Raw genomic sequence first — 72089 nt, forward strand, 5'->3', positions numbered from 1 at the left:
ATACTTAACTAAGATAACTATGTAAAGACTACATTCGTTAAATTTTTCTTTCGTATTAAGCCAGTCTTTACTGGAATTTATATTCCGAGCAAGTAGGTATTATACATACCTGTTATCATGAACACATGTTTATTGCAGGAACAAACTGTTTTGGAAATATATCGGAAAGTACAGCACTGACTGGCTACAATGTAGATTTTGGATGTTGTGTATGATATATATCAATTATTGTTGTCACTATAAAGTGGCTTTGACTGGCTTTGTTAGCAATTAGTTTTGGTTTAAATGTTCCTGGGATTTATATTTACTATTTTGTTCCAATATTCCTATTTGGTTATTGCTTTAGAATTACTGTCCAAACGTATACTATATATTGCGTGACCGATAAGTTTCAGGCTCCAAATATAGATCCAAGGACGCAAGAAGCGTGAGGCAGAAACGCTTTTAAGCGCTTTAAAACACAATGAGTAAAACCACTAATCCTGTTTGATCGTTTTAGTAACTTTATATTCAGCTTAATTCTGGGTATCAATCAATTATCATTTCAAATTAGCGCACTCGAAAAAATAATGGACTATAAAATCGACCTTGTAGATCAGTGATGCACTACCGTAGATATATCATTGAAAACCGTATGTATTTTAGTATTGTAGAACTATATTCTAGTATTAGCATTACATGTTCAACCTCAAGAAATAAATCAAAGACGACACTAATGATTAATTTTCAAGTGAACCGGACATTTTCAACTTTTACTCGTATGCGAGACTTATTATTCAGAAAAGTCACATATATAAATATAAATACAATGCCATAAAAATGTTATGGAGAGAGAATATAAGAAAAGTACAGCTTGAAATGAGAGAAATAAAATAAAGAACGAAATTGTAACTGAGAGGACCTTTATTGAAATATGTATTATCCATTTTGCTGACTAAATCCCATGCTATTTTGTCAGCAAGACGGGAGAGTTGTTCATCTGAATTTTCTGAGATTTGCATCGATGCGAGTTAGGTGGTAGATGAGATGTTCTTTATTCCTGTCAGTATGGAAATGAGTAAATAGAAAAATCTTCACAAAGAGAATTACCAAATCTTTCATCGATTACATATGTGAAAATCAATACTTATAATATTATGTATCTTTAATTTGAATGCAAGTTATAAATATGTACTTTAAGATAAAAAAATGCCCTCAATGACATGAACATTCTTGCCTAATTCATAGATTAATACTATTATTGTTGTTATTATTATTATTATCATCATCATCATCATCATCACCATTATTACTATTTTTTAGTATTATTATCATCATTATCATTACTATTATTTATTATTATTATTATTATTATTATTATTATTATTGCAGCGGTAGTTTTCTGTCAAAATACATATATCCAATCGACATAATCCAGCTACTTTAATCATTGTTCCTAAGCAACAATTAACATACGTTCGCAAATAACAGGACAATGATAAAGAATTAGATTTATACAGCACACAGTAATCTCGAGCTCGAAGCAAAATGAGATCTAAACTCTTTTTTTGCAACTTCACATACCAAAACATGCTATCATATTACGTTTGATATTGGTTTGTGATTTGTTATGTTTGCAGTGCATTATTTTCAAGCAGAACTGTTACCCGAAAATTACAAAAAGTGTAAAATTGAACTGATTAATGACCTATAATGACCTGCAAACCGATGGAAATATTTCATCTGCTTAGGATTGCAGCAGACGCTTTGAGTTTAATGGTTGTAAGATTAGTGTTTATGGAACTGATGACCAAAAAAACAATATAAACTGGACTATAGGTCTACCAATATACTTCAAGCTTTTGTCATAGTTAGTACAATAGTGGCCGAGTGGTCTAAAGCGCTCTCCGTTACGGATCACTGCCATCTCACCTCTGTCTACGTGGGTTCGAGTCTCGGATTCGACCAATGTGGGTATGTGAGAAAGCTTGCCGGTAGCTTCTCGTGGGTCGTTGGTTCTTCCCGAGGTTTTCCCGGGTTCTTCCTCCACCATTAAAACTGGCAGCCATACATAGCCTATCGTGTGCTAAAAAATGGCGTTAAGCCCCACAACAACAACAACAACAACATAATTAAGTTACGTTTTTTCTTAAATTTAAAAATTAAAAACAGTTTGGAATATACATATCCATTTTGCTTTGCATGCATCAAGTAGAGCAGCGGACGGGTAGGTTCACCTGCTATAAAATCCTGAGTGTCGCACGAGTCCTTTCTATCGCACTGGAAAATGAATAATTCTAACTGGAAATATTTTGTTTTCAAATGTGATACAATAAATAAGGTACCTGCATATTGCGTAACAAATTTAACCAGTAGATCTACAACCATTTTACCAACGTAAAAGTTCTTTCTACAACAAAAGCAGGTCAAATTTAGTTAGAGAAAAATATTTCACATTATTCAACTTGAAAAGAAAAAAAAATATTTAGAAGATGGATGCAAACATAAATATACGTATGTATGAATGTTGGTAGGTAGGTATATATGTATGCGTATATGTATGCATGCATGAAGGTATATATACCTGTATGATTGTACGAAAGTACGTATGAATGTGTGTATATCTGCATGTATGCACGCATGCATGTATGTATGTATATATGCATGCATATATGTATGTATGTATGTATGTATGTATGTATGTATGTATGTATGTATGTATGTATGTATGTGTGCATGAAGGTATGTATGTATTTGTCTCTATATATGTATCTTTATGTCTGTGTGTGTTTGTGTGTGATTTGGATTTTTAACGTAGCTTTAAAAAAACATTCAGTCATATCGCTACAATATCTACGGTGTGACAATTTATCGTGCTGTCTAGCACTGGGGTATCATGGTATGACTCGACCAGGGATCGATCCCATGACGTCTCGCATCCGAGGCGGACGCTTTAACCACTAGACAGTATTTTAGGTCTGCGTTTCGTATTGTTTCAGTTTTACAAAAAGCATTTATAAATCCTACAATCGACGAGCTAGTGTTAATATTTCAACCCGAAATGATAGTAGCTCACGTCTGGCGCCCACCTGGGGTCGGGATGGAGAGAAGATCGTATTGTACAGGTAAACCAGACCGAAAGGCTGCAACCAATGGATCCCGAAACGGATTCGCATTGAAAAGTTTCAGCATACTAGAGGACGCTAACGCGCGCTTTCATGATCCTTTCTGGGCCCGAACAGATAACTTGTGCGCATACTTTCTACGTTCGTAATGTTTTTCGGGAGATGAAAACCGTGCTTTGATGACAGTAAGATGACGTCACGGAAATTCGAAACAATTATCATAACAGCTGATAGACACTTAACTTTGTATATATAGGACGAGGTGTAATGCGTGTCCTTTGGTATGGCATTTGTTAAGTTAGTGTTATAGTTTCGAAAATTATGATTCTTAGATGTTGAAAATGCTGTGTTATTTTCCTTAACATTATGTTGGCTTATTCAATATATCATTTATTGTTTGCACGTAATAGTCATGACGTTCTAACTCTAGTTGCGTTTATGGCCAACACTGTATGAACGATCTGCTTAGTTCGACAGGTGGTAGCAGCACGGTTTTGACCCGCTTGTTAGATGCGTCAAATCGAGGTTTAAATCATTGTTATGAATTCGGCCTGTTGAAATATTGACTAATCTTTAACAGATGCAAGGACTTGCTTGCTGCCTAAAAATGATTCTGCGTTAATTCAATGGACATTGCAAATAAATTTATTGCAATTATCATAATTATTAATATGTTTACTCTATGTTTACATTATTGATAGAGAGTAGGACAGTTTCGTTTGTTGTAAAATTTAGAGGTTCCCGTGAATTATAGATTATGTGACATCCACATAAAGGATGTTTTTGTGGATCAATGCGTGAGGTGTTATTGACTTGACAAGTCAGTTCTCTGACCTCCTTATCTAATATACCACCATGCTTTAAACCCCACTCACAACCTTTTACAACGCTTCAACGCCCGAGTAAAAGTGCCAGAAAGCTAGGTGATAGTACTGTTTACAATTATATTTTGAGTATATATGTATACCCCATTATGTGTTTACTATATGTATAAGCTTGCGGTTGATATTTTCACACGTGCGAGACGGTTTCTAAGGAGCCGTTCAGAGTTGGCAGCGTAGTTCGATACCTAAAGCAAATTTGGAAGTGATATTGATATCTAATATAAGGAAGACGTATGCCTTTATTGATTTTTTTTAACGTTATTAAATATTTTTTCTTAATCTTGGTTATACAGCCTATTGGTTTCGTACGATTTGTTTGCATTGGTTAGATATATGCGAGATTTTTTCTCAGAGCTGTTTTCATGCTGGCTACAAGGAAGAACCATATGACAATTGATGACATGATACAGGCAATGAATGACAGCGGCTATGTGGTAATGTCCATTGGAGCCCCACTTAATCCCATTGTAACCCAAACCAAATATGGTATGCCTTCGTGTACCCCTTTGTCGCAAAGTACTTCAATTGCAGGAATTGGGATGGACTTGCTCATGCGGTTTGATATAAAAAGTGTAGACAGCAAACCCAAGGTTTATGTAGGCGCTTCAGCACTATTTGGTGGTTCCCAGGGTACTTCTGCCGCAGCCAATGCTACCCACACCCCACCCACTTCCGCCCTATTACCTAAGATCCTTTTCTTTTCGGTGGATGACCAAACACATAAAGGTGACGTTACATATTACGAATGGAGATTCGAGGTAAAATGTCTTGTATCTGAATATCCCCCAATGATCATGGCTCGGGCTATCAAATGGTGTCTACGGGGCAGGGCGAGACATCTTTCCAGAGAAAGGGGTGGGGGCGAGTGGCCGAGTGGTCTAACGCGCTCTCCGTTACGGATCACTGCCATCTCATCTTTGTCTACATCGGTTTGAGTCTCGAATTCAGCCACTTTGGGTATGTGAGAAAGCTTGCCAGTAGCTTATCGTGGGTCGGTGGTTCTTTCCGGTGTTTTCCCGGGTTCTGCTTCCACCTTTACTACATACCGCCATCTATAGCCTATCGTGTGCTGAAAAATGGCGTTAAACCCCAAAACAACAACAACAACAGCAACAGAAAGAAGGGAAATGGGAGACTTCCTTTGGTTGCAGACTGGAGACACTTCTCCAAACTGCTATCGAAGCGGGCCACATCAGTGAAGAGGATCAGGATGGCCTCCTCAGACAGAAGTTTTGGTCTTCATTAAGGAGTCAACTCCTCAAGAGGCACACTCGCTATAAGTTCGACTCCATCATAATTATGACGAGTTACTGTGAGACAAGCAGCTGAACTTGCTGAACGCTAACCCGATGCCCCCCATTAAATTACACCACCAGCCCATGGCAGAAAGCGGCCACGAGAGGTGCAAGGTGTAGAGAGATTTTGGCTTAAGGATTAAACAAACAGATCTAAAATCAACGCTCTTACTAAACAACTGCAAGAACAGTCGCACTCCGCAGATAACTGACTGGAATTTACAAATGGAGGGATGACATTAAGGGACATGCCCAAAACGACGGCGATAACAGCCGATGCCACTATATCAATAGGGGCCATGACAACTACCAAAGAAATCGGGGGAACGGTAGGCAAGTTAACGGCATCCGAGGGCATGACTATAGAAGAGGAGTTCATCAGTAAAGAGTAACAATCTCTGTAGGTGGCCATACGGGGCCTGGTAACCATCTTAAAGGCCAGAATATGGTATTTCAGCGCTTGGTTGGTTCTTCCAACACTAATAGTGTTTATCTAAACAACGTTCCGGTGTTTGCCCTAATTGGCAGTAGGTCAAATGTGACATCCTATATGCCGGTTTTATTTGATTTTGAACTCAGTGTCCCCATTTTAGTTGTACCAGATGCAGAGTCCAACCGTACCTGTCTTGTCGTTATTGTATCGATCTCATTGATTTGTGAAGGGATTGCATGATTGATAATCCTCCTGCAGATATAATTGCAGATGCATGGAAAATTGTTATTGATAGCATTGAGTGTAAGTCATATACAGTGAGAATTATCAATATGTATGCCGTCAATGCCGTCTCAACGGCATTGCCATCAATGTTAATGTTCATATATCAGAAGTAGTTACCGAGAACTTATGAAATTCTAAACAGGTTACTGTGTATTCAAGCGTGATCAGGGTTGATGTCAAGGGGTTATATTCTAATACTCAGGTCAGCATTTGCAATATGTCGTCCAAATGTTTGACAATAACACCCAAATCGGATATATATCTTATTAGTGAAGTCAAAGTTGTTGACAACTTAGCTTCTGATCTCACCACTGACATGTCCAAAAACAGTGGGCATTCCTCTCTGGAAGATTTGAGAGTTAAGATCGGTGCTGTAAATCTGAACCCATAGCAGCGGGATAGACCTAGGCAGATATTGTGCATCAGGGATTGCATATTTTCAAAGGACCCCACATATATGGGAAGGACGGATCCCATCAAACATATGATATTGCTTGATGACGATAAGCCGTTCTGGCAACCATACAGGAGGACACCGACGGTGATGTACGATAAGGTGCATCAGCACATTAGGGAAATTTTAAATGATGGTACAATCAGGGAATATGACAGTCGCTACTCCTCTAATGTTGTGTTAGTGCGGAAACATGATAATAGCTTACGTTTCTGTATAGACTACAGGACCTTCAATGCAAGGAACCAGAAGGATGCTTATATGCTTCCACGGTTTGACGAAACTGCCGATGTCTTGCAAGGGGCCAAGTTCTTCTTTAAGATGGACTTTAGGTCCGGTTATTGACAAGACGAGATAGAAGAACAGCACAAGCAATATACAGCCTTCTCGGTGGGTCCTATCGCTTTGTATGATGGGAATCGAATGAGTTTTGGTCTGTGCAACGCTGGGGCTACTTTTCAGCGTCTCATGCTGCGTTCGCACGCTTACATCAGCACTGTCGGAAGCAGAAGCCCTATAAATGAGAGTTGTTCATGTCCTCAGTCGTTTATCTGGGTCATGTTATAATCTTTGAATGGTATTAAAACCGACCCAGAGATGACCTCACCGAAATGGCTTTGGCCAAAACCTAGAAACATTTAGGAACTGCGTCAGTATGAAGGGTTTGTGGGGTACTGTCGCCGCTTTGTCGAGAGATTCTCGCAGATAGTACAACCATCAAACGCTCTATTAGAGGGCCATGACATGACCAAGGCGCCTCGAAAGAATAAGTCCAAAAACAAACAAGCAACTCCTTGGACATGGGACACTACACTGGAAACAGCCTTTTCAACTCTAGTAGACAAGCTGACCTCTACCCCCATCTTAGCATTTGCCGACTATACTAAACATTTAATCGTGCATACGGATGTTAGTGGCTCTGGTTTAGACGCGTTCCTATATCAAGAGCAAGAGATGTTAAAATAGTATTTGCCTACTTCAGTCGTAGATTGAGACCAAGTGAACGTCGCTATCCAGCTCACAAGCTCTAATTTTTGTCGTTGAAATGGGCAGTGACGGATACATTCCACGACTATCTCTTAGGTTCTTTATTCGAAGTGGTCACGGACAGCATCCCATTAACATACGTCCTGTCGACGGCGAAACTGGATGCTACAGGGCATAAATGGGTTGCGGCTCTAGCAAATTACATTTTTTTTCAATCAAGTTTAGAGCTGATAAAAATATCGCTGACGCCCACAAATGTTCCCGGACATGCTAGAAGCTATTTGCCATACAGACACTCTTTCTGTACCCTTGAGAGTATTTCGGATGATCCAGACCTTCATTAAGCCGCCGAGGTGTGTGCGTCTAAACAGTAATGTAACATCAAGTGGGACAGGGAAAAGTTGATTGAAAAGACTCTAGCGAAAATTATTGACCTCAAGAGTAAGGGATTTTGCCACAGGGAGGAGGATGTCCGGAGAGAAAATTCGTCTGTGCTTACATTTATCCGTGAATGGAACCGCCTTGTAGTTGAAAACTGTGTTCTATATCGAACAACTTTTCTTGATGGTCAATCGATCAGACAGCTCGTGACCCCAGAGTCATACCGCAGCCTAGGCTTGAAAGGTATAAATACCAGGGCAGGGAGAAGACACTGGTTAGCTAAGCAAAGGCTTTGTTGGCTTGGTCTGGAGAAGGACGTGAACCGCATGGTGGAGTCTTGTGAATGGTGCAAACGCAGAAAGACCCCGGTTAGGTCAATGACCAATTAACCCCAATTCAAACCACCTGGAGCTCTTCTGCATAGACTTTTTGTCTCTTGAGCGATCTAAAGAGGGTTTAAGAATATCTTGGTGATAACCGATCATTTCACCTTGTATGCTCAGGCCCTTCCATGCAGCAATCAGACGGATTTGACTACCGCTAAAGCCCTTTATGAGCACTTCTTTCGATATCATAGTTTCCCGGGATGGCTTCACAGCGATCAAGGACGTAATTTCGAGGGTAAAGTTATAAAGGAGTTATGTAAATTAGCGAACATACAGAAGTCTCGCTACACCTTGTTTCACCCGCAGGGGAATGGCGTACGCAAAACCTTCAATGGCACGCTCTTAAAAATGCTAGGAACATTGGACGAAGAGCAGAAAACGTGATTGGAGGTCGTACATTTCTCATATTGTCCATGCATATAATGCTAATAAGATTGATTCCAACGGATTCTCGGTCCATTTTCATATGTTCGGGTGGCACCTCAGGCTTTATGTCGCCAACAATCTGGGCACTACACCTGATAGTGGCGAGGCTGCTGCAGAGTCTCATGCGTACGTGGGAAAACTGAAAGACCGCCTCCAGTTTGCTTATAAGGCCACGACGAGGTAGTCGAGCAAGAGCCGCGCTAAGAACAAAGCCCAGGACGACAAAAAGATCCGAGAGTCCAAACTTGAAGAAGGTGACCGATTCTCAGTGCGCAACGTTGGACTGAAAGGAGAAAATAAATTGGCCGACAAGTGGTCCGAAGATGTGTATCAAGTGATATTAATCCCCAATTTAGATATACATGCGTACACGGTAGGGATGGTCGAGGGTTCGAATTCCACGCGCACATTGCATCGTAATATGGTTTTGTCCCTTGACTACCGTCCTCGTGATCCAGTCCCCATGAAACAGGTTCAGAAGAAACCTGGTGTACCACACGCTACCCCTTTGGAGTCAAGATCTGAATCATCGAGTTCTGACTCGGACTCCGACCGGTATGTTATACCACAAAGACGACCCGGTTGGGCCAGGAATGATAATTTTCAGTTCCGTGAACAATTTATAAGAACTTCCCCTGTTAATAAATCACCATATATTATCGATCCACTTATTAGCCATCTTCTTGAAGGCGTAAACTTTCAAAATAGTAATTCTAGGCAATATGGCAGTAGATTAAGTGAACCCACGAGTCATTTTTCTACTCCCTCTTACGTCTCACATGAGAGTACTGAGTTCGGTTCCCCAGAGATATCTGCCGAAAGGTCACTTTGAAGCCCGACCATATTAAAGGGAAACCAGGAACGCCAGTCTGTGGGGTTGATCCTAAGCCCACTGGCACCACAGGAGTCACAACATAAACACTCAGACCAGCAAACGCTGATGCGTTCAACCAGATGCCGAAAACCACCCGACCGGCTGGGCCAGTTCGGGTGTTAACAAGCTGTTTACTACGTGTGAATTGCTGAGGTCTAAATTTCAGGCTTTTGTACCATGTGATAGCTGGAGCGGTGCAGAAGAACCCCTTTCATGTAAATTAAGTACTGCAATGTAAATTAAATACAGCAAGGTATTTAAGGGTGACATTTTCATTGTAAATGATTAGAAGTAGTCCCAATTTCAAGGTGTTTATGTATTGTCTGCAGTGAGAGTAAAATGTAAGCTCTATATTTGTAATTATTTCATAGGTATGATATATTTTTTATTTTTTTTTCAAAAGATTCGAAGGATAGTTCAAAAGATTGTTATTATACTTTTTACTCGGCAAGCATACATTGGCTAAATGTCAGGAGACATTTACATGCAGGGAGGGAGTATGTGATCCAGGACTTACGTCCTATATCAATGTACATGGTTGTCATGAGTAAGCGAGCGAGTGAGTGATCAGTCGCTGATTCCCGTGAGCCACGAGTACTGAAATCACTTCCCTGCCCAACTAACAAAAATCGTCAGGCATTTCTACTTGAGGCTGGAGACGGACAATACCTCAAGTAGTGCGAATAGTAAAGAGCACTGTTCTTTCACGCAAGTGATTGATAATAATTAGGAAAAAGTATACCCATCGAGTCTGGTAAGGAATAATTAGTTTTTATGTAATAAAATTATAAATGCCGGTGGGTGGGTTGTATAATGTGTATTGTATTTGTGTCGGTTATAATCTGTATTGTACTTGTATTATAATTATGCGTTTTGTATTGTTTTAGGTTTGCCTCATACGAATTATAAATCCCACAATCGATGATGTAGGGTCATTCTTTCAAAACCGACACGATAAACAGCTCATATATATATATATATATATATATATATATATATATATATATATATATATATATATATATATATATATATATATATATATATATAATAATAATAATAATAATAATAATAATAATAATAATAATGATAATAATAAACATGAATGTTAGTAAGCAACGTGTCTTATCCCTTGCCGTACTTCTTATTGAACATTGTGCTTGTATCACCATCAGAAGTGTTATGTTATAAATCCGAAATCCAAACCGGTTATCTTTTTGCAAATGGTAATAAAAATGATTATTAAAACATTCGGTATCTCTCTCTCTCTATCGTTATCTCTTTTTTTATCTCTCTCTCTCCTTCTCTCTCTCGTTATCTCTTATGTTAAATCTCTCTCTTTATAATCGGCGTTGCTTTTTGAGCTGTCCTTCTAAATAGACCTTGCAGAAAATTCCCATGTCCATCTCTGTGAATTGCTTTGTACGTTAGTAATCGCGAGTTCACTACTCTGACCATTACGGTCTACGTTGTGCATTGTGTATAATTCTTTTTTTTAATAGATGTTGATTAATTAGTTGTTTTCTTATCTACTGTGATAATCATCAGCAATTTCTTCCAATAGACAACGATAAATGTTGCCATCCATAATACCGCCAGTAAATAATCTTCGACAAAATTTAAATATTTCATTAATAATTTCCGGCGAATTATTTCCTGCGCATTTTCCTCCAATCAGAACTTCTAATCTATCTACGTCTGCAAGAAAACTGTCAGGACAAGCAATGAGACTACCTCCTCCTGGAGTAGTTGAGAAAAAAAAAAAAAAAAAAAAAAAAAACAAAACACGTCCAGTAGTGCATGACGTAGGTTCGTAAATTAAATTCAGGGTAATTACTTTGCTGTTTAGCTTTTTCAACGGTCCGATATGCATATTCAACTATTTTTTCATATATTCCATTTCTACGCTTCATTGTTTGTTGTTTGAATTAAGTACAATCCTGACCAATAGTATCTAAATGATCTCGATTTTTATGGGCGGCATATACTGATTCAAACCATTTTTAACAACATTTTTCTTTTCTTTATGGAGAGATTCTGTGCGATAAATGACGCCATTAGGTAGTACAAACTGATCATAGTTTTCGTCAGCAGAACATTGACACTGCCACACGGATACATGATCGTTTTTATGTATTTCGTTAATAAAACCAAAATATATATCATTGGTAAAATTGAACACTTCAATTTCGTGGAAATATTGATGCTGCATTAATCCACGCATTCACATTATGGTCAATAATTTCAATTGAAGCTCCTTTTCGATTATATTTTGATTCGAAGAAATCTCTCTGGATTTTCTTTTAACTAGTATTGGTAGTTTTAGTTTCTTTCCTAGGTCAGCGACATTTTCGATAGACGCTCCTTTATCTTTAACTATTTCTCTCCACACATTTGTTATTTTACGTCTTTAATCCCTTAGACCTTTTCCACGAGTCGAAACGGTAAAATGTTCCGTTACTCGTTTGGCTACACAATTCAGCCTTGGAAAATTCATTGGCTTCAGATTATTAACGCTGGGTTTATTATTTATCCGATAAATTCCAAAAATAACCGGGCTACAGGATACGCACTTTCATAACACAGTTTGTCAATACCAGTCAACATTCCTGGCTTGGAATTGTTATTCAGTATGGCAATCTTTTCATTATGATGGACATGGTCATATTTGCCACGGATAATCCAATTGTCTGTTTCTGTTAATACAACACATTTTACATTAAAAAATATTTTTGATTGTCGAGATAATTAATGATAGTTGCCGCTCGTTTTGTCTTTCCTCGTAGCATCTACACCATCGGCTAGTTTTAATGTTTACCAAATAAGAGATGCGCCATCTTTGCTAAATTTTTTCTTGGTGTCGTGAATTTTATTAATCAAGGTTTTATTCTTCGGATAAACCAGAGCTTTTATCGATAAGTCTGGGGATATTCTGTGAAGATTAAATTTATCTTTAGAAGGCTTAATCGTAGATAATCTCAAATTCACCCATTGATAGTTAAGATAAATATTTAAATTAAAATATTATTGAGAACTGAAAAGATGTTATGATAAAAAATAATGACAGTGACAAAGTTATAAAAAGTGTAGAAGATTGTCTGATAAGATTTGCAAATAATCATTTAGACAAATACTCATTTAAACAAATAATGATATATACATGGTGCCAAAAGACTTTACTAAACACTCTATCCAAGACAAATCGTGATGTCATAATCAGGCACTGTCAACTAAAACTACCAGACGGTTTTGTTAATAATCTCATTTTATGTGTCAGGGAAAATAAAATGAAAATATATCTTTGCCATAGGTTCGTACTTGAATCTGAAAATGGATTGATCGAAGACGGTCTTGTGGTCTATCATATTGGCTCATATACCAAAAATAATAATTTGTCTAATCAGAGAGATATCAGGCAGTCAGAATTCTGCATTTGCCAGTACTAGTAAATTTTTAAAACAAACTCGCAAGTAGGGCGGTTAAATCTATAAATGGAGAGACTGGCGAGGAAATAATATTCCCGTCGATGCATCCAACTGCCAAATATGTCGATGCTCACTCAAAATCAGTATATTTTGTCACAGAAAATATAACCACATCTGCTTTCTCTAATAAATATAAACAAAAAACAAAATATTATTGTCCATCATTGTTAAGAGAGATAACTCTGTTTCTCTCCGGTAGAGGTATTAAGTAGTTATGCCGCTTAAATTTGCAAAACCATTTATCGAATTTCTTTTTTGTGTCATTATTTTGAAATAATTATGATATAACGATTATTTAGTGATGTCAAGACTTCTTGTAAAGTTGGTGAGGAAATTTCTATAATTATATGAAAAGGGAAGATTTCCTTCCATTAAATCGTATAAGGTAGAATAATTATCTTTTTCTGATGTATTAATCCAATTTCAGTATTATTGAAGGGAAACAACTGCCCTATTCTTGACATAATAATTTAGCGGTTACCTTCCTTTCTTAAGGTCAGTGACATGAAGGAAGGGAGAAAATTTTTTGTAAGTGTTTTGTCCGTAGATCGTAATTCATTTGTTATGGTAATTAACTAATTATCCATCTATGTCATAATATTAAGTGAAGTAGCATAACTGTATAATAGTTCAAAATTAGTAGAATGATAATTTATGGTTTCTAACTTACAAACAAAATCACCCGGTACATGTACAATACAACAAAGCTATTACACAGAAAAAAATATTTGTCAAACCAGATTTTGTGAAGGGATATATATATATATATATATATATATGTATATATATATATATATATATATATATATATATATATATATATATATATATATATATATATATATATATATATATATATATATATATATATATATATATATATATATATATATATATATATATATATATATATTGAGGTCTGGCGATCGAATTCCATGACTGACAACTGTTGATGGTGGCGAACATTTGGCGATTTTTTTCTATATAAAATCGGGGATCCAGCCCCGCCTCGAAATTCAACAGAAAAAGTCACACGTGGTGGATCATCATTTGTACTCTCCCGTGGTTGATTAGGGGGGAGGGGGCAAAAATATATTGAACGTAGAGAACGCTCAGTACACGTTGTGCTGTTCTTAAAATAAACATTATATCTATATTAGCGATCTTTAGAATTAAAATTGTGCATATCTAAAAAGCTTACTAGACAAATCTCAATTTGTCAATTCTCACGTTGACACTTCTTCACTAGCCACATTTTAATTTGGCTATTCTCGCTAAAAAAATATCAATTTGGCAATGGAGAAAAATATAATTTGGCTATTCTGACTAGACAACTATCAATTTGGCAAACTAGAAAAAATATTAATTTAGTTATTCCCACTAGACAAACGTCACTCTGATGTCTTTGGAATTAAGTATATATACTTTGTAAATATACTTATACACAATGCTGTAAATATATGCTTATATAGATGGTTGTAAATATGCTTATATATGTATTTGTGCCTTCCTCAAAACAAAAATTATATGTTGTGCCGTCTTCAAACAAGGTCAAAGATGACCTAATATATTTTATATATTGACTGGTGACCATAATGCTTGGTCAGACGTTATTGTATATCCCATGTTGTTAATTTGATTGTGGGGAATTTTAATCAGATTCATTTTTTTAAAGATATCACGAATTGCACTTATAACATCTTAGTCTTTTTCTAATCGTTTTGATATCTGTTATAGCTGTTTTAATATCGCCACGTTTTGAGCTAATACCAACGAGTTTTACATTAACAGTCAACGGCAGCCAAAAAATCATCTTCAATTTCATTAAGATTTTGAAAGTTCCTACCAAGTCTTGTATAATCGCTAATGTGAGAATCATACTCAGCTCATATCGTGGATAATTTAGTATATACTGTGTCTACACATTTCATTCTTACAGCATATTCATCAGACGTTGGATCTCTTAAAACAACTATCTTATTTCCATTCATGCTGAGTTCAACTGTTATTGTATCCCCGGTAGGTTGCAAACGATTAGCAGCACTTTTTATTATTTCATTTCTAATAGGTGCGATTGATATACTTGAGTCTCTGATTTTACCGTCATTGTTAAACATTGGAATGTTATCCTTAGTAGGACCGAAAACTCTACGAACTATATCATTCTATTTGATGTTGCTCGTATTTAAAACACCGTATTTATCCTGAAAAATAACAACTTTATCTCGGTAAGTTCATCTTTAATCGCTTGATTTGACAAATCAACGTCATCCTTTTTTCTTGCCCTTAGTGGTACCACTAAGAGAAGATCTTCCGTGAATATCAATCATTATACTCTAAGATCTTTGAAGATTTTGACATAGCATCAAGTACATTAATTACTTCACGACCACATATCGGTGGATCAGTTAGTGTTTGTGTTGATAATGTTGAATACCAAATTGGAGTTTTTGTTGTGTATATATATTTTAAAAATTCAATTGGTGAAGTTAACCCATACGAACCGAAAAAATCCACGTTGTTCAATTGCGTATGCCACCCATAGAGTACCAGGCCCTTAATTGTCATCAAGATTTAAAATACCTGCTTCGAAATTGTTTTGCTGTTTTAGTAATTGGTCACGCTTAAAAACATGAAATATTTTATATTAAATTTTGCTATCAGCATCAAGTAAATCAAAGTTAGACATAGGAATTATTATCGAAGTGTTCCTGGAAGTCTCAAATATTTTCAGTAAATATAATGCTTCCTGGTAATCTCAGACCCCTTCCTTTTTTATATCCCTATCGTGATGCTTTATTTAATGCCATTCCAGCAACGGCTCCAACAGCACCAAATGCAGCTGCTTTTGCTACAGCTGGAGCTGCAGCGGCTATTAATGCTATAAAACATATAAATAAGCCATTAATGCTAGTTTGAACACTGTATGTGGTCACTGCCAACCATGACATCAATGATTTACCGCCCTGATCCAAAAAATAAAGTAGTTTTTGTTCTTCGGCAATTGTTGGAGTCATTACTAACATCCACAACGAAAGCTTTGTTAGTATTGTTTTACCAGCATCACCAACAGGTCGCCAATTTGTATCATAATCAGTAGCCTTTCTTACAAGTGCATTTGTATGTCTAGCTCCAAAGATAAATTGTCTAACGTTTCCGCAATATCCAATATTATGTGACAGTGGAAATTCGCATGAAAATATTCTTCGAACAAATTTCATCATTCATCCTCGTGATAAAAATCTTAAGGTGTAATCTGTATTAGCACAATGAGACGCCGGTCACACCTCATCATCAGCAGTGTCGGTATAGATTATTGATCGTCTTATATTATTCGGTCTATGGTCAGGGCTGTCAGTAGCGTTTTTGGTGAACAGCATTGATGGGCCTGCTGATTTAGTATAGTCACCTGAATATCTTGCTAGACCTATTATCGTCGTGACAACGTCAACGTCATTCTGAATTGATTTAATATTTCTTCATTCGGTGATATACGTGGCACTGTCAAATAACGCCATGATACTGTTGTTGACAAAATCAACTGTAACATCAGCTGCGTATTCAGTATCATCTGCTTTAATAATATCACATTAGACCTCAAAAAATGCTTCAGCGGGTAAGAAATATCTGCTTGTATCTTGACCATGTAATTGAACTCAACCACGTTGATTTGGTTGTCGTGCGTCATAAGAATAAAATTGATAATCGCGTATAGATTCATCTTTAAGAACCGGTGCTTTATATCGAACGCAGGATCGGATACACGTTTGACCATTTTATTATAATTGCTATCTTCTGACACGAAGACCACTTCCTGCTATCAAACTTGAAACTATACCTATTTCTGCTTCACCAACCGACTCTGATAGTTTCTGGTCTGCAGATTGATTTATTATTTCACTGACATTTGCATGCATAATTTCGGTGCTAGGTAATTTTACTGGTTGTGTTTTTCGTCTAATTAACCGTGCTAGTCTATCCTTGATTGTCGAGAACACTTTTCCGGCAAGTTTACCAATAGCGCCGATGCCTTTATCCTGAACAGCCTCAATAGCCTTCATCCCTAAATGTTTTACAATCGGTATTGCTTCTGGAGCCATCCTTCTAAATATACATTGAACAACATCACCAAGTCCATCCCCAAAAATCGCTTTGTACGTTGGTAATAGTTAGTTCACTACCCTGGCCATTACGGGTCTACGTTGTGCATTGTGTACAATCATTTTTAAATGACATGTTGACTAATTAGTTGCATTTTAGTCGCTGTGATAATCATAAGCAATTTCTTCAGTGAGACAGCGAAAAATGTTGCGATCCATAATACCGCCAGTAAATAATCTTCGACAAAAATCAGATATTTCATTCATTTCCAGCGAATTATTTCCTTCGTTTTTTCCTCCAAAACGAACTACTGATCTCGCTATGTCGGCAAGAACACTGTCAGGACAAGCAATAAGACCACCTCCCCCTGTCGTATTTGAGTAAAAATCACTTCCAGTAGCGCATGACGTAGGTTCGTAAGTTTCATCAGTGTCATTAGGTTGCTGTTTAGCTTCTTCAACAGTCACATCTGCATCTTCAGCTATGTTTTCATATATTACATTTCTACGTTTCATTACTTCTTGTTTGAAGTCAATAAAATCCTGACTAGTAGTATCTCGAGAATCTCGATTTTTATGGGCGGCATTTACTGTATCAATCCATTTTTCGGGTTCTACATGTTCAGCAAAATCTTCATCCAAATGACATTTCTCTTTTTCCCCAAAAAGCAGTAATACCTGCTGATGATACTCGATTATGAAGTAATGTATGACTTTTCCCATTAAATATATTTATATAAGCACTTGGTGTTTGCTCAGGAGGTTGTAGTTCTGATTGTGACAGAGTAATTCGTGAAGGAGGTTGTGGTTTTTCTTGTTCTCGCTATATTTGTTGCTGCGGTGGTTCTTGCTGAGGAATTTGTTATTTAGGTTGATGAGGTTGAGAAAATTGAGCACATACAACATTTATTTATTTCATCTATATAATAGATTTATAATACATCATGTGAGATTCGATACTTTTTAAATTTGATGCGATATGTCCATTTAAAACAGCTATCTTTATTTACATATGTATCATACTCAGGGTTTAAATATCTTTCTCTATAATTATAACATGAAACCGCAAACGCAGCAAGTTTAAATAAATCCATTTTATTTTCTATTACATTAATAGCCAGATCATTAAATTTTTTCATTAACTGAACCTGCTGTTCTTCTGGTTCAGCTTCTTCTCCTAGTTTTGGTTTTAGTGTAAGAACTTTTTGTTTTACCAATACCTTCAAGTATTTCTTCATTTGCGGAAGGTGGCTGAGCAGTAGTTATAGCAGTTGGAATGTTTTTTAAAAGTCTTTTTGTTTTCTTAGTATATTTTGCAGTCTGTTCTAACGTTGGACGAAGACCAGTTTCTTCTGCAACTATTTCAGTAACCTTAGTAATAGGTTTAAATACTTTTTGGGTACCTTCCGCATATTCAACTTGAGATTATTGACGTTCTTGAAAAAACATTGAGAGTATCACGAAGAGGCAAAACCGTTTTGACTGCTTCTAATCATTCTCTAGCTAATCTAGCTGAATAAAATTCCGTACCCAGTGTCATTATTGATATATAATAATGAAGTAAGTATAACAGCAGATGAGGCGCGACCTCAGTGAGACGTCAGTCGGTTAACGACCACACATATACTTTATTAAAAAAAAAACACTAAATACAAAAATAAAGTAACTAAAAAAATATAAAACCCAAGACAGACTCTAGGAGAGCGACTCTGGGAGATAAACTCTATGGAAAGTTAGAGGCTTTAGTTTAGCGTCCGTATCCTTTTGTATGTGTTTCGCATGAGGTTTTTAGTTTTCAAAGTTACGTTTCAGCAAAAGGTCTGTTCGCCTCCTCTGTTCCTAGTATTGCTTATATCGTTGACTTTAAGCAATAGTCTACTATTGAAAATTGTTGACAATCGAACAATCATTAACTTAATGTTAAAATAAAGTTAAAGAATATATTCACATGACCATATATTGATGTTGTTATTAATGACCTAATTTTTATTTCAATGCATATTATTTAGTTATAAAAATAAAAATAAATGGATTTAGTTATAAAAATCAGTTGAACAATCAAACTCTAAAAAGATTCTAATCTTTCCTCTCGATCCCAAAATTTAATCATTATACAGACAATTATGTAGAAAACTAACTTGGACACAGGAATATTAAGTTTTATAAAACTCTCCATACTTAAAAATATTTTTATATTTGCAAATGTATATTTATCTTTCTCTATCTCTGTACATGTAAAACTAGAAAATAACCGGTCAATAACTATAAGTGTCTGTATTTTCACACACACACACACACACATATATATATATATATATATATATATATATATATATATATATATATATATATAGAGAGAGAGAGAGAGAGAGAGAGAGAGAGAGAGAGAGACATAGACAGACAGAGATAAAAAAGAGTTAAAGGGATAGAGAGAGAGCGAGAGAGAGCGATAATTAATACGAGAGAGAGATAAAGTGATACATATAGACATAAATATAGATACATATATATATATATATATATATATATATATATATATATATATATATATATATATATATATATATATATATAGATGGATATATAGACATATAAATATAAATCTATACATATATAGTCCATAATGGCTTCTCTTGAATTCACTATAACCGTATGGTTCTTTTTAGGCCAAAGTGTCAGTGAGAATTGCATAATTTCAGCGAATAATTTAAATCAATAAGTCCTCTCAACATGTATACGAACACAAATGTGAACTAGTCCACAGATTGAACTTCTAGCAAGAATATTCAGTGTCACGATATATAGGGAAACCAAAATGATATCAATTATTTTATTCAAGCTGTCAATCACTTTTTTCTTCATTCATAAATGTCTGGACCAAACTAATGCACACAAGACACCATTAAAACTATTTAAATTCTTGTTTCCAAATATACTAATGTTATTTACTTCTTATTTCAGAATTTATTTGATGGATAAAACAAAGTGTTAACTCCTACAACTTTGAAGACTCTGACCAAAAAAAAAAGAAAATCACTTTAAGTCTAATAATCCTGAGATATGCATGATAAATGTTAGCCAGTAGCACTGTCCTTAATAATAATAATACGAATACTACTACTACTACTAATAATGATACTGATGCTACTATAAATAATAATAATAACATTATGTTAATGAATTTCGTAGAAGCATTTAAAGTTCTAGTGTAAATATCCAATGCATTTTTTTGAGTAAATATTGTCATTGATGTTCATATTATTTTTATTATTAGAATTAGTAATAGCACATGATGCTGCTATTGTTGTTGATGTTGTGGAATTAGAACTGGTCGTATTATCATTATTCTCGGTATTAATCTCAACCGCATTTATTAAATTATGTATTCCATAGTCTTAATTAAATTACATTAAATTAATAAGCATGGTGAATAATAAATGAATATTAACCTCTAACATGCCATCATATACTTTAATCATTATACGGAACCTTTCTCTTTACAATGATTATAAAATATGTTTCTGATTATATAGTTGATATTTCGCTGGTTTGCTTTCAAAAACAAATAACCTCTATGATCCAGGCGGTTTATTGTATTCTTAACCTAAATAGTTTTAAACATTTCTTGATTTGAGTTCTGTGTTTGGAATTTAGATGACATTAATGTGTTTAACTTAAATTGGGTTTCGCGCTGATGACAGCCATATATGGCCAACAAAAAGATACAGTCTGCTTCTATAGATGCTCGGCTGGACACAACATCTGGCATGTTTTCTGGAAATATTTTATCTGTTAAGGTGTTTGATGAATCACTCCGTCAAAATAAAACAGGTCACTATTACATTATATGTGCATGATATTCACCAATCTGTTGTCATAGCTACGACTCTAGGGCGCTTACTTTGTAACAAAAAGAAGCCACACTAACACGTTTACCAAAAACAACATATAATTTTAATTACGTCTCAAAATTATGACTTAAAAATCAAACACCAAAATTAGAGCGTTATGAAATACATCCTCAAAAATCATACACGTGATATAAAAATTCCAAAGTTATAGAATGAACTGAATCTTTTCCACACGTTTTGAACGTATTGATGCACCAATCTGTATTCTGCTCATAATAATCAAAAAGTATTGTAGAGGGAAAGTGGAAAATGACCACAGTGTATGAATACTTGAAACACATAATTCCTTTCAATTTATATCTAAACGCAATTGTATCTATATATATATATCTATATATCTATATATATAAATCTATATATCTATATATCAATATATGGACATTATGTATGTGTGCGTGTATATGTGTGTCTATATACAAAGAGAAAGAGAAGATATATATATATATATATATATATATATATATATATATATATATAGCAGGAGAGAATGGTTAGAAATTATCTTATAAGGACTTTTGTTTCTACTTCGCTTTACTTGTGCATTAAGACGTGAATATGCGAGTCACAAAACTTGACGTATATTTAAGTTACATACAGTGTATTATAATTTTGATTGTCACATAAATCGCCACGGGCAACTTCAATCGACGAAACTAAATAATCGCTATAGAGGTGTATATCTTTTGACAAATTCAGCACATTACAAACACCCAAAAAGAGAGTTTGTGGTACATCTTGGTAGTAATCATTATTCATGTAGCTGAGCGCGGAAAGACAGGACTTGGACATTTAGTCACACAAGATGTGAACTCATTTTACTTTTTTCTTTTAACTTTTTATAATACATAACAGGAAGGGATAGTACATATTTTGGCTGTTATTAATGATACTAGGGAAAGCAAGCTATTTAAGACGACCTTTCCAGCTTGGTACTCGCAATATTAAAATTTCCTTCCATTAAAAAAAAAAAAAAAAAAAAAAAAAAACGTATGTGTGTGCATCGTTGTTGTTTTTCAAAAATATGCATTTTTAATAAACTGATCCGAGCAAAGCACAAATTTTATTAATATGCAAAGAAAAAACATCTACAATAAACCGGTACCTGCGTTATGGTGCGTGTATGAACAATTTCGGTAAACTTTAACAAGCAGAGCTCGGTTCTATGTAAGTAATGGAACATTGCCATCATATATGATGCACTTTTGTGTCTAAGAGTTCAATTTAGAAAGATAGATACACTTAGATCACCACTATTAGATATTTATTAATTTTCTGCACACATTCCCCAACGTGCGTAAAAAGACATAATTGTAAACAGATCAAAGACCGGCGTCAGCACGAACCATTAGTCATATTAATTCTACTACTTTAGCTTTCATAAATTTGTTTCACTAAATGTATCGAAACTATAAAATGCAAATATGCAAAATAGTCTGAAAGAAATTGGAAAATCCCACATATGTAAATTATTTTGTATATTTGTATGTGTGTGCTTGGTGTGATTGTGTATGTGGAACGGCGCAGATAGTGGTGGTCATGACGGTATTTACTACTAAACTTAAATTTGAATATTGTTGTTTCAGTAATACAAACTATAATCGAGACAATAATAATTATTTTGTAGATTTATCTGTGTAACGATATCAAAATATTTAACTCAAGGAGAAAGAAGAACGAAGAAAGAAAGAAAGGAAAGAAAGAAAAGAAAGAAGAACGAAGACAGAAAGAAAGAAAAGAACAACGAAGCAAGAAAAGACGATAAAGGGAGGAAAAAAGCGAGAAATGAACGAAGAAAGAAAGAAAAGAAGAAAAAGGGAAGAAGAAAGAGAGAAAAGAACGAAGAAAGAAAGAGAAAAAAGAACAAAGAAAGAAAGATAAAAACAAATAAAGAAAAAGAAGAAAGAAAAAAGGATTTAGAAAGAAAGAGAAAAAATAAGAAAGAAAGAAAACGAACAGAAGAAAGAACGAAAAGAAGAAAGAACGAAAAGAAGAAAGAAAATAACGAAGAAAGAAGAGAACATGGAAAGAAAAGAACGAAGAAAGATGGCGAACGAAGAAATATTGAGAAAGAAGATGGTGCGTTCTAACACACCAAGAAAATACTATCATAAGCGATGATCAAAGTGAACTGGCATTATAATTCTTGGTCCAAATAAATGTGGTAAATATGACCGCCGTTCTCAATATTCTTAAGCACCATTATGACACAGTCCAATAAATATTCACTATACAACTAAGTGTGACCAAATAATAACGATTAGCAATTATCGATAACAAATCCTTTGATTTTGTTGTTGATGATGAGCTCTATTATACTTCTGTTCTTGAGATAGAGCTATTGAAATTCCACTTACAAATATTAAGGTCGTTCATCTCAACTAAACGACCTTGAAAGTACATACCGCATGGCATTAGCAAGTATAACTTTCAACTGCATCGGTTTTTATATTACTCACACAAAAAAAATTGGGCAGAACTTGACAGTATGAGACACTGAATCGTCCATACTGCTTTTCATCCTAAAATTCACTATGTTGACATGTTGTCGGTGTTTCGATACATGCTGATAACAACTTATAAGTGACATCTTGAAATTATCGCCTTTTCTAGGTACACATACAATTTACCTTCTGAGCAGAAATATAAAAAAATGAAAAAGAAGAGACTAGTGTATTTCATAGATTAGTAATAACCGCTTTCTTTCTGATGAGCAAACTATGGTTCTCAAGATTAACTTATGCAAATTCTCATGTAGAGAATTTGAACATATAACAAAATGTTTTGTATAGATAAGCAATCGGCAATTGTATCTGCATAATACATTTAAAGGCACCACATGACGAGCTTTAGTGAAAATGCAGTTTAATAGTATGCTTTTTATAGTATTATATGTATCCGTTGATCCAATATTTCATTGTTGTACTGGCGTTTCACTATTTATACTAGGTCGTTTGTTTACATTAACAATATAAAAAAATGCTGGCTGACCTATGAAGGAACATAGGATAAAATGAATTTAAATGTGGTACATTGTTTACTGTTTATTCTGCAACAGAGTTATATTAATTGTGGTCAGAGATCACAGTACGTGATGAATGATCTTTAGACGAAGGGAGATAACTCCTAAGGTGTGAAACATTGCGCACTTAAATATACCCTTCTTCAAAACTAAGATGGCATATCTAGTCAAATTTCTCAGGTTACTTACCGTAAAATTTCAAAAATTGTAAGTTTAATAAAATAATTATGTTGAACGATTACAGTTTCACTCATGTGATATTACTTCAAAATTAATTATATATCTTTTATAGCTGTAACGGGTCCATTATGCTTATCAAATTACAAATAAATTCTAGTTTCTAGCAGGCTTAAACATGTCGATATTAGTCTAATTATAGATAAACATATATATTGCATTTGTAAGATATTTATACCATCAGTAATAACCTTGAGTTGATTAGATCTCTTTTGCTATAAAACCACAGTCGTTGACTTGTTCCAGCAATGCTGTCTGTAATGACTTGGCTTTGTCCTCTCCAAATCGTATGGTCGAAATTGCTTTCGACTGAGTTGATGAAATATAACAGAAAAATTCTATACAAAATGATAAAAAAACATCAATCCATACTAAAGTGTAAGCACCCTTTAATTGAAAACCGAACATTATGTGGTGGCTTCTACTTTCGCTTATCGAGAAATTTGTACATTCCATAACCGTGATAATCTAATTTAACAATTTAAAATAAATCTTTAAAAAATCATAAAGAAACGACTTGAACGGCCTCTAACTAAACTGAATCAACATTATATGTAGAAACTACGTGGAAAGCAAAGCTTTGGATTAGAAATGAAATATCATCGCTCGAAAATATTTGCAGAGAAACGAAACGCAGTTTCCGCAGTATGAAACTGCAAAAGAATTCACGAGAAGCTTCAAATTACTTGCTATTACTTTAAAACATCAACGTTTTCACATTTTTATTGTGTCTATTTCAGACAAATAAACATTTCCATTATGCCATGCATCATTAAGAACACAATGCACATAACTCAGATCTTATTCTCCAATATAAGGGCATATGCATTGTAACAAACGAGTTTTACGTATCACGAAGTATAATCGCTTTCAATAAGTATACTCTTATGTCCCATAGCGATTCAGAGTTTTGAAATCAAACTAATCAGGAATCGCATTAAAATACCGGGAAGTGTATGGCTGAAAAATAAACAAAGCAGCTAGTATTTCCAAAGCTAAGTTACCAGAACATGTATGTAGGGTATGACGAGTTATTAAGTATGCATGTCATTGATAAAAGTCAAATTTCAAAGCATTAACATATAGTTTCAAGGCATGGAACATGGTCAATGGTTTAGACAATATTTCTTACACATAATGGATCAGGCCTTTATCCTTTTCTGTCTATGTTTGATGAGGCCTCTCTTGGAGTGTTTAATTGTTTTAGGTGTCAAGCCAGTAACAGTTAAAGAATACAATGCATCTGGACAGATGGCAAGGCCAAATCCATGGTTTAAAGTGACATCATGCCATATTTTTCTGTCCAACTGGTGAAATACTGAAATAATGTATATGTTATCGCTGTGCTCAAAGTTGAATTGTAACATCAGACCCTCCGAATCATCGAAACGAAATAGGTTGAATGTCAAGTGGAACTCAATGACCTCCCTCAAAAATCTAACATTAGTGTGGAATACTATCTAGTTGATTTCTTTTCTCAAGATGCGAAACTCGCCATAGGAAATTTTTTAATATTAGGTCATATCACATTTGTTTAAAAAAAAACATGTTCTAATGTGGGAGTATATTTCTTCAAATATAAAGAAAGATTAAAGAGTTTTATTTATCCATGATAACTACTGCCAAATTAAACAAAGACATTTAACAATTAATTTTATTAACGTATTTTTTTATTCAGTTTAGTTCTAGTTATTTAAAACAGTATGCTATATATCAGCTTTCAAACATATTGGGTATTTCATCAGCCGCTAAATTCAAATTGTATCTTTCACATGTTGCTCCGTTCATCCATTAGCATTCTGAATCAATGTCTGATTTTCAAAGACAAATGCGCATCACACGTTTGAGATGGTATTCAAAATGATAAACAAATGTCTTTAACATATTTCACAAAAGTGGAATGTGGGTAGTAACATTTCCATATGAGTGTAGCAGAAGGATTTTATTTGGTCAGAATAGTGATAAATCGGACTTCGACTATTATGAACGCGTTTATGCTTGTCAAACGTGTAAGAACGTAAACTGTGTTGAAAACTGGATCATACATTCAATAAATCACACTTTGAGTATTTAGCTGTGAAATTGAAGTCTTCTAATTCATTCGTTTTAAATTTAAGTATGTGTATAGTCCACTTGGATACAGTACAGAAGTATATGCATGGATTGCATGATCAAAGCTTAAATATCTCAATGTATATAGGCACATACCGTAACTTGTTCTCGAATGCTTAATATGTAGAATAGTTGTATGCACGAATGTTTTATCCCATCGCGTTTTGATCACGAATAATCTAAGGCAATCTAAGGCTTCATAGCTGCATTTCCTTCTCTTAAAGATGCTAAGAGAGATAACTTCTACATACGTACATTGTGACTTGTTAAAAGAGTCGGTGGTGCCTTTAAATAGCATTTTTGGTTCATCTGCTGCCAATCAATTCACAATATGGATTAAAAACTTCATCCAGTTATATTCACTTCATATCGTCTATCTAATCTAACCTAACTGAATGTAAACTAATAATCAACAATTCTCATGTTGACCCATTAGCTATTACATTCATATTTCTTTCATCGGTATGCATTCATTTCATATTGCTTCAAACTAAGATATATAAATCTTATTGTTGAAACTAGCAAACAAACAAACAGATCTAGGTTAACTTGCTACGTGTTTTGTCGAAACGGCCAACTAAAGCAGGCCACTGTTTCGAACATATTTCTCAAAATAACCGTTAAATCTAACATAGTTCATTAGCTTCCTTTCAATAACACCGATGATATAAGTAACAGTGATATAGAGAGAAAGACGAAGGATGCAAAATCACATTTTATTTTAAAGTTTAACGCCTGCCAAGAACTTTAACCTTGAGGAAAAAACTGTAGTTATCCTCAGTTTTGAGAACGCCCTTTGGGAGATTAATGAGTATACTGAATATCCATAATTTGATGACAAACCTAACTCCATGTTCATGTCGCTATTCCTAAGATTGGCTACTCAAGATGAACGTGTGTATCCGACTGGACATGAAAGTTTACCTGACTGGATTCATTCTGGATGATGAATCTGTTTAGTTCCCTTTCAAATAGAAATGTTCGTATCTCTGGTCTATCTTAATGCGCTGTAGATTAGTGAGCGTATATTGCATACACTGACACTCAGTGGCGCCACCTTTATCATCTTGTGCGATATTCGATCGCTAAAGCGGTTAATGTGAAGCAGGTAATGTGCATGGCACCAATCCTAGCCCATTGATTATGTTTCAGGGTTGGTCATTTTAATCCTCAGTCGGCCATGGAGCTGCTGAAATGCATGGCTTTTAAGGTCCATTGAAAGCCACAATATATCATGGGAAACCTTCTGTAGGTCTTCAGCAACAACTCTGAGAGTATACACATCCGCTGCACTGTAGCTCTCATATCGGCACGGGACTTGGGGTATCACGGCCTGAGAAGAACGTGTGGGGCGCTCATATTGGTGTCATTATCTGAACATATATAGATAAATATATATTTTGATCACTGATATTCTATGATGACCTATCGTTATATTCAATGGCTGTCATAGACGTGTACAGGAAAATTTGTTCAGATTCCAAGAAAACCAATTTAGGGCTACAAGTGTCTATCTCTATTTTTACTTCTCGCGCATCATGTATCCATCCAATTATATATTTATACATGGACTTATCATCCGACCGATATACGTAATGTGTATGTATACATACACGTTTAAGTTTAAGTACTCTACCTTTCCCGCAGCTCCGTTCATTGGTTTCTTATAATGCCGTCTGTACACTTTATGATCATATGTACTTTAAGTGTATAAACGTTTTTATTACCTCTTCTTAATCGAAACTACTATTGACATATTGTTCTTCTCTGCAAATGAAAAATCCACATATTAATAATATAGTGTAATGCATCCCAGTGAATAACAAGGATGTGTTGTGTTGTGATGTGATTTGGATTTTTAACGTAGCTTTAACAATTTATTTTTCAGTCATATCGCTACGATGTCTGCAATGTGGCAATTTATAGTGATGTCTAGCACTGGGGCATCATGCCGCAGACATATAGCATGATGTCCCACCTAGTAACATGAATAAGAAGGAGACTTAGGACAAGTGTTAATATGTGTACATGAAAAGTATTTAGTTTTGTTAAAGTTGGTGTCAAAGATTCTCAACGAAAACAGCATTGACTTCAAAAGAATAAAATTTAAAAAACAACGTAAACAAACAAAAAAATGTAGTTAATCACGTAGCCCATACGAGAAACAAAGACAAATACCATATATCAGTTCGTGTAGCGACACGATTCTTAGCGACGGTAAACCGTGTCGTTTCTACTGTTTACGTTTTGCAAATGGAAAAAACTCAATATCGCCGACTTCAAAAGTAAATGATTAGTTCCAAATATGCACAATTGTTAAATTCGTTGATTGGCATTTGTGTAAGAAAGGTTCCATATCACCCACGTGACTAGCCCAAGTATAGTATCATCAGGAAACTTTGAAGGAAATTTGACTAGTAAGATCATAAGGATCCAGTTTCTGGCAATGATATATATATATATATATATATATATATATATATATATATATATATATATATATATATATATAATGGAGAGGAACTTACAAGTTGCATACATTTTTTGCAAGTATGTAAAATAAACTTTTCAAACATACATCTGACTCACTCGACCTTTGACCAGCACGTATTCAATAAATATATTCATCAGTTATATCTACCTTACTTAAGGTAACTTTGATTTTACTTTATTACAGCAGTGCAATATTGATATGATAATACATATATTGGTCTACACCAGGTTGACCCGACAACTGATCGTGCCATTCAGATTGCGGTATGTCAACATTAATCAGAAATATCATATGAATGGATGTCCCACTCACATAAATTTCATCTCGAATTAGTTAAAGGAGATAAAACCAGGACGACAGTCGACATCATGTCACATTCAAGCGCGATACGGGCAGCAAGTGTCTCTCGATTCCAAGAAAACGTATATAGGGCTACACATGTCTATATATCATTATTTCTCTCTCTCTCTCTCTCTCTCTCTCTCTCTCTCTCTCTCTCTCTCTTTGCATGTATCCATCTTATTATCTATGCATCCACGGATTTATCATCCAACCCATCTTGTAAATGTCAAAATACTCTACTTATCTCCAAGACTCAGTTAATTATTTTAATTTATTACTGTCTTAGCATATTATAATCATATGCAATTGATACGTATATCAACTTATATTCCCACTTCTCATTTAAATATCCTATGAAATATTGTTAAATATCTCAATTTGTACATGCAGCTACAAAGATTAAAAGTCCATTGTATTTCATTTCCGTCACTAAAATGGAGGCTTAGAACAAGTGTGTAATATGTCTCAACTGAAATGATTTAAATCTAGTTAAATTAAACTTGGTGCAAACGTATCACGAGAAAAACAACGTTGACGTCAAAAAAGAGCAAGAGCCTAAAAGGATAAACAAACCTATGCAGTTAATCACGAAATAAATACAATAAACAAGGAAGGACAAAATATATTAGTTATGGTAGGGAAGCTATTCTTAATATTAAATCCTTTCACTTTTACTATCTACGTCTAACAAAATAAAAACCTATATCGACGCCTTCGAAAGTAAATTAATAGGACCAAGAGTGTTCAATCGTTAAATGCGGAGACTGGTGCTAGATAAGTTCCATTTCTCTCCCAATACATATTCTAAACATTTCAAGAAAAGTGGTTCCCACTATTGTAAGAAAGCTGGAACGTACCCATGTGACTAGTGCATGCATAGCGACATCCCAAAACAATGAAGTAATTTTAATTAGTAGGATCATAAGGATCCAGTTTCTGGCAGTGACAAATAAGTGTATTAAACCATTCACAGTTTAAATCTAACACACTCGAACTTTGACCAGGATGTAAGCAGTAAATATATTCAGAAGTTGTGTGTACCTTACTTAAGGTACCTATGAGATTATTGCATCACAGCCGTGCAATAAATGGCGTATTGCTTGACACAAAATATGTTATTGCTGCTATACATTGGGTCTAGACCAGGTTGAACTGTCAACGGATCTTGATATTAATACTGCGATATGTCAATATGATCATTAAATACCTGCTGATTGGATGCCCCATCCATATAGAGATCAGCTTGAATTGGTGAAAGGCGATATAGTCTGGAAGATAGACGAGCTTTTATCACCTTCAATGACGATAAAGGCAGCACGTGTCTATCGATTCCAAGAAAATTTACTTAGGCCTTTACGTGTCTATACATCTCTTTACATCCATCTCTGTGTGGTTCCATCCAATTATATGTTCATATATGGATTTATCCTCTCACCCTATGCCTATGTATGTATTTATGCATATAACTGTGTCTAAATACTCTACCTATCCCCAAAGCACCGTTCGTCCGTAGGGTCCCGACTGGCCGAGTGGTCTAAAGTGCTCACTGTAACGGATCACTGTCATTGTCCCTGTGTCTGCATGGATTCGAGTTTCAGGATCGGCCATCTGGCTACGTGTGAAAACTTGCCAGAAGCTTCTCGTGGTTTGTTTGTTCTTTCCAGTGTTTTCCGGTATTCTTCATCCAACATTTATACTGGCTGCCATGTATAGCCTATCGTGTGCTGAAAAATGGCGTTAATCCCCACAAGAACACCGTTCATTCGTTTAATACATTGCCGCCTGTGCACGTTATGATTACATGCAGTTTTTATGTAGATACATTTATTTTACCTCTTTTCATTTGAAAATGCTATTGAAAAATCGTTAAATAATTGACCTTGCAATTGCAAGTAACGCATATTAAAAATCGATTGTATTGCGTCCAAGCCAATAACAAGGAGGCTTAGAACATGTGTGTAATACAAGTTATTCCCCTACCTATCTAGAATTATCATAATAAAGTCTTGTTTCTCTTTAGGTTCAGAGCTATCTGTTACGCCTAAACGGCGTTGCATTGCCTCATGGGTCACTATCTAAATTCTTGAAAATAGACTTACAATTTATGGGACAATAATATAAAGAACAGTATATTTTCTTTAAATTAAATAAATAAAATAATCCACACATTTTGTTTCAAAAGTAAGTGTCTCTTCCACTGATTGGAAATGACATGATCGGCATGTACGTAGGTATCATTGTTATCCGCTCTCTTCAAACACACTAGATTGTAATGCAACAGTAGATAGAATGTATATTTTCCTGTACATAGTTTGCGTGTGAAAAACACCACAAAATGTAAGTGTGATGTATAGGGAAGTTAGATAACGATCGTGTATTTCATGACTTTGTGTCGATACAATGGTTTTAAATATACATCACATCTGCCATGTGTATGCATAATCCATTTCCGGCGAAAACTGGTGCACATAAATGAGCACCAGGTGCATTAAGTTACATGTTGCTGACCATCATTTGTATTTTGTCTTAAATGGCAATATCAACTGATATGACGAACTGTTATCACATAAATATCAGAAGGTAGTACAGACCAAGATATATTTCATCGGAAACATCCCCCAAGTACTAAAGCTCATTGTCTCTACGTTCGCGGTCAGCGACTCTGACATGTATTCATAAATTGCCAACCGTAGAAGGCTACATATGTAGAGTGCTTGTCAGTCCTTTGTTTCCAGTGTATTAAATTTTACTTGATGTTACCCATGGTATAAATATGCGATTTAAAATAAAGCAGATAATATATGCAGGTGAAGTCATGCACAAGTCATTTTCTTTTTACTAAGTGAATATTAATGCAGACACACTATGAAATTACTCCTGTAAAAAGAAGCATATGACATCAAAACAATTTATAATATGGCAGTGTCGCTATTAATTCTCAGAATGTGGGTGATAAAATATCAATTATAAGACGAGTTACCTGTGGGAACGTCCAGTTTACTACCTATGCAGGAAATATATTTAAAGTGATGCTTCTAGAAACTATATAGCGGCAACTATCCTCTACGTATCGAACTGCGGAGGATATTATGTATCAACGTAATTCAATTATATGTAGAACGCAAAATGCATGCACATAAAAACAAAAACTAAACATGTTACTGAACAGCTGCACATTTTATCGTTATGAAGTTGGCTCTTTAATAACAGTTATTAAATTGATATTTCTAGGAGAAACAAAATGACAGCCTTAAACGGTTAATTCAGTAGAGAGTTGCATATGTACCAACGATGTGGCCGTTAAGGCTAGATTGGTATGGAAAATTTACCTGCAAGCATGCTGAAATTATACAACAATATTAATCGATTTTTCTATATCATACACCAAACCATACTATCTAAATACAGAAATGCAATGGCAATGGATGAACTAGCAACACGTGCAGGTATGAACAAATGGTTTCTAAGTGTATGAGGAAGGCAAAGTGATCACACTAAAAGTATGCTACATTGTCGGCGCAGAAAGAAAGAAAGGCTTATTAATGTATTCATGGTGTATAATGCGAAGACAACGCTTCGTTAACTTGCTTTAAGGTAGAAAACATCCGGAATATATATATATATATATATATATATATATATATATATATATATATATATATATATATATATACAGATTGCAAATAATCTCTGTCAGTAGAGAGCGTGCTGCTTGACATGGACAATATTAGTAAATTAATTATTCACGGCATTTGATACCACTTCGTTCGTCAAAGCGAGATCACTCAAACGTCCGCATAGGTGTGAATATAAAGGATATCTTTTCAGCTAGACCTATGGAAGGGCCAAATTAGCGATGCAGTATATTGCGATTTAGTTAGAATGACAGGGTCATGTATGAAAAGAAGCAACATTGACTGTTATTCTTGAATTATATCATGTAACAATAGACCCATGCCATTCCATGAACCTAGACGTAAATACTGTAATGCTTCCTATTTCCCTAAAACTGAGGAAAATTCAACCATTTCATATAGAGCAGAAACTTTCAAGATCATACCTTTATTTTTGAAATATACATTCTTGAAAATATATAGGTACACTGATCACATGGCAGTTCAAACATTAAGACAATAATTTAATAGCCCTCATAATGAATAACAATTGAGAGTTAAATTTCCAAATTAAGGAATAACAACTATCCTGGTTTTCCGTCAGGTAAGCTCTAAGATATATACAAAATATTACAATGATTGCATGAGTTTGATCAGATATCATTACTTGTGAATATGAAGTGAACATAAATATAAAATTAAAGCCTTTTGTTTAAAACGTCACATTTTAGAAAATCACAATGGTACCTTCCTTGGAAATGAGCTCACTGAATGGCTATTATGTCTATGTCGTTATATCTGTCTCTCCTAACCTCTCGCTCTCTCTCCCTCTCTCTTACACCGAAGGCTTTTATTCGGTCGCAGTTTGATAACATTTGCTCGCAAAGTAAAGGCCACCCGCTGCAAGTGCGCTCAACCCGGACACCACAGCAAGACCAAATCCTGCGTGCAACGTGCCTAGTGAAGCATAAGAACTCCCTTCGTTTAATTTACCGCCAAATATACTGACCGCTAAAATGATGCTGATTCCTGAAATATATGAGAAAAGATATGACGGCTAATACATAAGTGCATAGTATTACCTAAATAGCTAAATAAATAATATAATATACAGTTAAATAAATCAAAATTATATTTATTGTGCAACAAGATAACTGGATGGGATTTCGGATTTACAACATAACACTTTTGATGGTGATACAAATACAATGGTTATAGGCAAATGTTTTGAATGAGAAAAGAATTGTGATTAACATGTGCGTATAATATCAAAATACTGGATCGTTTAACACAATCCGCACGAATTAAATAATGAAAATACAAATAAATGACCTTCCATTGTACATGAACATGGGGCTAATGATTCACAATGATTTCACAAAGAAAGAATGATTTTTTTAAACTCAAAAATGGTCATGAAACGGATTGCTTTATGCACTGATCCATGGATCTTCTGTTACCTGAGTGAACTGTATATACAAATTACATATGTCATGGACCTTTACGATGATAGAGCTTATAAAATTAAAAGCTCTTCATTACCGTGTGTTGTAGTTACTTTGCATTAGATTTGAGGTCTTCATATATGGCTGAATATGACAATCGCCAAGTAAAAACCACACATTTGCTTGATTACTAGCAGGCGCCGTTACAATGTCATTCTAGGTTTCGAAACAAATGAAACGTTTAGGAACAAAATATACGTTATAATTCATGCCGGTGTAGTTTCGGCAAAAGGAACATATTGTGAAACGGTGGCTTTGTTAAAACATAACACAATATTAGCAAATGAACTGGTACTGTGAATAGAAGCATTTTGAGTCCATACTAGCAACTATAATAAATAGTGTTTGTCATGTTCAGGTTCCAGAGAGGAAAATAGTTCTTTGAATAAACGATTGTTATTTGTATACATGTTTTTAAGTAGTTTCATATCGTGAAAGTAAAGCAATGATTCACAATTCTGGGGGTTTATTCCGGCGTACTATAAGTATGTTGTGTACAGAATGAAGAGGAATTTCAGTGTTTAAGTTTGAAAAATCTACCTTGTCACATAGGAATGGACTTCTTGAATGTTCTGTCATTCGTAGGAATCAAAATTATACAGCGTATTTTTGAGACGTTGATGAAATTTAGCTTTTCATTATATTGAACCCTTGAAAACAAATCAAACATCAAGTTTGATTTAATTGTATTCGGTACATGATATGGATGACACATTAGCTTAAGATTCTATGATTTTATGCAAATAACTGTTATGTAAAATACATTCGTGTTACATGCACTACGTTAAAGAACATATATATGCAATAGATACACGAATTAGCTTAATTTATAGAGTTTGATAACCATATCCAGTTTTAATTTTCTAATCATTATTGCAGCAAACAAATTTGGTCGTGTAGGAGAATAAAACATAATTGTATTTTTTTTGCTGAAATGCAAAATGTCGTTATGTGCATGCTAATGTCAATGGTGTACAAATTCCACGGATTTTAAGCAATTATCTCTTGGAAAATGAGGCCAGATCTATTTAGTTTTCATTTTGTATAGCAACGATATGAATAATATAAGTAAGTATTATTGTCAAAATCACACAATCCGCGATGGATATATGATCTATGTACATAAATCGAATCGGAATGGTTAGAACAGCGAGAGAGAGAGGGAGAGAGAGAGACATACATACAGACAGAGAGAGACAGACAGACAGAGATATAACCATACAATGCTACTCATCATTTCATCAAGCCTGCGACCTATCCACAGTAAATCCAACTTTGAATATATGGATACGAATGGAGACGGATACGACTAACGAAGATTATTTAATCGCTACGATAGAGAAAAAGATATAAACAGCTGAAACATCAACACATTAGCGAGAAACTATACATATTAGACAAACTATGCGATCAACTTTGAAATATTTATCATTTACCTGCTGCAATAGATAACCCTCCTGATATAAGTGGAAACATTGCCTTCTCCTTCATGACGAAGATTTTTAGAAATCCCACTACTCCGGAACAAGCCAAAAGTAAGAGTCCAATTATTACAAAGGCTCTTGTTGCTCCGAGGTAGGCTGGAACTAATAAAGTATACATACATACATACATACATACATATATATATATATATATATATATATATATATATATATATATATATATATATATATATATATATATATATATATATATATATATATATATATATGGAACTTTCTGCAGGAGTGAAACGTTTATGCGAAAGCGTATATTCTCCTTGCAGAGAGCTATAGCGTATCATGCTCTTATATGTCCATATATACTTTGTGATAGATATCCTGCACAGAGCATTATCATATTTTTATAAGCTTTTGCATCCACTTAGTCACCTGGTAAACTGACTTCATACTCTGATCCGACCCTGAAAGGATTAATTATATATATATATATATATATATATATATATATATATATATATATATATATATATAGTTTGAACCCGGTAAAGTAATTGCCTAAATTTATAAAAGAGAGGTAACAAGTTTGAATTGAACTCAAACATGCTAATTTGGAAGATATGACAAGCCATCTAATTTACATAAATGAACAGTTAGAATTATTAGCAATAATGCCTCAAAACTCTTCTCGTTACAATGGGCTTTTTTCCATCCATCTTGACCACTTTCCGATCAATCATGAAATCAAAAGAATTAAAAATCTCCTTCTCAGTATTTAGCAATTATTAAAAAACATTTTATATGAAGCTTTTATATCTGTAAACATGCGGATATAAATAAATATATTTTCGACGGTTTTCATTTTTCTCACCTTCATTAATACTTTGACATGACCCTTGACCTCCACACAACGTCCATAGTCCAATGTAACTAGAACCATAAACAGTGTAATACCAATATGGCAAGCCAATGGATATTATAAGGAGCAGAACCGATGCGCATGTGCATCCCACAGCAGCTTGTCCTATTGTCAGCATCTTACGCCTGTGAAATAGAAAAAAGGATATTCATTTTTAACGTTTGTCAAGTCTCACTCCATCATAACTTCGAATAAATATATCATGTTCACTTTCACCTTTTCTGCAATGGCCTAACATAATTCTCCATTGCCTAGTGCATACATTTTAACTATTGCATACATTTAAACCAGAACTTTCATCTACGCTGTGCATTGGATAATATCCATGTTTCCGATATTTGAAAACACAAAGGTATGCTCGAGACTTACATCTAATTTCGATTTCGAATTATTAAATTCCGTTTACATCAACTTTAAAAAGTGATGTTACCAGATCATGTCAATACATTGAAATTGTTATTAGCAATGATTATTTTGTTGTAAGGAAAAGCTGTAGGCATGTATATTCCAACTACCTGGTCAAACTAACTATTCAGAAGCATCTAAACCACTAAGCAGATGAGAGTTCTTAAAATAGCTGTTTGCTTATTTAGGTCTGGAAGGTCATGGTTGATCATTAATGAGTTGGACACGTTGGGGAACATTATTTCAGTGAAAGCTTTTATAAGCTATAATTTAAATGAAATAAAACACAAGTGTACAACATTCATTCATTGTTAACCCTTTAGAATTTGATATACATGATTTATGAATCTTATTTGCAAAAATATTACATATTATATGTATTCGATACTTTTGCCCCCATAAACTCAGTCATGTTCGGAGATTGTTTACATCTGCCAGTACTATGTAGTTGCTGTTGTAATAGTTCTGATGGTAACAAAAGTAGTTGTAGATTTAGTAGTAGTAGTATTATTAGTAGTAGCAGAAGGGGAGTATTAGTAGTTATGTGTTAGATTGTTGGTCTTAATGGTAATTTAAACACATTAATAGCTTAACAGTCTGATCATCAGGACATAGGTGCATTTCTAAGTGGTAGACCTTATGAGGTGGGATCGGTCTACCCTAGGCGGGCATAGAATGAGAGACTGTCAGATTACAAACATCAAACAAGCTCAGTCAAAGTTAGTTCCATTCCGCCCAGTAGTAATAAATACAACAGATGGGATAATTGAAATAAAATCGATGAACTACAATTGCCATTCTCAATGACTACACTATTATTTACGAAATCTCAATAAATACGCAAGTTCTAGTTCAGAGCTGCTTACCTTTTAATTATCCCTACGATTGCAAGACCTCACTTGTGGGGAATTCGTTTGGTTTGATTGCACACAACCATGCTCTCGTATATAGCAGAAAATGATATCGATTTAATATCCCCGGACAAGGGATAAATTGCGTAAGGATAATACTTTACTTGGAATATGGGGACTTATGTATGACCAGAAACTCGTGGAAAAGTGTTTGAACATGTATGCTACATGTTAGTATTGGTCGCTGTATTGCTGGTTGAATGGTTTATTATATTGACCATATACATATAGCAAACTTGAAACTATAAATAAAGCACACCATAGAACCTACATGTTCAGATTAAGGTGGCAGGATATAGTTTTGCAACTTTAGTAATTTAAGGCTAAGAGGGTACTTTTACAGAAATTATTTTTTAATAATTAAAGATAAAGATATGTTTTGAGAATGTGATGCGGTGGGCATGTATTGTTTATGAAATTATTTGATGGCACGTAAACCTCCCTTAGTTGCTTTGCTGCATGTAGACAATGCAATACCTACTGGTGACTAGGAATAAGAGTTACACACTTATAACAGTAACCATGTGGGTTCGTGGCAGACATGCTATCTCAAATTTGGTATGGATGACAGCTATTTTGAATTGTACGAAGCTGTTTAGGACACAATAATTAATATATGTTCACTTAGGAAAGTGGTTGGTAACTGCACTTTGAGCATGACATGGGGTCGAAAATGATCTTAAGTGATATGTATTTACGATATTTATATATCGTAATTTGCAAGTAGGATAGCAATGATAAGGAAGCTAGTCGTTTTCATTCTGAGTGACCAATGCAGTTAACCTTGACTAAGATCAGGATCATCTTAATTGCGACCCATCAATTGTGAGTTATACGCTCTACCAACCTACCCCCATACTCTCATTAGTAGTAGTAGTAGTAGTAGTAGTAGCAGTAATATTAATAGTAGTAGTTGTAATATTATCAGCAGCAATATTATGTCGGAGAGTTATAATCAAACCGAAGTGCTATATGCATATAATTTAAAACGAGCATTTATAAATCTTACATACATGACAGGCACAAAGAAAGATACATAATCAGGTCAGGAATAAAATATTACTTACGTCTGTGTTGTTCATAGAAAGAACTAAGACACAAAATAGGTTAAGTCAAAAGATATGAAAATTTATACATATGTACAGCACTAGCGTAAGGAGAATAATCCGAATAATACTGACAACTGAAATCTACTACATATATATAATTAACGTAACTATGTCAGTAATACGAGTTGATGTTGTAATTGTTCTGATGGTAATAATAGTAGTTGTTGTTTTAGTAGTAGTAACATTAGTAGTAGTAGCAGAAGAGGCAGGTAAAGTAGCAGTACGTTCTTAAACGGCACTTTAAAGACATTATTTGCTTAACAAGCTGATCATCTGGAAGTAGGTGCATTTCCTAGTGGTAGACTTATCATATTACGAACATCACACAAGTTTTGTCAAAGTTAGTTCCATTCCGCCCAGTAGTAGTAGTTATAACATTTGATGTAATTGAAATAAAATCGATGAACTACCACTGCAGTTCTCAATTGCTAAATAAATATTTACAAACTCTAAACAATTACACAAATTCTGTCTCGCATCTGCTTACCTTTTATTTATCTCTACGATATAATTATAAGACTTCACGACTGGAGCATTAGTGCGGCTTGATTCACTACAACGACACTCTCTCGTATATCGCAGAAAATGATATCGACCAAGTAGCCATGGACAAGGTCTAGCATGCTTAAGAACAATACTTGGAAAATGAGTGCGTATGTTTGAGCAGAAATTCGTGGAAATATGTTTGAACATGTCTGCAACATGTTCGCATTGGTCCCTGTATTGCTGGTTGAAGGGGTTTGTTTGATTGACCATATAAATATATCAAAATTTGAAATATAAAGTAGGTTAATCATAGAAACTACTTGTTCAGGTTAAGGTGGCAGATGTTAGTTTCGTAATTTAAGGCTAAGTGGTTACTTTTACAGATATTATTGTTTATTAGTTAAAGATATAGATACACTTTGTGAATGGGATGTGTTGCGCATATATTGTTCTTGAAATTGATTGGAGGCACGATAACCTGCCTTAGTTACTTTGCACTATGTAGACAATACCTACTGAGAACTATGAAGAAGAGTGATACAAATATAATAGTGAATATGTGAGTTCGTGGCAAACCGGATATATAAAAAATGGTATGGATGACAATTATTTTGAATTGTACAAAGCTGTTTAGTACACAATAATTAAGAGAGTTTCACTTAGGAAAATGGTTGGTAACAACACATTGAACTTGGCATGGTGTCGAAAATGATAGCAAGTGAATGGTATTTAATATACTTTCAGATCATTATTTGCTATAGGATAGCGATGAAATGGAAACTAGTTGTTTTCATTCTGACAGACTAATGTACTTAATTTTGGCTGAGATAGGAAGAATCGAAATTGCGACCTTCGATTGTAAGTTTTCACTCTAACGACCCCCATGCTCTCAGTACTAGTAGTAGTAGTAGTAGTAGTAGTATCAACAGCAATAGTTACTGGGAGATTTAATATCAAACTGAAGTGCTACATGTATATTATTTTAACTGATCTATTAATTTAGAGCATTCATTAACTCTTACATCCATGACAGGCACAACAAAAGATCAATAATCAGGTCAGGAGTAAAATATTATTGACGTCGGTTTTGTTCGTAGAAAGAGCTAAGGCACGAAATAGGTTAAGTCAAAAGATATGAAAGTTTACACATATGAGCAGCTTTATTGCAAGGAGAATAATCCGAATAATACTGACTGCGTTTATGAAACTCTTGAAATATGATTATACTTTTCGCGATAACTTATCAAAATGCCATTTTTGAAAAGAATTTAGTATGATAATGATCTGATAATTTTCTAGTTTCCAGGCACCTATTTATAAGTTCGAGTTTGTTTTAATATCAATGCAAACTATTACTAAACAAACGTTTAAAAGAAATACTAAACCACACGCCAATGTCTGATTGCGAATATACTGCAGCTTGATTCTCCTATACTGAAACTACAAGATCTCAGTCCTTGAGTATTTATGTAAATTGGGTGTTTTCCGCAAAGCTCTTTTAGATAAAACAATGATATGGAGTTGATATGCAAGTACAAGCGACAACAAGTAGAAACATATACTCTTCTTGGAAAGACCATGTTTTCATGGAAAAGGTTTTCATGGAAAAGGTGCTGAACGTGTTTGCCGCAAGTGTCTATTATTCAGTGTACTACTAGTGGACGCATCGATATAGCGAACTTGAAACCATCTAAATCACAACTGGTTATGTCCTATGTTTATTTGTTTTAAATCATTATATATAATTCAAGCATCAGAAACTAGCATATTTTAGTCTTCAAAAGTGTTAGTTTACTAATTCCTAAGTCAGTTTAGTTAAATAATTATTTGTCTAACTAATTAATTTTATTTGTTATTTGTGACTATTTTTCCAAACGAAGTGTGATCATAAGGTTAGCCGCTCAGTCAGTTTATGCATATATTTGTGAGATGACATAAACTTCCATGTAGTTTAAGGACGAGGAATTCATAGTTTATGTCATACGGTATGTTAGCTTTTAGACAGCAATGAACAGATTGAAGAGTACAGAAACAGAGTAAGGTTAGTACATGGACATGCTTTGGTCTGTAAGTGCTGCAGTTGTTCAGACATTTTATAATTCTAAATACTCTTAGGTGACATATCTATTTCATCCTGTTCCTATTTATGCCGAAAGGACAAGTCATGGGAAGATGTATCCAACGTTGAAAACTAAAACCTGATCCTAGTGTCGTTTACTTGTTATTCAAGAGATCAAACGGATGAAATCTCTACTTTTGTATGTGCAACGTGACATAGAGCTGTTCCATTGTATTACCGCCAGCATTATAATGATTTGTCTTTTTCTCTAATAAGCACATGACTACAAGGTATTTATTTCGGTAGTTTGGAGACTATGACCAACGTGATTGCTGTTGTTGTTGTTGTTCTAGGGTTTGACGCCATTTTTCAGCACAATATAGGCTATACATGGCGGCCTGTATAAATGGTGGAGGAAGAACCCTGGAAAATCCAGGGAAGAACCACCGACCACGAGAAGCTACTGGCAGGCTTTCCCAAGTACCCACGCTAGCCGAGCCTTGGACTCGAACCGACGCAGATATATATATATATATATATATATATATATATATATATATATATATATATATATATATATATATATATATATATATATATATATATATATATATATATATATATATATATATATATTCGTGGGTAACCTTTGACTTCCAACACTTTCTCCCATAACTGAAGTGAGATTTCCAAATTAAACGGTATCTTATCCTTCAATATTCAGTGTAATTAGTTAGTTGTGACATTCAAACAAATAATTTTGGAAACAGAGATATATTGTACATTAAGTTGTTTCTGAACTACACCAACAGGCTCGCTGTCTCACATATATTCTTTCTAAAAAGCGATAATCGACTATTTGAAATATTTGGTCTGTATAATAATTTCCTTACATTTTCCCATATTTCTACCAAATATATGGTACATTTCCTTATTTTGAACAACACAGTTTGTGTGGCATCATTTTTATATTCTTCAACAAAGGGCCCTGTATGCGTGATTCATTTTATGGGATTATTTGAACCGTCTTAAATAAACGCAAGATATGATGCCATGCCAAAAAAGACCTGAGTGAGTGTCGATACATGAATAATCGATTTACACGTACATAATATACATATATATATATGAAATCTTGGTGCCACACTGGATATTACTCTCACGTTGCACCAACATGTCATGAACATATGCAAGGCTGTGTATCTTGAGTTGAGATGCATGAGCTCCAGTCGCAAATATCTTTCAGTTGATGCCACTAAAACACTTGTATGTTCATTTGTATTTTCAAGACTGGACTATTGTAACTCAATTATATCAGGTTCATCTCAATATCTACATCAGAAGCTTCAAAAGTCCAAAACACAGCTGCTCGGATCATACTTAGAGTACCACGATCAGAGCGCACCTCCCCTCAAACACAAAATATGTTCTCTGTATTACGTTTCACTGACGGACTCCAGTCCAACATACATATCCGACCTCACCCATGTGTACACACCAGCAAGATACTTACGCTCCTCCTCTGACAATCGTATACTCATTATTCCCACTACGAATGGACAACGTTTTTTGCGTACCAGTTACCAGCAGGGTGGAATGAATTGCCCACTGAAATTAGACACAAGGACACAGTGATCCCATTCAAGAGTTCTCTTAAAACAAACTTATTTTGACTGCTAAAACAAATTTAAAGGCGTAATTATGTGCCCTACCTCAAATATTCTCAGCAAGTTTTTTATTTTTTCTAATTTCATGGTGTTTGTTTCCTATAATAACATCGTTATATATGTTGGTTTTATATGTTATAGGTGTTGTCTAATACTGTAAAGCGTTTAGAGCTTCTCAAGATTAGTAGCTATACAAAGTCCTCATTATTGTTATTATTATTATTATTATTATTATTATTATTAATGTTATTGCACCTGTCATATATACACAAAACATAAAGAAATGCCAAGTTGCTTGGAACAAAATGAGTTAGTTATGTATGATGTTGTTATATAATGATAAATGTTATATTTATCCTGCTTTATTTTACCTTGCAAATACAATACAAATCATTTAATACAAATAAACATTACAATATCGTCATCAGAGCATCACTATTTTGCATGCACATATTGATTCATCTCACTCAATACTGATGACTTATATTTAACAATTTATGAAACAGAGAGATTGTGAAATAAATAAATGTACAAGCAAGCGTACAATTCAAAATACACGTGCAAAGTAATCAGTGTAGAGTGCAATATAGTGTAGACAGGGAGACAGCCAAACTAGCGTATGGACAGAATAATAGGCCAAGAAAAAATATGCCGATTTATAACTTATTACGAGAACTGATATACATTAACATACATAGCTCCATTGTAATAAATATGAAAAGTCTATCAGACACATTTCAGAGAAAAAGTACACATGTATTATGTATGAAACTATATCATATCAATCTTGGAACCTTAGCTTAAGGAACATCTGTCAAGGTAAGAAGTTTCGATTGAACCCAAATCATCGGGCCTGTTCTGGGAAAAGAAAGATATTACAAATTAATAATTACTATGCTGCTAAATACAATTGTCATTAAAACTTACTGGAATGAATATTAAGAAATTGATCAAATATATACATATAACAATACATTTTCCCTGTACCAGTGTTTGTTCTGCAAAATCCCACGAAGTGTATTTTATGATTACCAAAAAATGAACTAGTATGTAGATATAAATATTTATATTGCATCGTCATCGCTTTCGCTACTAGAAACATTGTCCACAAAAGTATTCGTTGCAAAATATAAAAACAATATCGTGACAATTTAAGATGATCATACATTGCATCCTAATTAGCTTATAGCTGAATTCTAAGCAATATTGTTGGCTTGACTTCGCTTGCGAAGATTAGGAAGGTGTACGTCCATGTCTATTGCACGCGCGCTGATGGCTGATGAGCCATATACGTTACAGTCACGTCCGTCCACTGAGGCTGCAGGGGGAATGTGTGGGTTGTGGTGGGTGCTGCCGATGGTTCCCGGTTTTCCTTCGCCATCGTTTTTCCTCCAAGATGGCCCGTCTGTTTTGTTCAAAAGTATTATCGGCCTGGTGAACTGTACGTCACTACCTTTCACGGTCAGCAGCTTGTGATGTCCATTGGCGGTGATCGATGCCACAGGTGGTGAGGCTTTTTGTCCAGGTGTCTTTATATCTCGAACGAGGCGCCCCTTCATCACGGTGGCCAGTTGACAGCTCACCATACAGTGCGATATTTGGCAGGCGATGATCATCCATCATGGACACGTGCCCTGCCCAGCGAAGCTGTATCTTCATGGGCGTGGCCTTAACGCTGGTGACCACTGCTTGTTTGAGGACTTCAGTGCTGGTGACGAAGTCATTCCAGTGGATGTTGATGATGGTGTTGAGATATCGCTGATGGAAGAGTTCAAGGAGGCGGAAGTGGCGGATGTAGGTGACACAGGATTCGGCGCCATATAGGAGGTTAGTTCAGCAGCTCTGAAGATGATGATCTTTGTATCTTTCTTGAGACTGGTGTTGTGCCAGAGTCTGCCTAAGGTTCTGTTTGCTTTGGCCAGTCTGTTGTCTATTTCTTTGTCAATCTTGGCATCAGGGGATATCACACGGCCAGTGAAGGTGAACTGGTCGACTAAGTTCTGTCTTGTCGATGGGAGCAGGCTGGTGATGAACCTCAGTTCTCTTTAGGTTGACCTCAAGACTAAAAGAGCTGGCAAGCATCTACAAAGCAAGATATTACGCGCTGTAAGGCAGCTTTCATGTGGGTAGCAAGGGCGGCGTTGTCTGCAAATAGAAGTCCTCTAATCAGGTTTTCCAAGATCTTGGCATGGGTATGTAGGCGCCTTAAGTTGAAGAGGTTGATATCAGTCCGAAATCGGATATAGATGCCATCTTCGTCATCAAGGCATTGTGTTGCTTTTTGAAGCAGCATGCTGCAGAAGATTGAGAACAGTATGGGGCCTAAAAAAGGTGAATCCAAGGATTTGTCCTGAGGTTTGCTAACTGGCAGCCTTGATGTGATTCCACATCTCTTCCGGAGGTAGAACTGACGGAAAATTAAGTTCTTCAAGTCTAGACTGCAGGCTCTCTTGATAATCTGCATGACGTCTTCGGACAACAGGTTTTTGATCTTGAGCTTCCTATTTGGGGGTACCTCCTTGTTGTCTGGGTATGGGCTTGAAGTGGAAGTCGAACTGGCATCGGAGAAGACGATGGTCTATATGTGGCACTCTTCACTGGGCATCAATATGGTATAAAGGGAACTTTTTAAGTCCCTCTGGCTTACTATGATGTAATCGATTAGGTGGTAGTGGTTTGATCTAGGATGAGTCCATGTAGTTTTCAGGCTGTCGTTCTGCACAAATACAGTGTTTATGATAGTGAGCTGTAATCTTGCGCAAAATTCACGAAGCAGGCGCCCATTGTTATTGCAGCCACCCACTCCATGTTTCCTAAGGATTGCTTTCCAGGTTTCTGAGTATCGGCCCACTATGGCATTGAAGGGCTTGATGGAGTCGAGCGTACGCAGCAGGCAGTCGACAGTTCCTTATGTCTGCGCAATGGAGCTTTTAGGTGAAGTGTAGTCTGCGTAAACTGGCCCCACCCTTTAAACTTGGTTTTTCATCTGCCATGGCACAGCAAGCCAGGATGGTGACAGAGAGGTCCCCAGGCCGTATGATTTATCGGAGTTTCCCTTTCATAGGCAGATGGCCAAACATAACTGAAGAGATCTGCCTTCCCTGCTATTTCGAACCATAACTGCACGGCCACAGCCGCAATCCAGTAATACATATGGTGCAACCTGGTCCAGAACATTTGGCCGTTGATCTGTAGAGACCTTCCGCCCTAGCCAATGACTTTCCTGTAGAAGTTTATACGCCTAGTAATGCTGTGTTAACATCACCCCCTCAACGTCGTACCGTGATATGCCAGGAATAATTCCTTCTTGGAGGCTGAGGTGAGAGATTTGGGACATGGATGAGGATCGGTGTGTCCGTCCACTCAGAGAATGCAGCTGCCAGACAACAAAGTTACTACTTCTATCTACAGCCCCTATACCCCTAAGCAATACACTAAGATGAAAAAATAAACTTTAAAAAAGGAGATATTAACATTGTCAACGTAGTGCACTAATCAGAACTACTAACCCTAACGCAATCATATCACCAGCCCATTTCATAAACAATATATTGCACTGATTGCTTGTCACTAATATGCTGTTCATGCTATATTCTTTATACAGACAAGTTGTAAACTGACCAATCGGAAAGTTAAATTTATATCTTATCCCATAATATAACCAAAAAACATGAAGTGTAATCCGGTTAGCCTGAATGCTCGGATTGAATAAAACATAAGCAGGCAATCATGGCTCTAGGTTGCATGAATGGCTCAATGTGCCCAAAGTAAGAATAGTGATTACTTTACTTCAGCTACAATCGATTAATTATGGACAAATAAAATGACTGATTCTGCCAAATTAAAACATGAATGTATAAACCTAAACAAGGTATGATACGTGGTTATGATACTTATGTCACATAAAGTACATTCAATAAATGTTGTATAAACTTAAATAAATAGCATGGTTATATTGTAGTGTTTATCAGGTTAAGAATATAGCAAAAGGTAATGGAGGGCAATGTATAATCTTATTCAATCGTGCGTGCCTGCGTGAAATATAACAATATCTTCCGAATTTCGGATAGATGTTAGTCAACGAAGCTTGCTATTTAATATCATTATCCAGTACATCCACATTGCACTTTTGTTTCCAATAGTATCCGAAATGATTAAGTATTTATTTCAATAGTATCATCAAATAATTATTATATATTTGTGTGGAGTAGTTTTGCTAGAATTGCGTCGGTGCTCTTTATAAAATTGAATAGTTTGTTTTTCTATCATCTTGTGCAATTGGGCTTGGTGGTTTGGGGTTTAAATCACCTTATGATTCGAACTATATAACCCATATGATTATAGTTATTATCTTTTGTCTAAAATGTGCCAACTTGTATGGCCTTCTATTTGGGCATAGGGGTACCTTATACTGTTTAATAGTTAATAGAAAGGTACGTGTTGCATATTTTTGTTCGGGACCTCTTCGATACCACAGCTAGGAAGTATTCGTGGGAGAAGTTGACAAGTATGTGATTGAGGTTATACAGATGGTTGGGATTGTTATTTAATCATGATGTATGTGTGGGCTGTTTTATAATATTGATATATGGTGATGCTATTATGGTTTTGATTAGTTTATGGTCGTCCCACATTCGACTAATTTAAGCTGCTTAAGGGACAATTTCTCTTCCAATGTTAGGCAAGTACGCATTTGCACTACTGAGCCCTATTGGCCAATCGTCATACCATTCCCAGGCGGATTGACTGGCTTCTGCTAATTCAGTTACGATTTACTTGTCCATCGCTTTATATGGCTAAAACATCGACATGAAGAAAAATATTACTTACATAAAACTACGTCATAAAGTAGCCAAAGTATCTAAAATAAATAGTACGCAAAGCTAAACAAAATGCTATTACGTTACAAAAATAGCTTATGCTCTTACATACAAACACGTTTGATATGGGATGACCTTTTTGTAAAACAACACCGAACCTACAAAATACACACTATCCCACACACTTATAAAAAGTGATTATAAACACACTGCATTACCCTAAAATACACACATACATTTGCTAAGGACATTTGTTCTTGTTGGGAAGACAAAGACAAAGAGATTCGGTGGCTCAGAAAAGAGACTTTATTAATTGTACCTCAATGCAAGCACCTCAGAGGTCCAGTTCCACATCATGTATTCCGTACGTCTCCACTCTCGTGGATTGATGGAAATGGGAAATGATGAATGGGCCTTACTCGCTTCAGTGTTACAATACTCGACAACCTGTTTGTGAATGTTTCTGTAGTAATTATTCATAATGCTGCTTTTGTTTCATCTTTATAATTCAGTTTATATATATATATATATATATATATATATATATCTGTGTGTGTACATATATATATATATATACAGAGATAGATAGATAGATAACAGTAATAGCATTGTTAATATTATTGTTGTTGTTGTTATTAGCAGTAGTAGTAGTATTTGCATTAGTAGTAGCAGAAGTAGTAGTAGTAGCAGCAGTAGTAGTATAGTTATTGTCTATTGACCCGACACACATGTAACCTATCCTTTCGTATAACCTAAAATAGATAGATAGATAGATAGATAGATAGATAGATAGATAGATGGATGGATATATAAATAGATAGATAAATAGATAGATAGATATATAGACAGATAAATAGATATATAGATAAATATATAAATAGATAGACAGACAGACAAACATATAGATATATAGATAAGTATATAGATATATAGATAGATAGATCGATATTACATTAGGATGAATTTATGGGTGGGTATATATGTGGGTGGTTTGATAAATACTAAGATAAATGGATGGATCGATGTATATATGCCATGATGCGTGGATGCGTTTTCTAAAAAATGAAGCTGTGAAGTTTAGTAAATTTTCCAAACTCTTAATGTCTGAAAGACCTCTAAATTATATTGTGCATAATGAAAGACTATCTGTTATGTGTCATGGTAACTTCATACAAGACCACCGATTAAATGTACGTACCATTGCAGACATTATCTTCAAACTTAAGTCTTTTAAAAGCTGAAAAAGAGGAGTCAACGACATGATCATTCAGGAAATACTATGTCAAGTCATTAATACAGCATATTAGCTGACAAGAAGGATCTATGTCATTTAAATATGCTGACTAAAAACACATTATCACGAAAACCCACGCGAATGTCATCAAAAACTACACCTTGAATAAACACACAGTTGAGTCCCTCGAGTGATATTACCGATTTAATCAAACCTGAAATGGACAGACAAAAGGTTGCTTATGTATAGAAACATACTGGACGCTTTAATTGACAACGTATGGGGAGTTTGGCCAAAATAAAGAAATCTGATCTTCCTGTTTCAGTCTTATCAAACTTAAAGCCAATCATCCGTTTTGCACCCGGCGTCAATTTTGCTCTAAGATCTACCCAAGTAATTACATAATTTATTATTATTATTATTATTATTATTATTATTATTATTATTATTATTATTATTATTATTATTATTATTTAACCTAACCTTTGGTATAACCTACTTGTAAAAACACTATCCGGATATAGTATCTCTAATAAATTATGTATAGGTAGATTATTACTTATCGGTTCATAACTCAGAATAAGTTCAAATCAAACAGATTTCTCATCATTTCTGCACAGCAGTTCATTGCTATATATATTGTAGTCAATCGCTCCTAGTGATTATAGCATGGACGAACGTACGAGTCTTAAACATTTTGTAGATTGTGTGTTACGTACTTGAATTGCTTATGTAAGTTTCTATATTTTATCCTTGAGGAAAGCTAGTTTATCCGGAAACGTTGCCTCTTTTCTGCCCAAAATACTATATTGCCGGCTATATAATTATAATTTGTGTCCCAGATGCCTCATACAGCTAGTCCCAGGTCTGGCACTATGGCTAATGGTCGGATGTCGTATGCATATTAGACAGCTCTTGTCAACACTATGAACGACATTTTGTATGCAGAGAGTGACACTACTCTACACATAAACATAGTGTGAAACCTGGTTCTAGACTATTATAAACCATATACAAATAGTAATCTTCGCAATACGGTTAATGTTGGTAATGGATGAAGCAGAACTAAAATCTACAGAACGAAAAGACACATAAACAACGATGATGTCGAGATAGTCAGAACAATAACAACGTTTAATCTCCTTCTTTGCTCATAACTTGGTTGAAAGTATTGAAACTCACACACATGCGCATAGTCTTAGAGGTTAGAATGATAATCCCAGTCAGGTGCACCAAGTTAAATGCAAGATAATGAGATATCATGTCCAATTGGAAGATGGGGTCTTATCTCTATGTGTGTATATATGTATGTATGTATGTATGTATGTATTTATGTATGTATGTATGTATGTATGTATGTATGTATGTGAAAGTGTCGAAAAAGTTCATTTGACTATTATGGATGTCAAACGCATCGGATCAAACCTCCATTGCCACAGAGTACAGAAATTATCCTTAATATAACTTGCTTCACAAACATTTTCATGGAAATGGTCAGGTGTGATAATGGCAAATCTTCACCTTCTGACGCACAGTACGTACACCGCTTCTTGGAATCATGTAGTGTGTTCAAAAGATAAAATTCCCTATATGACACTTAAAAACATTCAAGCCTATATCATTAATAAAGACGACCCTCACCAGTCAGGAACCTATTTGGTAGCCGTCTCCTTTCCAAACGATCACTGCGATGACTTTCGGATTCGTTTGGATCACCACCCTCGGAAAAAGACATTATTGACTCTGTAAGAATAAATTTCGGAACGACTCAAACCAGTAATATGAGATTGTAAGGAAGTGCCACCCTGGTGTGTGTATTTTTTCTATCAGCATTGTCTTGTGTATCCTTTAGAACAATCGAAATTATGTTAAACGAAAAGGACGGTTTAGTGACCATTATGGTAATAGTTTTACTTTAGCTTTGAAACTTAGTATGCATGATAAATCATGACACACCAGAGGAAGTTGAATGTGACTTCACAGGTCATCAGCAAGGTAAATACGTTAATTTGTTACAACCAATTGAATTCTTGATTTGTTTATTGTGTCTGTAAATTTTAAAACAAAATGGTGTTACTTTTTCGTTACATATCTTTAACTTTGCTTTTCTCATTTCTGTATATCGGTCGTGGTCATCTTGTTTCAAGTTCCAATCTCAGTCCTCGCTATAGACATATAACGTGGTGCATCTAGAAACACAACGTTAACTCGACAACACGCAACATATCTTCCATGATTGCAAAGCTGAATGAGACCTAAGTGAATTTGCACCGAATGCGACAGGACCCTATTCAGAAGCCAAAGGAATGGATGAACAAAATGTTCTTGAAACTTGCACAATATGTGGTTGAAGAAATCTTGCGTACAGAAATCACGACAGATAGAGGAAAGAAAAGATCGAGCGAAAAAAGGGAGCACCAAAACTGTTCTGGTAAAAATTACAGGGAGAGGTGGTATTATATAAAATAGAGGCACGTGATTTCTCTTTCTCTCTTTCTCCTTTCGAAGAATCACTTCTAATGATAAGATAAAGCTTGAAGTGATACGCGGTCGACCTCCCATGCATCAAAGGTAATTTGGAAGATTGGACAAAAACAAAACGGCCCTTTACCGGACCAACACACAATCGTGCAGCGACAAAAAAATATTTGCATGTTAATGTATGTGTTCGTATCTCCGCAACAAAAGACAAATTATTCCTTGTTCATACGTTTGCTTGTATATAAGGGTGTTCTAGATGTCTTATATATATATATATATATATATATATATATATATATATATATATATATATATATATATATATATATATATATATATATATATATATATATATATATATATATATATGGTATATGCTTTTGTGACGAGTGCGTTTATTGTTTGGTGTATCTGTGCTTTTATCGCAATTCAGTTATACATAGAATAGGTTCACTGCCTGCTTGAAGAAAACAAAATCTTAGATCCATATACTGAATAAAACAATAAGGTAGACATGCATTTAAATATGGATAATCCAAAATTATCTTGATACTGAACGAAGAAAGTAAATAGTGTAGAGACAAATGGAATAGAGGAAAACTGCATACAATGGTCTGGTCTGTGAAATACATTGTAAGGGGATGCACCAACTAAGCTACTAAGAAGAACGCGTGTGCGTGTGTGTGTGTGTGTGTGATTTGGATTTCTGACGTAGATTTAACACTTTTTCAGTCATATTGCTACGATGTCTGCAGTGTGACAGTTTATAGCGATGTCTAGCACTGAGGCATCATGCCGCAGACATGTATTATGATGTCCCACCCAGTCACATTATTCTGACACTTGACCGACCAGTCCTGACACTAACATCTTAATTCTGAGCACCAAGCGAGACAGCTCTTAATAGCATTTTTGTAAGTCTTTGGTATGAGTCGGTCGGGGATTGAACCCACGACCTCCAGCAGCGAAGTTGGACGCTCTAACCACTAGTCCACCGGAGCGGGGTTAGTAAGAAGAGCAAGGATCATATATATATATATATATATATATATATATATATATATATATATATATATATATATATATATATATATATATATATATATATATATATATATATATATATATATATATATATATATATATATATATATATATATATATATATATATATATATATATATATATATATATATATATATATATATAAGAATACTTTGTTTCAGAGCGACTTGCCATATTTCGTTTTAAGATGTAAACTAAAACTCTAATAATTATATCTGAGCAATAAGTTATATCTTATCAATGAACTAATATTTAATTATTTTGGGTGATGCAGTTTCTGCATGTGGCATGACTGTTTTAAAACATATTTCGAGCTATCCAACGGACATGTCTGCTGTTAATTTAATATCAGTGTGTTGCTCTATTCCTCCCAACCCTGGGTAACTGGAGACCATATCGATTCGTATTCTCTCCAGATATTGATCGTGATAAATAGTATTAAAGAATTACCTTGTTAAAATATTTTCATTGGCTGAAATAATGTCACTTGATTTGCGATAGTGAATTTTACAGAAGCGTCATGTTGATTAAATGACGTCTGGAGAACACTGAGATAATTTGAATTTTGCAACCAAACAAAAATAATTCCGATTTTAGTACGTGATAGTACTATCAGAAGAGTTGAAAAATGTGACACTTTGTTTTACGTTTTTATGCCCTAATACATGTGCATGCATCTTCCAATATAATATGAATTAAATGAATGTTTACTTTAGAGTTTAGTCGAAATACATTAGTTAGAAGTTGATAAATATGTATTACGAAATATTACGATACATTATGTTGACAATCTGAGTGGAATTAAGTCATAGAACTAGATGAATGGTATGACGAGAATCCGTTTCTGTATCATATATTAAATGTATTTACCGTTTGATCGTTTCGTCTAGTAGGTTAATATTATGTAAAAATCAATTTAGCATTTAACACGTATTATTTACTCTCCTAACACAAAAGAAAGGTTTTGAATGCACATATAGAGAGGGCATCGTAACGCTTGGCATATTTGCCAGGCTTAGTTCGTCAAAAGTGTTTAACTTCTTCACGTTCCAGTTGGAAATCAAAGTGAATACTTTTCTTTAGTTGCTCATGTTACCTTGTGTATAGTCACCATCTCTCTGTACCATCAGAACGGTCTAAAGACGTCGCGTAAAATAACAGATTTACTCACTTCCGTTGATAAAAAAACTACTGCATAGTTCAATCTTTATTTTAAAAAGAAAACGAATCAGTTACTTCCTCGATAAACACTGTGGATAATGTGGTAATATAATCAGCAAATACATAAAGTTGATGTTCTTTTCAGACCCATCGAAAAGTATATATAGAGCCATGCAACGCTACGGAGCTGATTATGAACATCGATACACAAAGCTGACATATTAGTATTCCATCAGTTCACTGTAAGGTGTGTACACGCACCTGTAAAGGTGTAAGTGTCCTATTTGTTTTTCAGTAGGAACACTAACTGATCATACCATCATTGTAAGTACTAAATTAATGAAGTAATTGCTCGATTTAGTTCTATAGATTTTCTAACATTTTTAAAATTTAAATACTTTGATATTTTGCTGTTAATTTTAAGGATGTAACAGTCAATGATCAATCTTCAAAAGAGTTTAATTGAACCACCTCGATATGGGTCTATAAAGTAGGGGTAAGTAAGTAAGGCGCTCGTTATGTTCCTAAGAACTAAAACATTACCCTAGAAACAGTCGTATGACTTATATTATTACATAATCATTTACATAACTTCGACGAGTAAATCCAGTGCATATTTAGCAGCCTATGTTATAAACAAATTGTTCAAAGCGCACATATTAAGAAGATAGACAAATATTTCGGGTTAAACTATCTCTTATCAGTCGGGACAAACTTTGATCTAGGATGGTTATACCCTAATATCACATAATTCTTGTACTATTATCCGGCTACTTGGAAATCCAGTATGTGTTAGCCTGTTCATTAATATGAACCTGATTTGTAAGCAAATATCTAAGTTATAAATATCCAACTCGGCTCAAGATCATTTTGAAGTGCTTCAAGAATGATATAATGTTGAAGATAGCGGACATACCTAAACATTCCTCAAAGCTTTGGGGTCAACTGTGGTTCAGGTAGTCATTGAATTAACAGATTAGGTGTTCAGAAGGAGCGATATATAATTATACAAGAGAGAAAATAGCTGATATATAAATTATTAACACAGCCAAAAAAAATTATTTTACTTTTACACAGTTATACTTACTATTCAATATTTATGCAGATTATATATATATATATATATATATATATATATATATACCTAAAAAACGATGTCCCATTTGGAATGCCTAGCAATCCACCATTAGTTCACTACCTCATTTATATGTAAGTTGGTAAATATTAATTTTCAATAAATTACAGTTGAAATATGTGGATAGAATACCAAATGCAAAATATACTACCATCCGGTCTTATAGTCCGTTGTTTTCGACAACCACAACGAGGCAGTTAACATAATGTCTGCAAATATTGTAAAAATAAATAAAATATTCATGTATCAAATTCTGTATCACATGATTCAGACCTAGAAAAAGGATATGACAAAATGACCTTTGTCCACGTATTGATATATACCTCTCCGATTCCCACGTGAGATGATATTCAGTATAAACAAGCAACTTCTCTTGATTCGATACAAATATCATTAAATATATTAACTATGTACATCCCACCTAGCCACATAACAGTGCAATACGCCAAGCAATATAGCTGAGATTTCGAGCCTTTCGCCAATATGTGTTATATTATCACTCTGTTTCTCAATATTCCCAAATAATAAACAAAACAACAAACATAAACAGTTCAAAATGATAAAAATGGAGAGAGAAGGAGAGAATGGGAGGGCATGGCGAAAGGGGATAGAGGGAAAGAGAGCAAGATACAACTATATGCTAATTAAAACAAATTGACGATTTGATTTTGATTAAGGTAGTTCACTAATGCGACTGAAATCGCCAGCAAATATATGCAAGCTCGATGTCCTAGGCAGTTTGTAAAAAGATATTCCCATTACAGAAATATAAGAAGCCCCGAAGTTACCATATTTCTTTATTGTATTGCTCAGCATATACTTACACTCTTAGGCTTAATCATCGAAACTAATGAACATTCACTTATCCACCTTATTTGTTTTTTTTTTCCAAGGTACAAATTGATGTAACTACTAATATATTCTGAAAATATCATTAATACAAAATAAGCATTATTCTAGAATTTAGGAAAAAAAACATTACGGAGAATTCATAATATGTACTGATAAAACGGCTGATAAAGTTGTGTTGCCATTATTTTAATTTCTAGAATGATTAAAGGAAGTTATAAGATAATTCATGGTTTGCCTTTTTCTGTTAAAAATGGTTTCATGAATTCATAACTTACGGCCTTCTATCCCATATCTTTTACTTACACTCGTGAAAGCCAATTATGTATCCGGATACACACGGATTATAGTCAGTGAAAGCGACCCCTGTGTGACAGTACAAGAAGACTGATACCTTTTTTATATTCCATTAAGAGGTTAGTGTTAGGACTGGTCGGGGATGTGTCATGATAATGTGATTGGGTGGGACATCATGATACATGTCTGCGGCATGATTCCCCAGTGCCAGACATCACTGTAAACTGTCAAACTGCAGACATCGTCGCAATATGACAGAAAAATTGTTAGGGCTACGTTAAAAGAAAAATTCAAAACCAAAAGTAAAGTTGCATGTATGTATATAAAAATATTAAAGCAAACGATATTGATGAAATACTCTAACGCGATAAGAGAGTATACGTTCTTGCAAATAACTCTACAAAGTGGTGTAATACTTTGACGGGATGGGTCATTTCGAGTTCATTAGACCTCATATAATATTAAAAATAAATATGTAACCCGTCGTTCCTCAAAGTCTTTCTGGAATCGTTCAGTCATACATTTTTAGCCACAGTCACACAGCACATCATCCACATTGGGATCTACAACAGTCACTACGTGATAGGGCGTTGTTCGTTTCCGCAAAGATCATATTTATGTGCACCATGCTCCCAATACGCTACGTTTCTTGTTGTATTATGATCGATGTGATACACATCTTCACGGTATCTTGACTGACTTTTCTTATATGTTAGATGTGTACGACCGTTTAACAATGCACGTCAACTTTCTGAGTTGGTTCGAGCCACCAACCAACAAGATTTAACCCTTAATGTGAGTATAAAACACTCATTTCGGGAATGTATTTACTGTTCGATTGGCAAGCAGGACGTAACACTCGTTGCTTTACTGCATGTACCCCATGTTTATTATTAAGCATGTCCGGAGGGGGCAGGATGTGGAGGAGAGCGTGCTGGAGGAGTCATATCGGCCTCGTTGAAGAGCTCAGAGTGATCCATGGGGAAAGTTTAATTTTTGTTGCCAAAATGTAAATTATGCCGTCCTGAACATGGGTTATGTGGATAAATAAACAAATGTAAAAGATAAAGTGTACCTAAGCCAATGTTTAGACGTTTAGCATATTGGAATGATTATCATCTTGTGAGACAAGGCCTCGTGATTTTGAGTTTTAAACACAAGATAATAACTAATTTGCCATAAGTTGACTAATGCTTTCATTTTGAGGAGAAGACGGTTGTCAGAATCGTGACCAGATTGTATGGTCGACACTATTTTTCCGCACCATAAGTTTTAATTTTTGTGTTTAGGCTGTTTGTTAGGTCTAATGATTGGTATCTTCATAGCGAACTGAGCATTGTCGCTTTGTGTGGAAGGGCATGCTGTTCTGGACTTAAGACTACCCTTATATTGTCTAAATACATTTTACACTTTTAGGAAGAGTTGCTCCTTATACCTTGGGTTATTTTAGTTCATTATCATCTATAAACCACTCTCTCATAGTTGAGACATATGTCTGCTCTCCTGGCCTCAATCTTCCACGCCATGTGCAGATCATATTGAACCGCTTTCAGACAGGACATGGTCTTGGTGCGGTCAACCTTGTCTGATGGGGCCAGACAACTAACTCATGTTGCTCTGGAGCACTGTAGACCATGTCACTACATTGTGAACAACCGTCCACTGACAAGGTTCCCATGTAGACTACAGGCTCTGTACATTGCCAGTGATGACGCTGAGCATGCACTACACACTATGCCAATACTAATATCGCCGATAGTTTGAGCTGGTTGTTATGAGGAGGAAACATGCAGGTTGTTTGTTGGGTTGTACGGTATTCGCGGTCTACGGTGGGGTTGAATAGCGTTATATGCATTGGTTTAGGCTGTTTGTTAAAGTTCCAGAGCAACTGTTTATGTACGAGTAATCGCTATATATCTGTCTCTTTTCTTATGTCACTTGCTAAAGCTCGAATAAACAGTAACACAACAAATAAGGAAAACAAGCTTTTAAAGATACAAAAATTTATTTCCCTGGAAAAATTCTGTAAAAATTAAAGAAAAATATGAACTTACGGTTTTATAGAACCAAATCCAAAAATGATCCAAAAATAATCCGTGACTTTTTTGTAGTCATAATAACAAAATGCCCTTCTGATTTCACATTCGAATATCGACGAAGCGTCTAAAATGGACGTCGATGATGTATGTTACATTATGTAGTGTTGAAGTCAACAGTTTCTTGTAAAAATAACAATATCATTCGGATTTATGATAGCTGAAAGTGTTATATAAAAGATAATCTTGTTCCACAATACTACATGAGCACACGTATTTTACAGACAAAAGACATAAAGAATCCTTTTGAATTCAGGTATTTTGTAATAACTATAAAAGAAAATCTCCATACAGCACAAAGTAAAACGAACAGTTTAACGGCCCATCTTCTGCTGATTAATTCCCCAAAATATGGGTTATATAGGGCTTCTAAAACGTAAACAAGGGTTACTTGATCATCTTTTAGAACTTTATAGAATTAAGTACTTGTTACAGCTCACGTTTACCCAGAGCAGCAGAGAGGGTGAACAGACTCTAACTGACTTATCTGTCAAATCGCAAATTAAGCCTTTCTCTGAAAATCGCAAAAACTCTTATTGACTCACTTTCGAATCGTAAAAATATGCCTTCCTTAAAATCGCGGCGGTTACTGTGGTGCTGAGGCAGCAGCCTCGTTGCTGATACTATCCAAACATTTTATCGAGACCGACTAGGTATCTCGAGCGCGGATCACGTAAGTTTATTGGTATAAATCCATGCGGGGATAACTGAGCCTGACTAAAAAACTTTCTAAACTTAATTATGTCCATATCTCCGCTGCACCAAGTCTGATGAATATTTCGCAGAATATGTTAATCAACTCCGTTAAATACAGCTAAAATATTGCATTTATCTCTTATGACCTTTTGTATTTATATATACCGCTGGGTTACATAAATTACATCTGTGTTTTTGTGTCTACCTCGTGAAAATATTCTAGCAGGATTTGATTGCTTCTCCAGCATTACATCGTCGCATACAATTACATTATCAATAAATCCATCAGCATCATCTACAGATGGCGCTTGATTAATATTAATAATAAATTCAATATCATCATCACCGTTTTCGTCCAACAACTTTGCGTTCCCGTAAAAGACTTTAAGTACATCATAGCATCAATGATCATCTACAGACGGAGCTACTAAATACAACTCGTCCCATATGAGCCATATCATAATCAGATGAAGCATCAGTTGCGTTTTACCAGACCCAGATAGACTTATTATGATCATTCTGACATAATTTGGTAGCGCAGCATGATGCTTGACCGGTTCTTGTCTTTGTGTCGCCGAAAAATCAGTTATATCCATGATGTAGGGATATAATAAATAATATGGATTTATATTCTATAAAATGCAGGATGCGTACTCCCACAAGTGGACTAACAACTATTACAACAATAAATAACAGATCAGCAGTTACAGGTTCGTGTGAACGATGTAGTGCAAAAAAATGGAAGTTTTATTTCAACAGGCGCAGTTAAAAAAAGAAGGTGACATTCATGCCCAGTTAACAACATTACCAGGAAATCCATGAGAGAAAAATCCAGGAGAAAAACATCTTCTAGGATATAATTACTGTGGACCTGGTACTCGACTTGATATCAGGCTTGATAACCAAAAGCAGCCAAAACCAGGTAAATATCCAGTAAATGATATCGGTAAAGCGTGTCACGCTCATGATGTAACTTATACAAGTAAAAAGCTAAAAGATATACACATTGCAGATGTAAAATTAATTTATGCGTTAAGTTCCATAAAATAAATCTTTCAAAGAATCATTAGCTTGTTGGTTGGTGAGATCTGCGACGAAAGGTAAATTAGCATTAGTAGCTAGTAATTAACAACCAATTATTATTGTAATGGTGTCGATTTATTATAGTCCAAAGGGATATTAGAAGGGTAGTGCAGCGAATATTAAACTCGCTGAAGCAGCAGGTGTCGAAAGTTATACTGCTGAAAAATGGTTAGCACGACAGGCAATATGGTAAATGTATATACCATCGCCTAAAATAATTCAGTACGCACATTTTGATGTTAGCGTTCATTATGCAGTTCATCAGGCTATTTTACTTTTACCACGCGATATTATCAAAATTGGAAGACGTCGTGTAACATACAAATACGCGTTAACTGTCACTGACGTTGCAAGTAGATATTAAGATGAGCCGTTAACAACAAAGACAGCAACTGAAGTAGTTTATGCGTTTGATAGAATGTATCGACGTGGTGATCTACGATGGCCACAGCTACTACAGGTTGATCGTGGCATATACATTCGCTGATGAAGCAACATGACGTCAAAATAGGAAGAGAACATACTGCACTTCATTGTGATCAGGCAATTTTTGAACGATTTAATCAAACGCTTGCTGAGCGGTAATTTGGCGCAATTGCAAAAAACAAAAACAACAAACACCCGTAGAACCACGTGATTTTTCAAAACAACCAGTATTAGGTAATGTGACTGTAAGATATGTATATGAACACGGTGAACTTAAAGGTGGTAAAAAAGAGCAACTGATCTTATATGGAGTATTACGACACATACGATGTCCAGCCTGGTAAGATCCGCGGGTAGACATGCAATCTACAGACTATATTCAACTGTTCCTCAACGTGGATTTACACGTGAACAATTATACGTAATTCCTGAAGACACACAATTACCACTGCGATTACTGAACTAGCACCTCTGCGCCGATTACATTCAAGACAGGTCAACATCACATTTTCTCGTGTATGACCAAGACTACTATCTTTTCTATCCACGGTAAATTGTCTTGGATCATTATTTGAATATCGCCACAACATTATAGAATGACTTCTCACACAATGATTATTATACTTATGTTTTAGCGCTATTATAAATTCAACATCAAGAACAAAGTCTCGTTTGTTTGTTTCTTTTTGTCACTTTATTTATAACCAGCTAATTTATTGCTTACTATATCACTTTCATCGAGGACATCATCAATGGTTTCTGTAGCGTCTATGACAATTCTATGCTGCTGAGATATTTTTTTCTGATTCGAGACACTGCAAGATAAATTAAGTTGTTTGGCCACCCGTCACGATCATCGACAATCCAAAGTCGAGTATAAGAGATGGTTAGCCCCTGAGATGAGTAAATTGTCATCGCGAATCCCTGTGTCCATGGAGTTTATCCATGCTCAGCGTAAACAACATCATTTAATACAAGATTCTGTTTCTCAGTCTATATTGGTATATCAACGTCGATATTCTGTCGTCGTGTATCAGCTAGCCTATAACACAATGGTACAGGTAGATCTGAAAATATTTCTTTATGCTTTTCAAATACCCTCCTTTGAAGTGTATCACGAACTATCTTTCTACTTGCCAGTATTAAATCATTTGGTCTCCACACCTGCAGAAAATCGTTCATAGACGTTTCTGAAATTATATTATGCATCATTCCACATTGAACTTTATTCGACTGTAGTCTGATCAATTTCTTAAACTCCCTTAATTCTACATCAAGAGTTATATGACCATCAATTATTCTTCATAATAATCTACACCAATATTTAATTTGTCACACGTGCGGAGATAACCCAACAAACGATGGTGGATGACCATAATCACCGCACATGACCACAGTTGTATTTTTCAATAACAGCCAATCGAGAAACATTTTTAATGTATCTAGCAACACTGTACGTGTCTCATCCCAAATGATGATCCTTGGAATATATTTCTCTCTCATTCGATCAGGAGTCCATGCGTCTCCCTTCCAGTGATAAAAGCTATGATAAGTACATGATTGCACTCCTCGTTCTATAATTTATCTTGCGAGTCTGTGTGTAGGTGTTGAAACAGCCATATCATCTGAATTCTGTCGAAAGAATTCGATCACTCGAGATGTTTTACCAGAACCTTCCGGTCCGTTTAGATAAACTACCTTGTGTCGGGAAACTGGATCATACACGGACGGTGCAGATGATAATTCTGATATCTGATTATGTTTGTAATAAATATCTTTGATTTCAACGTCTGCGGATTAAGAATAAATATATAACATTTCCTGTTTTATTCTCCATTTACCCCACAAAGCATCATGAGCAATACACTGAGTCAGTAATTCGGTATATTTTTATATAGAACGAATCCGTTGCAACCCTGACTGCAATATTATGAAATCTATCATCGATAAAAAAAATTATAGAAACATATGCGAGCTTTGAGGATCTTAAATGAGTAAAATGAGGTGAATCATCATGAAAATAACAAACAATTGTACCTAATCGTGTTACGTTAGACTAGTAAGCGTTTTCTCGACTTACAAATATATATCTCTTTGTTGCATCGGTGATTATAAAATCATATACAGCATCATCTATAATCAATCATGCATAATGTCGTTTATCATCATATGCCCCGCCATGAGTAAATTGACTGATTATTCTTCTACCGAGATCTTTTGCGGTGTTTTATCAGAACTTTTCTGTGGTGGCAACCAAAGCTATTTCTGAGGACGGTATCCTATAATGTCTTCACCAGCAATCAACGTTATCAACATCGCTGCATCGAGCACATGTCGTAACACAACTATCGGTGTCCAACGTTTTTCTGATAAATGCCAACCAAACCGAACATAACAGATCGGGTGACGGTCTTTAGCAAACTCGAATGGTACAATACGAACGAATTCGGTGAGGGGAAAATCGGGTAGTGGTCCAATTATCGATACTCTAGTCATCTCGTGTATGGGGTGTAAAAATCATTTTAGATATCCAGAATACTCTCCGTAAACTTCCCTGACAACATGCGACCATATCAACCGAGATAACGTCGCTGTAATTGTACTTAGTATTCTACAATCCACCGTGTCGGTATTCATAGCAGCTTAGCTGCACGTCTTGGGGAAATTCAAATCGTGTTGGCTTCCACGAATATTTCTCTATTGCAAAGTGAGCTGCAACAGATGGACCTGTAAAACTATTATTCAACAATTGCTCAATATTCTCGGTTGAAAATTTCTGCGCAAGATTTTTCATTTCTTCGTAGAGAGATTCTTTACGGTATATTTCCCCGCTAGGTTATACAAATTGATCATAGTTTTCATCATCGGAACTCTTAAATAGCCATACTGATACAGGATCGTGTTTAATTATTTCGTAAATAGAATCAAACATGTTTCTCCCAGAGTTATCTGTGGGGTAAAATATTACGGTTCAATCTCATGGAAAAATATTGTTTCAGCGCTTGTACAGTAGTGTGCATTATGATCCTTAATTTCAATTGGGGCCCCTCTCTATTATTTGGTTCCTATAAAATCTATCCTGTGTTCGTTTTACCTTTATTGGAAATTTTACTTTATTTCCTAACAACAAAGACAGCAACTGAAGTAGTTTATGCGTTTGATAGAATTTATCGACGTGGTGATCTACGATCATTTACTATAGATCCGGTATCCTTAACTAATTCATTTTTCACGTCGTAGATCCGTTATCCCATTTCCACGCAACGCGTTTGTAAAATGTTCGATTACTCGTTCGGCTACACAATTCAGACTCGAAAATTTCATTGGCACAAGATCACTAATGTTGGGTTATCATTTAGCTGACAAATTCCATAAATAACCGCGGTCATAGGATATGCTCGTTTGTAATATGATTCGTTTGTAATATGATCTGGCAATACTAGTCAACATTCCTGGCTTGGATGTTTACTAAGCACAGCGGCTTTTCCATTGTGAAAAACACGATACGTTTGGCACGGATAATCCTCTCAGCGGAATCTGTTTCTGCTAGCACAATACACTTAATTCTGAAAAAAAAGGTGTTGCGTATAATTTTGAATATCGACCATACGTGAGATGCCACATCATCACGAAATTCATTTCTTAGCTTACCTAATATATATTGTTAATCAGCTTGTTCGTCAGATCAGCAAAGCTCGATTCCGCAAGTCTGGGGTTCTGTCAAGATCGAATATGGATTCAGAAAACGAAGTTTTCCAGGGTTCGATTGTAGATAATATCTCAGTATATTCGATATTATATTTTAGACTAATATTTAAATAAAAAATGTTATATATACAATGACTCAAAGAAGGAACCAATGCAAGTGGATGATGATAGCGTCTTCAACACTTTGTAACAAATAATTGAATTATGCGGACAGCATTTACAAAGCGTGCGAAGCTGGAGTCTTGGTCCAAAACTGTGCTTACGGTGTGGTGTTGGAGTTAGATGGAAAACGCAGATGTGTGTAATATGCTGGCAAAAGATATAGAGAACTAAAGCGGTATTATTATCAAAAGTAACAACGTCAAAGACTCTGCTCTTGATAAAATTATAAGAAAAAGGTCATATAGCTAGGTTTGTAAAGACAAATTAGAATTTAGACAAATAATATTATATAGACAACATATCACAAATTATGAAGTCTCTCGTGATGGTGTAATCAAACACTGTCAGCTGAAAAGACAGTCGATAGTGTTGATAATACTAGTCATCTTAGATTCACAGCCTAGGGGAAGAGGTATCTCTCTCATAAATTTATTTTCGAATATTTCCTTGGGATGATCAAAGACGGTCTTGTGATCAATCATATTGACGGAAGAAAACTCAATAACTCTTTACACAACCTTCAAGCTATTACACACAGAGAGACTTATGCACGTGGTAATTCTGATAGATGTAAAACGTCTGCAAGGCAGGCATTTAAATCCCTAAATATTGTAACCGGTGAAGAAAATATATTTCAGTCAATGACCGCGGCTGGCAGGTATTTAGGTATTTACTGGTAAAGGGTACAACGTGTTGCAGATAAAATACAAAAATCAGAGTTTTCACACAAGTGTGAAAAATGTATTTCATTTTGTTATATTCCATAGTGTTAGATAAAATCAACAGCGATAACTCTGTGCGGATATGTAACGCGGTTGATAGAGTTATCGTTTTCCAATGATTTCTCACTTGGGATAGACTTCAAAATACTTGAAAATAAATAATAGGTTTTTTTTATTGTAACCGCCGCGATCATACAATTTAAATGTATACGTGAAAATTGAAATAACACATTAAAGAAAATATTTTACTTGCCTCGTAAACTTCAATCCAGACTGACCAGGAAGTCGCTGATTCTCCATCTCTATGATTATACATACCATATTTTCAGTGAATCATTGTGTAAGTTCCCAAAATAACTGACTGAAAACACTATAGCTATAGGCGAAGAATTTCTACTTACTGGTAAGTTTGGATTTTCCAGTGAATCATTGTGTAAGTTTCACAAATTCACTGAAAACATTATTCGTATAACTATAAACGGATTTTGTGTGAATTTTCAAAATAACTCAATAGAAATATTGTATATATAACTATAAAGATGAAGAATCAGCGACTTTCTAGTCAGTCTGGACTGAAGTTTCCTGAAGACAGTGAAATGTTTCCTTCAATAATCTAGAGGTCGTCTTTTACACAATTGCATTATATCACATGGTTGAGAAATATAATTTTAAGTTATATTATATGCTGTATAATGTACAGTGAAAATATCAATGATATTTTTTCTGCAATATAAAAAAAATAGAAAAAGACGGCATACACATATCTGATAAACTAAATCAAGAAACAATTATGTCTGATTTTTAAACATTACAAGAACTTAAATATGAAGGAGAATATATTATGTCATCGGAATACAGGTTCGTTAAACGAATTTAATATTCCATGTTTCAATCGTTGGCTATAGTAACAGAAAATGAAGTGAGGGAATTCGTCCCTCTCTCTCTCTCTCTCGCAATAGAAACGAATTAGATAAGATTTTTTCTCGTGAATGCTAAGCAAAAAAGACAATCGATTCTCTCATAAGATAATTAAGAAACATTATGTCTGAATCTGTAATTGGTAATGAAAATGAAAGTTAGACATATTCTGGAAATAAAAGTAGAAGTGTGATTCAGATTTTAGTTTGGGTTTTTTTTAATGATTTTAGTTTGGGTTTTTTCAATGATTTTAGTCAAATTTTCAGCAAAAAAAAAATATCCCCACAGTCAAGGACAAATTCAAGTAGGATAGTTATTTAGTTTACTGTTTTTAATGTGTATCACGCGTCAGTGGCATTTTTGTTCATACTCTGTACATGATAAAGGGAAACAAGAATCTACGATTAAAAATCCTCGAGAATCGTCGACTTTTAAGATCATAAATCATTAAGATTTTACATATAAATTCAGACTCAGAGTCACTCCACGAAGGTCAAGCAAGCTGCCTGAGTGGTCAGATAGTTTGAAATTTATTCTTGACAATAACGGATTATGACAAGGTTGATAGACCGGGTTAATTAGTTCTTGCAAAATCAGATATCCGGGTGGGACTTGAGTTGTAAAATTATACAGAATGTTTCCTTACAGTGCCTGATTTGATTTGTCAGTGTTTGTCTAATAACTTACATCAACTACATCACAAGTGAAGACCCTCACCGTGTTGATTATTGTTATATCGAAGAATACTGGTGGCGGCGTCATTTTTTTCCATGACTCGATTATTTTTGGAAAGTGTTCGCTTACTAGATCCTTAATTGACCTTTTAGTTCGTTGGTTGCAATTGATGGTATCACAAATGTTGGTAATTGTTTTTCCGTCATTTTATAATGATCAGGACTTATTTTTTTTGATCATGTAAGTCCCAGTCCTCTTTTTTAAATTTTAATATTACATCAATAATTCGCTAATTAATAGACAACATCGTCCATGATGTGATTTAAATGTTGTATTGTTTTAATTCATCAGAATAATATTGTGTAATATTAACAAATAAATGTTTTAACTTGCCAAATACGAGGGAAAGTTCAGGTTTAATTTTTTTCTGACAGATCACTGATATATTCTTCGCTTATAATTACATCAAAGCCGTATGCGTTTTGTATAAATATTTTAACTGTTTCTTCAGGATTTCAGAGATAATTACCAGGATAGTAGAATCCATTATCTTCGTGTTCCAGAAATTGTTTTTTGTATTTTGGTTCCTTTATATATTTCATTTCGTGTGTGATAAATCAGATAGTGTTGATTCTGGCGGTCCTTGGTATTAAGAAGCAGCTTCAGGCCATCCTGACACAGATATAATGGATGACTCATATATATCAATGACGTAATCCGGTGAATTTAATTCAATTATGGACGATAGCGTTGGTTCGTATAATATTATGGCTATCTTGAATTCTTTCCCCATGATGGTCTTTTTTACTACGTTGAAGTTCATCATTGATCTGTTCGATTTGATAACTGCATGTGGGTATTTCAACAATTTGCCAATCGGGTGTTCCATTATCTTTATATTTGTTTGCAAATACCAGCGAATTCTTTGACTGTAGTCCACCGAATGAACTTGATCTAATATTGGACCACTTGTGATATACTCGTAACTGCACCACAAGTACTGGAATCGCGGTTGGAACATTAATGCTTAACTCAGGGTTAGTGGAGTTTACTGTTATCATCGTTGTTTCCATTGGGGTTGTATTTTTGACTATCTGCTGAGGTAGTTCTGTCATTATTTAAATTTTTATTTTCCAGATCGATGACTTCTTTGTATATCTCAAGAATCACATCAAATTCATAATCTGATAGCGGCGTATAGTTACGACTTAATGATATCAGGGACGACAATTAAAATAGACTGTTGTTACCATTTGTAAGTTTACAATATAATCGTGCAATTTGTGAACGTGCACGTGGATATCATTTTCGCGATAATATTAAAAGCCCATCGATGGTGGCCGATGATGAAACACGTATTGTCACAGCTGCGGCTGCTATCACTGGTGTTAGCGCTGATAATATCACTCACGTACCAGCAGTGAACTAGAATACGGATTATACAATAACATCACTTGGATCTGCACGTCTTCGTCTGTTTTTATTTTCGTTGTATTATTCGTTGTATTATTGTCAGTGATGGTTTTAGCGCTGTTTGCCATTCACGTGATTCATCATATTTAAATTATTGAGCGCATTACTCTTTTAACGTCATTATATTTTGAACAACAACCAAACCAATCGAGGTGTTTTAGCAACAAATTTGAGACACGACCAGTATAAATGTTTCTTAGTCACCGCTATTTAACACAATATACACAACCCCAGAAAACTTATAGGTTGAATGCCGCCAGGGATATGTAGTGTATATACTAAACTTTGCAGCATTAAACACAAACAACCTGTACACAACAGTGACTTCATCGGTATGTGGATAGTATTATTTTGCTGTGACCAAGTCCTTGACGAGTTTCCGGAAGTTTTAAATCCTTTCCCGTTGCTTTTTTAATGCAATTTCCGCAGCTGTTCCAACATCACCTAACGCGGCCGCTTTGCGACAGCTAAAGTTTCAGCAGCTATCAGCGCTGTTATTAGCACGAGAAACGGAAATGTACTGCCTGTCTTAGCAGTAGCTTTGATGGCACAAGCGGAGAGTTTAAATCGTATTCCAGTTTTGGATTGTTTGGCTTTATTAAGATGTTTAAGTTGGCATTATGTCAACGATTGTTTGTTTTGACCACCTGTAATCTGACTGTGTTTTAGCGTTATTGTGGTTCCTGTCTTTTACTGATACAGTTTGAAGTTTCTGATCAGGAGTCAGACAGACATTAACATGATGATATGATGACGTGTTATGATTTTTAAATCGGTACATATTTGGAAAACATTACATGTTTTATACTGGTGCATCAACGACTTTCATTCGACCAGCAACACCGTCAAGGAACATTGCTTTGTCGCTAAGTGTGACCGCGATTGCTCTAGCACCAGGAGAAATAACCGGTGAACCCGCTGTTCATGTTGGTCCTCGAGCTATCCGAGCGTGAAAGTCTATATCAACGACAGATTGCCTGAATAAATCAAGATGTTTCTGCGAGAAGTAATAAATCAAATATCGTGTTGTAAAATCGCACTGAGATATCTGTAAACCATTATTAATTTGCGTCCAACGTATGATACTAATCGATGATATGCACGTGCTGCATGATTATGGTCAAATTTCTTCAGTTGGTTCTTGATGTCTGTTTATTCTCAGGGCAACTTTAGAAACTCCAAATGGGTGAAATACCATTGGATTTCTTTCTTGTCTGATTACTCCGTGGTTTGCCTGAGGCGCAACAAATATATGTCGTGGTGCCGACACTCCCTACTGTGATGCTATTTGCCACATGAACAAACCAGCGGCGTTGGCTGTTGTACTATCTGTGGTCGTTGTAAGCCATGATAACATCGATTTATCACGTGTGTTCATAACACAAAGTAATCGCTGTTCTTCAGTAATCCTTACGGGCATCCACAGTGACAGTTTTGTTAGTGTTACTTTACCAACATCAACTTCACAAGAATGTCATATTGAATCATCGTCAGTAGGTTTTCTAACAAGTACTACTATTTGCTTGGTACCAAATATGACCGTTCTAACATTTCTGCTTCTACAAAATCAAACAATATGAGTCATGGAATTGAGCATGAGAACTCTTAATTGTCGTTTAACATTCCTCGGCGTGTAGCAAAACCCAGGTTATAATTTTCATTAATTGATGCAACTTCGGTTCCAGCTGCATTCACCCTTACGTTTCTGCCTTCTGGGTGATTAGTTATGGCTTTTTCAAACAACATTGTTGGACCAGCCGATCTCGTACAGTCATCGGAGTATCTTGCAAGACGAAGTATCGTCGTGGCAACATCGACATTTTCAAGACACAATTCAATATCGTTTCCATCAATAGATAATGTAGCTCTGTTAAAAACGTCATTATACTATTATTAACAAAACCAACTCTATCACCAATTCAGTATGAATCATTATTTGTTTTTGTAAGATATCTGCTTGTATTCTGGACTTGTATTTTCAATATTTCCCCTTGCGTTTGATGTGCGTGCAACATAAGAATAATATTGATATTCGCATTTAGGAACTGGTGCATCTATGTAAAATGCTGGGTTAGATATACGTTTAAACATTTTATTATACAAGTGTTTTTTTTTTTTTTCCAAATGGTGGGTGGATTATTTTCAGTCTGCGCCTTGACTTTGTCCGCAGACTACTTCCCGCTATCAGTTTTGCGGTTATGATTTCTTCTCTTTCTTTTTCTGTTAGTGGTGGCAGATTTTGATTTCTCAAGGCTGCTAGATTTTGTTTAGCCGCCTGGTTTATTATTTTACTGACATTTGCATGCATAATCTCAGTGGATGGCAATTTTACTGGTTGTACAGTGTACCGTCTGCGTTATAGTCCTGCTAATCTGTCTTTGATTGCCGTGAAGGCTTTAACAGCAGCACTGGCATCTACACCATGAGCTTTGTTTACTAATAATGTTGATAGCTTTTGGCGCCATTCCTCTGAATAATACCTGAAAAAGATCACCAAGTCCATCTCAGTAATATGCTTCATAAACAGGTAATCGTGAGTTTACTGCTCTGGTCATTACAGGTCTGCGTTCACCATCGTGCATGATCATTTTATTTACTTACCATTTATCTAATCATTGATTCATTGTAGTCATCAGTGAGTCCATCGATAAGTTCGCGATTAATGTTAATATACATAAAACCGCCTGTATGCAATCGTCGAGAAATATCAGCTGTTCATTGATTATTTCTGGAGAGTTGTTACCCGCTCGTTTTTCTCCTATGAGAACTTCTAGTCGTTCTACGTCGAAGAGAATATCGTTAGGGCATGAAGTAACAAGACCACTTCCTGTAGTAAAACTGCTACCAGAAGCACCACAACGATCATCTGAACAATACGTTTGTTCTTCTTCTGGAAAATAGTATTCTTCCGTTTGTTGCAATGATGGAGGAAGTTAATAGAAAGGCTCTTGCTTAAGAGTTTGTAGATGTAATTTATTTTCTTTTTCTTTTTGTTTCTGTTCTCGTTTATGTTCCGTTTCTTTTCATTTCTGTTCGTTTGCTTGTTCTTTTTGTTATTTTAGTGTTTTATTGTAACTTTTTACTCCTTCTGAATAAATTTTATAATCAGTATTTTCTTTGTCTATATGATCAGCATTTTGATTTATTTTAAACACCCAATCGTTTCATGTGTCACTATCTTCTTTTTTAGCGTATTTGGGTTTTAAAACTTTATCTCTTGAATGATAATTTTGAGCAGCAATCTCATCAAACTTGGTTTTTTCCTGTCTATTTTTCAATTTTTGTTTTTGTATTTCTTTGTAATTGTTTTCCTAAATTCAACTCCTCTATTTCCCAACAGCACCTTCAAGTGTTTCTTTATCTTCATCTTCAAGTTGAGGAAATAGTTGAGGTTGAGCTGCAGCTGTCTTTGCAATTTGTTCAGATGTTTGTTTGGCTGATGTAAAGATGACCCCCTTTAATGACTGTTGTAACTCAGTCGTTATCTTTTGTAACAGGTCTACTCATCTTGAGGTTCTTGTCTTGCTTGTAGTTTTTCCTTAACATGATCTCTTAGTGGTAGCTATGTATTAATTGATTCTAGTCGCTCTTGAGTTAGACGTGCTATATAAGCTTATCCTATTGTCATTATTAGATATAACGTTTTTAATTAATAACAGCAACGAGGGTGCTGTCTAGGCCCGCCAGTAACCTCCGCGATGTTTGTTTTGCGATTGTCAGAAAGGCATATATTCTAGCGTGCGTCAGTTAGACTTTTTGCGA

The 72089-nt window shown here is 35.1% G+C and overlaps 1 protein-coding gene across 2 annotated transcripts; it reads right to left on the minus strand.

Moving 5' to 3' along the window:
* Positions 1-33280: 33280 nt before the first annotated feature.
* On the minus strand, positions 33281-49403 carry LOC149784072 (uncharacterized). Of its 2 annotated transcripts, XM_089933198.1 has the most exons (5): positions 49345-49403; positions 43173-43267; positions 36642-36814; positions 35765-35914; positions 33281-33852 (listed from the first exon to the last, which is right to left on the minus strand). In XM_089933198.1, exons 1-5 carry the CDS (start codon positions 49354-49356, stop codon positions 33674-33676), a joined length of 609 nt encoding a protein of 202 aa, XP_089789324.1. In that variant the 5' UTR covers positions 49357-49403; the 3' UTR covers positions 33281-33673. The 2 variants fall into 2 exon arrangements, with proteins under 2 accessions (XP_089789324.1, XP_089789323.1); XM_089933197.1 differs by lacking the exons at positions 43173-43267; positions 49345-49403 and adding an exon at positions 39602-39885.
* Positions 49404-72089: the final 22686 nt, after the last annotated feature.

This window comes from Sinohyriopsis cumingii, chromosome 14 (assembly GCF_028554795.1).
Source record: "Sinohyriopsis cumingii isolate HCF-2022 chromosome 14, ASM2855479v2, whole genome shotgun sequence".
In the NCBI taxonomy this organism is placed as follows: domain Eukaryota; kingdom Metazoa; phylum Mollusca; class Bivalvia; order Unionida; family Unionidae; genus Sinohyriopsis; species Sinohyriopsis cumingii.

Bases quoted from the DNA above. Each gene is read 5' to 3' on its own strand.
- LOC149784072 (XM_089933197.1), bottom strand. From the start codon at position 39,870: ATGGTCAATCAAACAAACCCCTTCAACCAGCAATACAGGGACCAATGC. The intron at 36,815-39,601 runs GTAAGCAGATGC...TCTATTTCACAG, and splicing joins ATCGTAGAGATAAATAAAAG to GCGTAAGATGCTGACAATAG. The intron at 33,853-35,764 runs GTAAATGATAAA...CATATATTTCAG, and splicing joins AGGGTTATCTATTGCAGCAG to GAATCAGCATCATTTTAGCG.